At 48.8% G+C, this 70462-nt stretch overlaps 4 protein-coding genes, 1 long non-coding RNA gene and 3 pseudogenes across 5 annotated transcripts; 5 read left to right on the top strand and 3 right to left on the bottom strand.

Moving 5' to 3' along the window:
- The window catches only part of LOC120647882, a 10447-nt pseudogene extending 2903 nt beyond the window's left edge, over positions 1–7544 (top strand).
- A 312-nt stretch (positions 7545–7856) lies between these two features.
- LOC120650993 lies at positions 7857–9023 on the bottom strand. Its single transcript, XR_005665878.1, has 2 exons — positions 8385–9023; positions 7857–8077 (listed from the first exon to the last, which is right to left on the bottom strand). It is a non-coding gene; the product is annotated as an uncharacterized LOC120650993 (long non-coding RNA).
- Positions 9024–18083: 9060 nt separating this feature from the next.
- Positions 18084–18982, top strand: LOC120647881 (annotated as a pseudogene).
- A 10-nt stretch (positions 18983–18992) lies between these two features.
- On the bottom strand, positions 18993–23505 carry LOC120650991 (BTB/POZ and MATH domain-containing protein 1-like). The gene is made up of 2 exons (XM_039928317.1): positions 21803–23505; positions 18993–19450 (listed from the first exon to the last, which is right to left on the bottom strand). The coding sequence occupies exon 1, from the start codon at positions 23235–23237 to the stop codon at positions 22446–22448; it is 792 nt and encodes a 263-aa protein (XP_039784251.1). The 5' UTR covers positions 23238–23505; the 3' UTR covers positions 18993–19450; positions 21803–22445.
- A 5409-nt stretch (positions 23506–28914) lies between these two features.
- Positions 28915–29271, bottom strand: LOC120647880 (BTB/POZ and MATH domain-containing protein 1-like). The gene has a single exon (XM_039924696.1). The coding sequence runs from the start codon at positions 29269–29271 to the stop codon at positions 28915–28917; it is 357 nt and encodes a 118-aa protein (XP_039780630.1).
- A 1871-nt stretch (positions 29272–31142) lies between these two features.
- Positions 31143–32832, top strand: LOC120648633 (PTI1-like tyrosine-protein kinase 3). The gene is made up of 4 exons (XM_039925354.1): positions 31143–31918; positions 31995–32124; positions 32311–32397; positions 32518–32832. Exons 1-4 carry the CDS (start codon positions 31221–31223, stop codon positions 32638–32640), a joined length of 1038 nt encoding a protein of 345 aa, XP_039781288.1. The 5' UTR covers positions 31143–31220; the 3' UTR covers positions 32641–32832.
- Positions 32833–39293: 6461 nt separating this feature from the next.
- On the top strand, positions 39294–42451 carry LOC120647879 (BTB/POZ and MATH domain-containing protein 2-like). Its single transcript, XM_039924695.1, has 3 exons — positions 39294–39644; positions 39943–40579; positions 42146–42451. The coding sequence occupies exons 1-2, from the start codon at positions 39294–39296 to the stop codon at positions 40552–40554; spliced, it is 963 nt and encodes a 320-aa protein (XP_039780629.1). The 3' UTR covers positions 40555–40579; positions 42146–42451.
- Positions 42452–45862: 3411 nt separating this feature from the next.
- Positions 45863–46991, top strand: LOC120647878 (annotated as a pseudogene).
- Positions 46992–70462: the final 23471 nt, after the last annotated feature.

Raw genomic sequence — 70462 nt, 5'->3', positions numbered from 1 at the left:
GAAAACCCCGAAGAGGGCCCACCTCTCCCGGCCGCCGCCGCTCGCCGGCGCGCGGAGCAGAATCTGGCCGCCGGCTGCTCGCCGTCGCGCAACGTCGTGCGCGGGTCTCCGGCTGCAAGATGCAGAACTGGGCGCCGCCCGCGGCCACCTCGACGGCCCCGCGCTCACCCGCGGGCAAGCGCGCCGCCGGAGAGGCAGCCGCAGTAGCTTTCCCTGGCCGGCGTCGCCGCCTCCGCGTGAGAGAAGGAGGGAGAGGAAGAAAATAGAGCTAGGGTTAGAACCGGTCGGCCGACGGGGGTTTTGTTCCTCCGAGATGAAAGGTTGACCATCGGATTTGATCCGATGGCCAGGAGCAGTCGGCCGGTGGGCGGGCCAAATTTGGCCTAGGCGGGCGCGGTACTCGGGCCACTTTCCCAGCCCAGGCCCAGGTTGCGGCCTGGGCGCGGGGGCGCCGCAGTGCACGCAGGCCGTGGGCCGCTTTTCGGCCTCGGACCAAATAAACAGAGGAGAATCAAATTTCCTTTTTTATTTTTCATAAGCCATTTTGAATATGTTTTTGATGAATATGTTTATTTAGAATTTATTTTCTGTAAATTGATGCACCAACATGTATTATTTTTAGAGCAGAAAATCACATAATTGTGCTTCTGAATATTTAGAATTTTACATGTTTCCGCTGCAAGAATTATTTTTTGTCTCTATGTTAATTTGAACCAACGAGATAATTGATATAGAGGCATATAGAAATTATTTCTCAGAATTTTTCGTACTTTATGATATTGTAATTTCTGACCAAAGTTGATATTGCAATATTATAATCTTGTCCAGAATTTTTCATGCATTATGTCTTTTTCGGCCCAACGGTGATTTAGATTTAATGCATAGATTATCGCATGTTTTAATTTTGACCAACGTTAAATTGATACATGTATTTATTGTTGTCCTCACACATTTTGAATTGAAATTTCAAGCTCTGCAGCTATTATAAGTCTTATAAATGGCATCCCAGAATTAGATGGCACCAACTATGGGAAATGGTACCAGAAATTTGAGATTGCGCTGGCGATGGGCAATATAGATTTGGCCATCACAATGCCGGCCCCAATAGAGCCAGAAAAGCCCGTGAGGGGAGAAAATGAAGAGGCCACTGCTTGGGCTCTTCGTGAAAAGAACTATGACACTACTTGGACCAGATTTGACATTGAGCGGGCTCGGTGGAGAGCTTCAAACCGCAAGTGCCTCGTGATCATCAAATGTTCCATTTCAGATGCAATCAGAATGTCAATCACATATTGCCCCACGGCCTCAGAATACTTAGCCAAAGTGAAGAGTTAGTTTACTGGTTCCTCCAAGGCTTCTGCTGCCACTCTTGCTGAGCAGCTTATGACTAAGAAATATACTGGCGGCACCGGTGGCATTAGAGATCACATCTTACAGATGAGCCACATGGACAACAAGCTCAAAACAATGGACATGCCATTGCCAGAATCGTTCCTTGTTCAGCTGATCTTCAAGTCCCTACCAAAGGAATTTGCGACTTTTCATGTCAACTACAACACCTTTCCAGAAAATTGGGACATTGAGAAGCTGATTGGCATGTGTGTTCAAGAAGAAGATCGCCTTCAACATGCCAATGGTGGCGAGCTTATTTTTGCAGTACAGCAAAAGAAAAAAAAATTATCAAAACAGGAGACCTTTCCCACCAGGCAAGCATCAGAAGGAGAATGGCCCTTCCAAACCACCTCAGCGCAATGTCCAGAAAAACTGGAAGAATTTCCCAGTTACGTTGAAAGAGATCAGTGCCTTGAGTGCCTTGGAAGTGGGCACTACAAGAGGGATTCTCCCAAATTTCTGAAAAAACGGCTAGAAGAAGGTGAGGACACTATTACCTTTGTAGATAAATCCCTGTATTTAAATTATGATAAATCCACTTGGTGGATTGACTCTGGTGCAACTTGCATGTTGCTAATTCCTTACAGGGGGCAAGTATGAGGAGAAGACTGCCAAGCGGCAGAAGAAGAATTAAAGTTGCAAACGGACTAGAAGCTGAAGTCGAAGCCATCGCATAATTTTATTTACAGTTAAATAGTGGCTTTGTACTTTGTCTTAGAGATGTTCTCTATGTACCGTCTTTGCAAAGAAACTTAATAAGTGTATCGAGATTAGATGATGACTCGATTGATTGCCATTTTGGAGATGGCAAGTGTGAGATATTATTTGATAAAGAATGTGTTGGTCTTGCCTTCCGACAAGACAAGTTATACTTGCTTTCATTAATTGAGAATGGTAATGTTGCTTGTTCTGAGAATGAGAATGCCTCCTCATACGAGAATGTTACTAAGAAACCCAAACGAATTGAAGCAATCTCGTCGAAATTATGGCATTGTCGTTTAGGCCATATTTCGAGGGGGAGAATAGAGCGCTTAGTGAAAGCATCAATTCTTCTACCATTAGAATTTTCAGATTTAGAACAATATATCGATTGCATTAAAGGAAAATACGTTAAGAACATAAAGAATGGCACCAATCGAAGTGCGGGAATTTTAAAAATAATTCACACAGACATATGTGGACCGTTCCCTGTCACTACTGTGGATGGTTATAATTCTTTCATAATGTTCACAGACGATTACTCGTGTTATGGCTACATTTATCCAATCAAAGAGCGATCAGAAGCGTTGGATAAATTCAAGATATTTAAAGCAGAAATAAAAAATCAACATGATTTAAAGATAAAGATAGTCAGATCAGACCGTGGGGGAGAGTACTACGGTCGGCACACCCCGTATGGCCAAGTTCCTGGACCTTTTTGCGAGGTTCTTACAGGAAAATGGCATAGTTGTCCAGTATTCTACACCGGGCGAGCCTCAGCAGAACGGAGTGGTTGAAAGAAGGAACCGTACCCTGATGGATATGGTTAGAAGCATGATGAGCTACTCCACGCAACCGATTAACTTGTGGATGGAGGCGTTAAAAACCGCCATCTACATTCTTAATCGTGTGCCAAGTAAATCGGTGCCGAAAACACCGATATGAATTATGGACAGGAAGAGAACCCTCGCTTAATCATTTTCATGTATGGGGCTGTCCAGCTGAGGCCAAAGTGTTTAATCCAAATATTGTGAAGCTAGATCCCAAAACAGTCAGTTGCCATTTTATTGGCTATCCAGAAAAATCGAAAGGGTATCATTTCTACTGCCCTGACAGACACACAAAGTTTGTAGAAACAAGACACGCTGCCTTCTTAGAAGATCATATGATCAGGGGGAGCATGGCAGCCAGAAAAATTGATCTTGAAGAGAAGCGGGTATTTGTTCCAACTCCGATGACTCAAGAGCCATATTTCTCGTTGCCTGTGGTCGCGGCACCAATATAGCAGGGAACTACAGTGCCAACACCTGTTGTCAGTTCTCCCGACGTGGCAGAAAATGAAAATGAGGAGCCCGCTCCTCATGATCAAATAGAATCCGAACAAATAGAACCCATTGCCATGGATGAGGGGGAGCCGCAGCAGCCTCCTGTGCAAGAAATACCAGTCCCAGTGGCCTTGGGTAGGCCACAAAGAATTAGAAAACTAGCTATTTCTGACAACTATGAAGTCTATAATAGCGAAGAAATATAAAATGAGAGTGATCCCACCTCGTTTGAAGAAGCCATGAAGAGCGTAAATTCATCCAAATGGTTTGCAGCTATGGAAGATGAAATAAAATCCATGAGTACCAATAAAGTTTGGGACTTAGAAGAAATTCCTAAAGGAGCCAAAACAGTAGGCTGCAAGTGGGTCTACAAAACGAAATGTGACTCCAAAGAGAACATAGAAAGATATAAGGCGCGATTCGTGGCAAAAAGCTTCACGCAAAGAGAAGGAATTGACTACAATGAGACCTTTTCTCCGGTCTCATATAAAGATTCCTTCAGAATAATAATGACCTTAGTGGCACGTTATGATTTAGAATTACATCAGTGGATGTAAAGACGGCATTCCTAAATAGGGATCTATATGAAAACGTCTACATGGCACAACCGAAAGGTTTTATCGTGGAAGGAAAAGAATATTTAGGGTGTCGTCTGAAGAAATCGATTTATTGCTTAAAGCAAGCTTCAGAGCAGTGGCATTTAAATTTTGATGAAACAATCAGAAAGTTTGGATTTAAAGAAAATGAAGAGGACAACTGCATTTATGCAAAGTTTAAGAATGGAAAATATATTTTCCTCGTCCTATATGTGGATGACATTCTGCTAGCTAGCAGTAATGTTAATCTACTACTAGAGACAAAAAAATTCTTGTCCTCGAATTTTGACACGAAAGATCTTGGTGAAGCTTCATTCGTTTTAGGAATTGAGATTCACCGAGATAGAAGAATAGGGGTTTTAGGATTATCGCAGAAGGCATACTTAAAAAAAGTATTAAAGAAATACGGTATGCATGCGAGCAAGCCCACACCTGCTCCAATAGTCAAGGGCGACAGTTTCGGAAAACATCAGTGTCCTAAGAACCAGTACGAGCTCGAACAAATGAAGGCAGTGCCTTATACTTCAGCTGTCGGAAGCTTACAGTATGCATAAGTGTGCACACGCCCTGACTTAATTTTTGTTACCGGGGTACTTGGCAGATACCAAAGTAATCCAGGTATAGAGCACTGGAAGATGGTAAAGAAAGTTTTGCGCTATGTGAGGGGCACAACTGGCCTCATACTAACATACAGAAAATCTGACACTTTAGAAATAGAAGGTTATTCATATTCAGATTTTGCAAGAGATGTAGATGATAGAAAATCCACGTCTGGATATATCTTCACTCTTGCAAAAGGAGCAATATCGTGAAAAAGCTCCAAACAGCCAGTTACAGCATCCTCCACGATGTATGCTGAATTTGTGGTATGTTACGAGGCCTCCGGGTAGGTCACATGGCTAAAAAAATTTGTACCCGGATTGAAAGTGGTAGACAGCATAGAAAGACCACTAAAATTATACTGCGACAATGAGCCTACAGTGTTTTATGCTCATAACAATAAGTCGAGTGGTGCTGCCAAACACATCGACATTAAGTTTTACGTTGTTAAGGAGCAAGTCCAGGATCAAACAATTTGTCTGGAACATATCAGAACGAACCAGATGTTAGCGGATCCGCTTATAAAAAGCCTACTATCCAATGTGTTCAGAGAACACTTAGCCGGCATGGGTTTAAGGGAAAGCCTATGATTCCTGGACAAAGAGGGCCCAAGAATAAGATTTCGTTTCAGACAGGAAAAGTGATGGTGGCTGTTAATCTAACAGTAATAATTGTCATGGCGAGGCACGCCCGATATACTGATCTGCGATGAGATGGACCAAACTCAGATAAAGAACAAGAATAAGAACAATAAGAGATTAAGGGGGGAATGTTGGAGTTGATCTCCCCGGCAAGATCCAAAGATCGGGTCGGATTCCCTCTCCGCGTCCTGATCGGGGGCGCCCAGCCCAGTATGGCTGGTGGGCCCCGTCGCCAACGCTATATAGAGAAAGGGAGGGGCCCGGGGCACGGTAACTAAGTTTCGCCGCCGCTAGAAACCCCTCCCACAACCCTACCGATCTAGGGCTGCGCTCGGCGGACAGGAAGTTCCGCCGCCACGACGTCCTCCTCCGCCAACCCCATCGTCGGCCAGTGCCGGTGGAGGCCCGAAGGCCGCCGAGACCTGCGCCGTCCATCGCCGCCGCCGGATCCGCTCTCCACCGACCCGGACCTCCTCGCCGCCATCAATGCCATGACGAACCAGACGTCGAGCTCCTCTACGCCTCCTCCTGCGGATGGTCTGCGCCTCCTATTCCTCTCCATTTCTCTTCTTGTACTAGACTAGGCATGAACTACTTGTATCTCGTAGTCAGAAGTTGTACCCCAGACCCGGTTTTGTACACTAGACTCAATCTTGTACAGAAACTCAGAAAGATTGTATCTAACTGTCCACGCTAGTGAAATCCTGACAACTCTCAAGTCCATTGGTGGCAGCGACAACACTGATCTCAGCGATGCTCTCCGTCAGTTTGCAGAAAAGATGGACGAGGACCTTGTCCTCAAGGTCCTCCAGAAGCAGCGGTCCAACTGGCAGGTCGCGCTGGCATTCTTCAACTGGGCGGCAGGGCTACCTGCCTACCTGGCTGCGCCCATGGGTCGAGGGCCTATACTGAGATGCTGGACATTATCGGGCGGATGAAGAAGGTCAGGCTCATGAGGCAGCTGTTGGATGAGATCCCGGAGGAACGGCGGGTGGTGGTGGTAACCAACAGGATGTTTGCCGTGCTGTTGAACCGGTATGCGGGTGCACACAATGTGCAGGAGGCGATAGAGGTGTTCTACTTGAGGAAGGACTACGGGTTTGAGCTCGACTTGGTTGGCTTCCATATCCTTCTGATGTCGCTGTGTCGGTACAAGCATGTTGGGGAGGCGGAGGCGCTGTTCCGCGAGAAGAAAGGTGAGTTCCCGCATGTTATAAAGAGCTGGAATATCATACTGAACGGTTGGTGTGTGAAGGGAAGCTTTAGAGACGCTCAAAGGATTTGGAACGATATCATTGTATCCAAGGTTGAAAGGGACCTGTTCACCTATGGTACATTCATAAAAGCACTGACCAAAGATGGCAGAATTGGTGCCGCAGTGAAGCTGTTCAATAAAATGTGGGAGAAAGGCATTAATCCTGATGTGGCGATCTGCAACTGTATCATTGACCAGTTTTGCTTCAAGAAAAGGATTCCAGAAGCACTTGAGATTTTTGGAGAGATGAATGACCGATGTTGTCTGGCAGATGCAGTGGCGGAGGTAGGATTGGGGAGAAGGGGGGCTAAATCAATAGAGTTGTTAATTTGTATGAAGTTTTAATGGTGAATTAGTGTTTTGCTACAGTAATTTGAGTGTAATTATTTGTTTTAGGGGGGGCTTGAGCCCCCCTCCTGTATCCGCCCCTGGGCAGATGTGGCTACATATAACACTTTAATAAAATACTTGTGTAAGATAAACTGGATGGAGAAAGTTTATGAGCTTTTGGATGAAATGGAAGCAAAGGGCTGCCCTCCAAATACTACGACGTATTCTTACATTCTGAAGACAACTGAAAAAACCCAAAGATGTCATAGCTTTGATGCAGAGGATGAAGCAAGGTGGTTGTAAATTGGATTCCGATACATATAACTTAATATTGAACCTTTATATCAATTGGAATGGAGTGCAGCAAGTATGGGATGAGATGGAAAGGAGTGGATCTGGTCCAGATCAACGATCATTTGCTATTATGGTTCATGGCCTTTATTCCCAAGGAAAGCTTGATGAGGCTCTGCAATATTACTCAACAATGAAATCAAGAGGGATGATTCCAGAACCAAGGACCAAGATACTGGTGAAATCTATATATATGAAGAAAGATGGGGCTGCCACAGAAGATCGGTCTGCAAATATGACAGGGAAGGATCTAAAACTGGATCCACGATCAAGACTATTCCATGTTCATAAATAGTTTGCTGTCAAATCTTGCTTCTATTACCTGAACAGAGGATTGCTGGGCACATATTTTAGGTTGGAAATCTTCAAATCAGTTTCCAGATCACAATGGTAACATCTTGGGCTACAATAAATCATCAGCAAAGTGTGTTGGCATTATGGTATCCCAGAAAGTTTTGCTCAGACTTTCAATGCCAGGTTATGTTTTTTATGTCTGATATGGATCAATTGCAAGTACTGTATTTCATGCTCGTATTATGTAGGATGTGTGAAATGTGTACAGATGTTTGTTTATTCATATGTTATGCGTGGCTGTGTCTACTTTCTAGTTGTTGCCAACATATGCAGCAGCAGGTAGCTTCAACCGCTCAGAAACCCAAATGAAGGATGGCCCAGGAACTTGCACCTCCGTTTTCTTTTGTTAAATTCATAGATCATACAGTGCCTGGCTTTGCAGGAACGCATATCTAGTACATAAAGAGTTCTGTTCGGCCATTTCCACAATGCTAATCCTGAATTGTTCTCTGGTAAGATATTGTTTGTTGCTAATTTGCTGCCTCTGAACTACTCCCTGCCACTTCTCTTGGTTGTTTGTTCACTGTCCTTTGTCTGCATTTTTTTTGATATAGTCAGCTATTCTTATTTGAAAAGTACTTGATTAAAGATAATAATTCTGTTTGCACCCTTTAAAGAATTGTGTTGATGAGAAGGAATGATGCGTTTCTTTTTTTCTAAGAGTGGATCCTGATACAGTATGCAGCCATTGAGATGCATGCTATTAGAGATTCGTATCTAAAGTTTGCCAGATCTCTTTTTGGTGGAGAATGGAGTAATAGCACCAAACCACAATGATTTTCCACAACAGTGAATACATTGGACTGAAAATGGACAAGATGCCTGCAGGTGATTAGCTTACCTGAAATAACTGAAGATGTACATGACTTTTCAGCTTTATAATTCTTCCCTGCATTTATTTTCATCAGATATATGGAAGTATAAAAGAAACTTAAAAAATGTGTCAAAATGGATTAGATCCAGAGGTTTACCTGTCTGTATGACAAATTTTTGTAGAGAATTCAGCAACATATATGAGTCAAAATACAACCAATGCTCTGCAAATTCCAGATAGCATGACTGGAATAAAAGCGCCTCAATTGGTTATGTTATTTTTTCTTAAACACGCGTCCATTGGTTATGTAGCTCCAGATAACTCAACTTTTTTTCCCTCGAACGTGAAGGAGAACTGTGCATCATTATATTAAGAAAAAAATGGGGGGGTTTATCCCCCCAAAATGTTACAGATGAGAAGGGGTTGTAACCCCCTAAAAACATCTACACTGACTTGTCTTTCGAAGAGAAAATACTAGACCAGGATGGACCAAAATCTAACTGTCTCTGGGCGCCAGGGCGAGGAGAAAGGAAATTCCTCTAGCCCCGGCCAAGGACCGTTGCTGCAGATCTTTAAAGGTGGTCGAGATGGTGTTCGAGATACTAGGAGAAGCACCATCAAACACACATCGATTGTGGTGATTCCATAAATTTCAGGCTCCTAGAATTATGACTTATGGTGGTAATTTTCAGCCATTAAGGACTTGACCAGACACCCTGCCACTTGCATTCACCCACCATTCATCAAAGTTTGTATCCTCAAGGTTTGGAGTCAGCTCTTGTAGACCAAATCTCTGCAGAATATAGAACCACATGTGGCAAGCAACCACATCTGAGGTGGTTGTGGCTTGAAAAAACCGAACCTGGAAAACGATGGGCCAGATAACTCAACTTATTGTGTTGTTCCCTGTAGTTCTCTCCATGGTCCAAATGACATTTGTGATTTGTGATCAGTTCTATGTGTGAATTTTGTAGCATAAGAGGTAGACTCTGAGGTGTTAACTTAGAGGCCGGCTGGATTTCCATAAGTAATAAGTTTGCCAAGGATACCAAGAGGTGGGAAAAAAAATACCCTTGGATATAGCAGACCCAACAATCTTTCTGCATGTAGCATCAAAGGATTGAATTACAAGAAACAGAATCAAAGATTTTTTGGTTTTTGTCTTCGGGCCAAGAGAGCATACGGTGATGAGAGTCAGAAACAGAGATGCCTGCTGGATTGCTGTTGGAAATTTTTTGTACCTATTCCTTTTCATGTTAACTTGAGAATATAGTGCTTGTAGTCAATGCAAGAGCAATGATCAGAACTGCTCTCTTGATGTATGTAGTTACTTGAAAAAATTGGAGCCATATATGGGATTTGGATTGGATTTTATTTCAATCTGTTTTCTCCACCAGTCCGAAAAAAAGACTAAAATGTATGCAATTTTTACCTCCTTAAGGTATATTGCCTTAACTGCACATTTTCGGGGCTGAAATCTTACCCGATACAGCCACATGCCCACATCTACAGCTACCAATACAAATCTGACACACAACTACAAGCAGCACAAAATTCAACTCCTCAAACATGAAGGAAAACATGAAATATGATTGCTTCCAAAAAATATAAATTGGTTCTTCAAATGACCATAGACCGAATACACTGAATCCGCAGCTTTAACAAAGTAACTGTAAAGTTGCCACAGAAATTTCAACAATACTCAAGCAGGTAACAAGAAATATCCGGAGCACAAACTAACAAAAGATGACAGTCTGGGACTCTGGGTGCACGTAGAATCCAATGAAAGCTTCCTACTTGCACCCACCGCTGACAGGAGAAAATCCAGAAACAGACATGATCCTTAGGTAACATGAGCCATATATGTTTCAGCAACTGCTAAATTTTTTCGTTAGTTCTTTGTAACTTATATTTTAGAAAAGTTATGTTGTATAAGCATTTTGAAATTAATGTGTATATATGGCTCAGAATTTAGAAAACTTCAAAACATACAAAGGAAGACAAAAACTGTAGCTTTGTATGTTTGTGCTCCTCATCTGATGATTGTTTGGCTGAATATGCACACTGGAAAGTTTTTAGGTGCTTTTTGACGTTTTGCAAATTTCCGAAAATCCGCCTAGCGCAAAATGGGAAAGAAAAAAAGAGCGGCCACCAGCCACGCAAGACGCAACACCCACCGCTGCCGCTCCAGCAACAGGCAGCAAGTCCAGCAGCTAGCACCGACGACGCCGGCCGAGAGCAGCAGATCGAGGCGTCGTAGAGGTTTGCCTATGATGCCTGATCTCCCCATCGATCTTGCTCAAATCTTCCTACTTTGCACCTCCCAAATCCATGCTCGCCGCCACTTACTTCCGCCGGCGGCCGCCCCGTCTGCTGCTGGAGCCTGGAGGCGTGCATGCCTGCTCCACCGAGCGGCTGCATGGCCTAGGTAGCAGCTCAAGCTTCGGTGGCGGCTATGCCCGGCCGGCCGCTTCATCCAACGACTTGATTGCACTACCCTCCTCAAGACTTGAGTTTGACCCAAAACTCTTTCCCCCATCACAGCCCCAAACTCCCAATCGATCCCCTTCTTGGACGGCTTTTTTTAAAAAAAAATCATTTTCACCACATTTGCATATTATCTTTTCAAATTACTTTGTGCATTGCTCTGAATGCTGAGATGTATGGTTCTGGTTCGCTTGCTTCAACTGATTAGCCAGATTGCACCACTGACCCTCAAGCTTTTCTACTCCGATTGACCGGCTAACCTGTAGGTTTTTTTATTTTTATTGTATGCCTGTCATGTACCAACTTCCCCCCAGGTTGCATATGTTTGATTCTTAAATTAAATTCTACATTTTCTTGGTGGTCTACATTCTGCAATCACTTAGGTAAAACATTTTCTTGCTAACCGTTTTGTTAGTGCTATAGACCATATGGATGAGTATATAACAATAGTTCAGTTCTTTCCTTGATGACATTGATAAAGTGGGCAAATATGTGTATGCTAGTGCCATTATTTTCTGAAAGCCTGTGCTGGATGTTGCAGGTTTTCCTTAAAAATAAAATGTTGCATAGGTTCACGGTATTAACAGGTTATGATGGATTCTGTTTGATTTTGTTTTTTCCATTTTCTTGCTTGATTGTGCATGTTCTTCCTCTTATTCACCCTTTGCACCCAAGCTGTTTCCTTGTTTCTATTTGCTGGAAAGAAAATCTACTGACCCAAGCTTGAGGACAATATATGTTGGGAAAATTTGGTCCTGCTGGATAGAATCTCCTATGATGGTCCAGCAACCTATTATATGCTTTCCTTTTCCAGTTAGCCATGATTAAAAATGCACACATCTCGGGCTACTCAATAGTACCTGCTTCCAGGTCAAACCGTTTCTTGTTGGACTTTTTTTTTTGAACGAACCGCACAAGATAGTGCGAGTTTCTATTGATATAGCAAAAAAACAAGACTACAATCCTGGAAGACCATAGGCAGAAAAAGAATCACCCGGTTGGATTGGGACGTCAACACGGGGAACTCCAAACTTCACTCTACTTTATGGCGATTACAAACATGCTGCTCAGGTTAACAGCAGTTATATTGTCCAGGAAGAGAGAGATCATGCAGTTCTGTTGACATCGGAGCGATGGAAACCACAAGCTAAATCTAGTAGTCACGAAAACTCTACTAATCGGCCAACTGATTTATAAGAAAGTGCTTCGTTTATTACAGTCATTGGTGAACAGACATAGGTTGACGTAAAGCGGTAAAAGCGTAAGATGATTTCTAATTCTTCTTGCCATCTTCTCCACCAAAGGACAACTGACAAGCATCTTCCTACCTTAAACTTCCAGCAGCACTACATGACCAACGCCATTCAGTAATTTACAGCTTCGAAGCAATCATCATATTTTTAAGACAAGACCATTCCTACTGAACCAGTCCAGCAAGTTGCACCTAGCAGAACCAAAAATAGGTCATTCACTAGCTTCTAGCCTGCTGAACTAAGTAATGTATGTTCAATAAACTGCTTTGAGCCCGAAGTGACTTGATCCAGCATATGATAAATAAAGATCTCTAAGCGAATATTACAGAAATCTAATTGTAGGAAAAATAAACATGGCATGATCAGCAGTTTCATTGGCTCCAGAAAGTTTGTACCATTCTTCTCCATGTTGTTTTATCTTCAATAAGTATTCTACATGCATAGAGGCAAAAACAAAAATCTCGATCTTAAGTGGGATCATTGATTACCACCTAGCCGACATTCAAAAATCGCTCACACATGATGTTCATACAAAATACAGATAGTGAATAAGCTGCAATGTAACTGATGCAAAAGAGTTGGACTAGTTGTAATTGGGACCAACCCAAACACTAATCTATCGTGAATGATATTCCTAACATGCACAAAATAACTACTCTGACACATCAACCTGTAAGATATCTGCTTGAGTTTTCTTTGATTCCAACTTGCACAAACCATGTGTCATAGACATCAGCCAAAAGAAACAGTGAACTGGTATCAACCTATCTAATAACAAGATATGACCTTGATTAACAGGTGGAGAAGCAAAGAACTTAGATCAAAATATGTGAAAAAAGCATATGCTCTGCATCTGGATTAACAACTATGAAGCAGAGATCTAGGTAGGTAACATCTCAAGAAAAAACTAACATTTTCACAAGCAAAGAGGTAAAGCACAAGGTCAGTATTCACCTTTTTGCCAATAAAAGATGAAAGATGTGAGGTCAACCTTTTGCCAGGAAAAGGTGCCAACTAGCAAATTTGCAGTCCATTAACCGTTCTTGCTGATAAATGATAACAGAGCCACCAGTCTCGATTGATGTTACAGTTGTAGAGATAAAATCAGCTAATAAATCAGACTGACTAAGGAGACTACTTTAATCAGCATCTTCTTGTGAACCAGGATTGATGTAGTCTACCCCTGATAGATGCAGTGTAAAAACACACGACCACTATTGCTGAAACTACCTAATGACATAAGTTCACAAGTATCAACAACTACTACCAAAAGTCTAAAACACTTACCAGTATATCACCGGAGCAACTCCTTGATAACAGAGGGACAGCTTGTACTGAGATGCTGGAAGCTGTCACTGGCAACAAGTGCCCTTAGATTTTCCGGTGAGCTGAGAAAATCAAAGCATGCTTTCTTGAGCCCGTGGCAATGGTGCTGCTCGGCTAGTGTCAGTATGGTTGCCACTGAGCTCGCATCAATGTACTTGCACAACTTCTCTTCACATATTAACTTCAGCCTGTCCAAGCCATACCTATCGGCTGCAACAAGCAGATGCTGAGTCATGGCGGCATCATCATTTTCATCTTCAATCATATTTGGAAACAAGTCGGTGTATACCAAAAAAAGGTTTTTTTTGGATATGCGCCATTACAATTTTCCAACTTCTGAGACATGCCAATACAATTCACCTATTTTGAAACTTGCCATTACAATTCTTCACTTCTTTGAACCGTGCCATTTTATACGTATTCGATGCTCTTGGACCCACTCGTAGACCCCACATATTTTCGTATTGCCCAAAATACCCCTGCTGCTTCTCTCCCTTCAACTCACTGACGTGTGGGGCCCACACTTGATCGGTTTTGTTTAGATCAAATTTTCTATCGAGAAATTGTCTTCTTCATTGTAACTGTGACGACAAGTCTTTTTGCTATGAATCAGGGCCCGTTCTTATTCTTTACCACTATGGCGATTAGTCTTTTGTGACCAGATTTTGAACCCTATCTTGTTCGTTGCTTCATATAAATCTGCAATTTTACATTACGAGTTTACCTTTCTTACTTGTGTTCTTCGATTTGCATGCAAGAAAAGCCTTCTTTGCAAGGTCAATCAAGTTGTGCTTGGTTGATAACCAATGGAGCAGTGGTGTAATGGTTGTAGGACTTCAAATCGTGTCTGCTTAGAAGCCGGATCGCCATCGCCAACGTCAAGTCTCTAATAAAATTTACTGTCACACCCTATTTAAAGGACAAAACCGAATGCATATGTATGCCAGGATCAAGTTTCATATATATAGAGACATTATAAGTGAATAATCAGTAATAATATCACAAAAAAGAGAAAATACAACAACTAAAAGACTATTAGAGTTATACAGCTTATCTTGGAAACGGAGGCTCCAAACTTCACAGGCAATCGACTGGGGGTTGCGTACGCCTAGAACTCAGCAACATCTTCAGAAAACTTCATACATCTTCTCCTTCTGAGCAGCAGTAAGCAAGGGTACACTTATGGTTGGTACTCAGCAAGGCGACAAGAAATAACCAAAATATGATTTAATTTCATCTTTAAGTTTAATTAATCATATGAGGGTCCAAGCCGCTCGTGACAATGAGCACGGCTGATATATCAGTTTTACACTCTGCAGAGATTGTACACTTTCACCACAATTCGCGTAAAAATTCTGAAGAACTTTGAACCCAACCACACATGTGCTAGTTAGGCACAATACCACACTTTCGAGGTGTGATTGCATAGGGACGCTACGAGGCCTTTCCAAAGAATACCTATATGTATGTGTTGATACCTACTTTTGCGGTACCTCAGAAGACGCAGCTTCTTTCACCCGCTCCACCACACAAACTCATAACCACCAATCAAAACCACCCCAACACAACATATAGTTCATCTAATTGCTTAGCCAAGACCAGAGCCATATAGTATTGTGGTTGTACGGTTTTCTTGGGTGGTTCTCCATGTTCTAATTAACACATAATATTCTCATAAATAAGCATAGATAGAAGCAGGGGCGAATCCAGCACCGGGTCAGCCGGGGCTAGAGCCCCTCCTACCTGTGCTAGATGCATGGAGCCCCTCCTATAAATTTGTAGCCATTGAAGCTTGAAAGGAATAGTTATAGGTAGAAAATGGAGTGAATAAGCCCCTCCTAATATTTTTTCTAGATCCGCCACTGGATAGAAGGATGGTTAGGGTCACTTGCCTTGCTCCAACAAAAATCAACTCTTACTGCTCTTCAGCTCTTGCTCACTTGGAAACTTGATTCTTCAATCTTCGAACAGCGATTCTTCTACTCGGAGCAATTATTGGGCAATCATACAAAGCAAACAAACAAGTACAACTAAGAACAATACACCAAAACAAAAAAGGCTTTAAAAGAGCGTACTAACGGATAAGGCTCGCTGCTACGATTACAAGAGCGCAAGAAATGCGGAAAACAAAGCTACGCAACAAGAACGGATCGAAACAGATCTAAAACGATGATTCTAAGGGCTAAACAGGGGTTTAGGAATCTAATCGCGATTAACCAAAGGGTTAAGAACTAGAAGAAAAGATTGGAAAGACACAACAAAGTGTGCTCACAGAGTATAGCAAGGTGATAAAGCTATCACACATGTTCCAAGGATCGCGTGAGCGCAAAAATTGATGAAAACGGAGCTAAAACGAAGAAGTTATAGCTAAAACAGAGTTTCAAGGGCTTATTTGTAAGAGTTTTGGAAAGAACAAGGGCTCTGGTTGAAGAAACCGAGGGCTAAAACAAGATTAAACCTAAACTTCGGGGGCTAGCTTGCAAAACTAAGGCTCCTGAGCAGTGGGTACGATTTTAGAAAAGTCCAGGGATTAAAACATAAAAGAAAGGGTTGTTTTGTAAATATTTCTGAACTGGAATGGACCGCGGGTTGGTTTCCACAAAACTGAGGGCTTCTTTGCAAAATGTCCTAGGGTAGACCGGTATGGGGGCTGTTAACTTGGGTCATATTAGATCTGGACCATTGGATCGAGATCCAACGGTAGTCAGCTGGTAGGGCGGCTCGGCGGCGGCGCTAACGACCGGCGGCGAGACTGCGCGGCGGCGGCTCACCGGCGTTGGTCTAAAACAGTCGTCCGAGCTCGGTTTATGCTCGGGGTTGGACGGGGAGCGAGCGGAGGCGACGACGAACTCACCTAGGAGTGCTGCGCAAGCCTAGTTGAGCGGAGCAGGGCGCACGGTGGCGAAAAGCGGCGGCGGTTCGATGGCAAGCAAAACTGCGCTAGGGGGAGTGAGATAGAGGGGAGGAAGGGCCCGGTGAGAATTCTCACCATGACGCGGTGCTCCGGCGGCGGCTTTTGGAGGCGAGGAAGTGACGGAGCAGTGGGACGTGTGCGGCGGCCGAGCTCGAGTGGAGCTCCAATGGCGGCGGCTGAACTAGGGTTTGGGTTTGCGAGGCGGCGGCTGCGAAGAGGGTCAAGAGGGGGGACCGCGACGCTATTTAAAGGGGCGACCGGGGTCCTTGGCGTGCACGCCAAGGCGCACGGGCGGCGGCGCCGAGTCGGACTCCTCTCGAGTCCGTCTTGTGCGGGAGGTGGGGGAAACGCCCGACAGGCGGGCCCCACCTGGCGGTGAGAGAGGAAGGGAGAGGGGAGGGATAGGGGCAGGTGAGGCTGGGCCTGGAAATGGGCCGGTTCCTGGGCTGCGAAGGAGAAAAGAAAGAAAGAAAAAAGGAGAAGGAGAAGGGTTTGGGCTGGGCTGGAAAGAGAGAGGTGTTTCCATTTTGTTCCAACAAGAAGATTCAAATAATTCAAATTTAAATCCAAGAGAATTTAAATTCAAATTGAAACTCACATAATAAAACAATGCAATGCAGCATGAGTGCAAGACAAACAGAACAACCTTATTTAATTTAGAAGACAACCATTATACATTTTCTTCTATACTAAATTCCCTGTGAAGAAAATTAAATGTTGAGAAAATTTTAAAAAATATAGGAAAATTGTTGTTTTATTTTTAATTTTAATCACATCCTGAAATTCAGGGTGTGACATTTACCCCTACTTCTCGGAAGATCGGGCCAGTGCTACATCAAGTGGTATCAAAATTCAGATTAATCGTGCATTCTCAACTTTAAAAATTAAAACAACACTTTTTGTGCCCGAAGAAAGGAGAGAGTAGTTCAGGTGCCTTGACATGATGCATAATAAACCTAAACTAACATTATTCTCCAAAAGAATTAGTTAGCATCGCACGAACAGGAATTAACAGTGCACACAAATTGCCATTATGTCTTTATGGACACTTGGGAAGAGGAAGATGCGGTTCACATGAAGGATGTTCCTAAACTGGTTCTGTATGTGTTTTACTTTGCCACACAATGTCATGGGAATGGAACATTGAACACTATTTGCTATTAACTCATGATAGATACAGGATAATTGGCCTTCAATCCTATTTGCTATGGCTGGTGGACTCACATTGAACCTTGGAGGTATGGTGAGTCAGTATGTGTGTGCATGTGTTGGTCTATCAGTGGCATATGTTATTATGTGTAGCCTGACTGTTGTTCTAGGTAAGCACAAAAATTTATGATGCTTTTATCAGTGCAGAACATTAGCTTGCAATTCACCTCTGTGGATATCAGCTTGATCTCTTCGTACTACCCTGAACTATTTCCTTGATGGGTGGATAAATAGAGCTGAGATTCTTTTCCCTGGGGTGCTGCTGTCCATTCTTCAAATGCCAATGATAAGGAGGAAAAACTACGCATTTCAGGAGGCAGTTTGCGCACCAACAGGTTGGTTTGTGTCCTAACTAGCAACTTCGTAAGAATTATGTCGTGAATGCTAAAAAATACGATTGTTTTCAGGACATACTAGAGCTTGGCGCAAGCATCGCTGACGAAGGTAACGGCATTCTGGTATATTAAGAATTTACAATTGTACCTATCAGACATTAATAATCTTGATGGCTGTTCATCTATTCTGTTGATGGTCACAATGCTTCTTGTCAGTCGAAACGCGGGATGGAACTGGTCGATTAGAGGCGTAAGACGTTCAATCAAGGTTAGCCAAACTATATATGAGAACACTGGATCCTAAAAACATGCTGCAGTGATGGCATGGACTTCATCAATCAATTGTGGTGCAGGTGATAGGCTGCAACAAGTTGCTTTGAATTGGATTGGCTTTCTTCGCTGCCGTATGCTTCTCCATCTTTGCACTGCCATTCAACCTTGCAACCAATGACCAATGACACGTCTTAAAGAAGGGTATGCCTGACCTGGTGATTTACACCTCCCTTTACTTCTCTGTATCTGGTTTTGTGCTGGGGTTCTGTGTGAATGTTTGTTTTTTGTACTGGCCATTTGCTGGTGTGCCAAAATCAACCATCGGAGCATATCTCACTGACTGGAATGGAAGGCATTTGCCCTCCTGGCAGGGTTGCTCTGTGGATTTGCCAACGGATTTCAGTTTATGGGCGAGCAGGCTGCCGGATGTGCTCCAGCTAATGTTGTTCAGGTAGTCTTTTGCAAGCTTCTTGCTGCTTTCGCAATGTGCTAGCTAATTTGTACTTTTTTTACGGTCTTGGTGATTTACATAATGTTATGAACAGGCAGTTCCCCTCGTGAGCACATTTTGGGATGTCATTCATTTCGGTCAGTACCGGAGGTCATAGGCATATCTCTTGCTTGCCAGCATGCTGACCATGTTTGTCATTGCTGTCGGGATACTGTTGGCTTCATCAGGCCACAGGAAAAACACTTGATGCTGGTGTCATTACCCAGAATTCAAATAAGTCCATTGTTCAAATACGCTTTATGTATAAAAGCCAGTTGAATACTTGCATCAAAGCACCTTGTACACTGTCAAGATGTTACTGGGTTTGTATGGTTGAATATTTGTATGTGAGACAAGGAAACATTGTAACATTGAAGCTTATATTATCCATTCCCACAAAATAAGTTAAAACCTTAGGACTTGCTAGGCGTTCACAGGCAATGCTTCCCCAACTTGGGGAGCAATTGAAGACGGACCTGCTCTAATGAACGAAGGCATTATTTTTGTTCTGCTGAGAACAGAAGAGAAGACTCTAAGTTCCAGTGCAGATGGGAGCCACCATCTGTGGAGCCATGGTTGGCGTGCCAAGTATCAGCATCGCTGAAGAATCAACTCCTTTGTGATGGAGTGGCAGCTTGTGCTGTGAGTCGCTGGCCAGAAATGCCCTTCGATCTTCTGGTGATCCCATTGCAGTGGTTCAGTGGTTGCTACCGGACCTACATCAGTGTACTGGCATAATTTCTGTTTGAACTCGGCTGCAACAAGGAGGTGCTGGGCCGTGACTTCTCAATCTTTTCATCATATATCTGGAAACAAGTCGGTTTGAATGATAAATAGGAAGTTTTCTGCTGTTTTTTTTTGCCTAATGATATTGTGCAAAAAAAAACTTAATGCCACTATACCTGGACAATCCTGAGGACATGTTCCGTTTTATCTATGTTATTTCGTTAGAGATTGAGTCTTTTTCTTACCTTTTGTTCTTTCTTTCAGAGAGAAAATAGAGAAATAAGGCAGGAATTTAATTAACTTCCGAAACTAGGGTCTCCTGAAAAGTAGCATTGTTGCTTTAATTAACACTGATGCTGCAATCAGTTCCCAGAGAAGAGTGCTTCATCTACTCATGAATGGCTGGCTAGATATACTATGCGGTCATGTAGACTCAAGGCACTCTGGCCCTGCTTTATGGTGATCACAGACATGGTGCTCGGGTTACCAGCAGTCATCATGGTGATCACGCAGTTCTGTTGACATCTGACCGATGGAAACCACAAGCTAACTCTACAAGTCAGCAAAACTCTACTAATCAGCCAACTGATTTATAAGAAACGAGCTTTAGTTACTACAGTTATTGGTGAAGAACAGACATAGGCTGCCGTAAAAGCATACGACGATTTCTAATTCTTCTTGCCATCTTCTCCACCAAAGGACAGTCATCTTCCTACCTTAAGCTTCCAGCAGTGCTACATGGCCCACGCCATTCAGTAATCTACAGCTTTGAAGCAATCATCATATTTTTAAGGCAATATCATTCCTATTGAGCCAGACAGTCCAGCAAGTTGCACCTGGCAGAACCAAAAATAAGCCATTCCATTGGCTTCTAGCCTGCTGAACTAAAATATGTTCACTAAACTGCTTCGAGCTAGAAGGGACTTGATCCAGCATTTGATAAATAAAGATCTCTAACAGAATACTACAGAAATCTAATTGTAGGAAAAATAAACATGGTATGACCAGCAGTTTCAGTGGTTCCAGAAAGTTTGTACCATTCTTCTCCATGTTGTTTTATCTTCAATAAATAATTATATATTCTACATATTCATACATAGAGGCCAAAAAAAAATCTTGATCTTCAGTGGGATCATTGCTTGCCACCTAACCAACATTAAAAATCACTCACACATGATAGAATGTTAGATGAATGTTCATACAATCCTTTGTCACTTCCGAGGGTTTGGTCTTTGTGAATCAAGACTAGCTGTAACTGGGACCAACCCAAACACTAATCTATCGTCAATGATATTCCTAACATGCACAAAACAACTGCTCTGACACATCAACCTGTAAGATACCTGCTTGAGTTTTCTTTGATTCCAACTTGCACAAAACAACTGCTCTGACATCAGCCAAATGAAACAGTGAACTGGTATCAACCTATCTAATAACAAGATATGCCCTTGATTAACAGGTGGAGAAGCAATGAACTTAGATCAAACTATGTGAAAAAAGCATATACTCTGCATCTGGATTTTAACAAGTATGGAAGCAAAGATCTAGGTAGGTAACATCACAAGAAAAAAACTGACATTTTCACAAGCAAAGAGGTAAAAAACACAAGTTCAGTATTCATCTTTTTGCCAAGAAAAGATGACAGATCCACAAACAACCTTTTGCCAGGAAAAGATGCCAACTAGCGAATTTGCAGTCGATTAACCATTCTTGCTGATAACAGAGCCAGTCTCGATTGACTGATACAGTTGTAGAGATGAATCAGCTAACAAATCACACCGACTAAGGAGATTACTTTAATCAGCATCTTCTTGTGAACCAGGATTGATGTAGTCTACCTCTGACAGATGCAGTGTAGAAACACAAGACCTAACATTGCTAAAACTACCTACCTAAAGACAGAAGTTCACAAGTATCAATCAATAACCACTACTAAAAGTCTAAAACGATTCAGTGTCACCGGAGAAGCAACTCCTTGATGACAGAGGGGCAGCTTGTACTGAGATGCTGGAAGCTGTCACTGGCAACAAGTGCCCTTAAATTTTCCGGAGAGCTGAGAAAATCAAAAGACGCTTTCTTGAGCCCATGGCAATGGTGCTCATGGTTCGTAAGGCGCCGCCTAGGCGTCCGGGCGCCCGCAGGGCACAAGGCGTCCCCTACGCCTTGCCTGGGCACGTATGGCGTCCGCCTTAGGCCCAAGGCGTCGCCTAGGCGTCGGTAGGCGTCCGGTAGGCGTCCGGTTACGATGTGGCGGCCATCATAGACGAGCGCGCACGGGAAATAGATCGGGGCGGGAAGGAAACAGAGGAGGCGGGCGGGAAATCGATTGGGGGGCGGGAAATCGATGGCCAAGTAGAGAAATCGACCGCCCGTTCATCGATTTGGCCATTTGGGGAGAGAGAGAACGAGAGAAGAAAGGGGAACGAGCGCACCTGGAGCTCGCGGAGGCGGCGACTCCTCCGCACGTCCGCCGTCCGCGCGTCCACCGTCCACGGCGCGAGCGCGACTCCTCTGCGCCTTCCGCGTCGCAAGCGCGAATCCTCTGCGCCGTCCTCAGCGCGAGCGCGACCCCGCCCGCCGGCCCTCAGGCTGCGCCGGCCGCCGGCCCGCAGGCTCCTTCGCGAGCTGAACCCATCAGCTTTTGTTGTTGTGTACTACTACTTATTGTCTTATTTTGTGATCTGTATGGTGTATGCTGCTGCCCACAAAGCTCTAAGCTTGTGGACTGATGTGTTGAACTAATTATGCTGCTGTTTATATAATTTTAGTGTCATGTTCATGCATTCATGTTGCTGTCTTGTTGAATTCAGCAGCCTTTTCACTTATTTATTTTGCTGTTGATTTTGCTGATTGGTCATTTTTTGTGTAGCTTGCTGTATGGGAGAAGAGAAGGGGTGGCAAGAGCAATTGGAAATGGGAGAATGGGTGGTACAGCAGTCCAAAAAAGTTATGTATATGCTACTAAATTTTGTTGTCATGCCATGTTCATAGTATGTCTATGGCGTCGCCTCGCCGCGCGCCTAATACGCCTAGGCGTTATGAGGGTGGTAGGTCGCCACAAGTCGCCTTAGCGCCTTATGAACCATGATGGTGCTGCTCGGCTAGTGTCAGTATGGTTGCCACTGAGTCCACATCAATGTACTTGCACAACTTCTCTTCACTTATCAACTTCAGCCTCTCCATGCCGTACCTATCGGCTGCAACAAGCAGATGCTGAGCCATGGTGGCATCATCATCTTCCTCCTCAGTCATATCTGGAAACATGTCGGTGTATATGAAAAACAGCAAGGCCTTGAACACCCGAGGCTTCAAGTCATGTATGTGCACTACACGTCCGTTGTCACTTTCTTTCATCATGCCAAAGAGCTCCGCATTGAAGACCGGCGATCGGGCAGCAAGCATCCACCGGTGCGCTGTGAACATCGTGCCACCCACATTGAACACCACATCGGCGCCCCTTCCGGTCTGGAGGAGATCGGCGAGGTGCTGGTGCATGTCAGACGGGGGAACCTCGACGAAGGACTGGGGGGTGTCCTCTGTGCGGAACTCGTTGATGAGAATTATGTCGCACCGGACAGCAAAAGAATCATTCTTGAGATGCTCCGACCCCTCCAACTCTTCCCTCGTGAGGAACATCGAGTATCCCCAACCTCTGTGGCTGTCGAAGCTGTCCTTTTCGTCCAATTTCACGGGATCCTCCACCACCTCGTCGGCAAAACGGAATTGGTACTGCGCCTTCACTGACTTGGCGACAGTTTCGTCGAGGATAAGATAAATACCAATGTAATCAGCGGTCCCCTTGTCGACGCCGTTGGGGCAATATTTGAGGCGCCAGCGGTGGCCACCTACTGTGAATTGGGTGGACATGATGCACTCACCGGTAGGGAGATTCTTTGTCAGGGAGTAGCCGTCGATCTTGAGGATGTGGTACCCCGCGCGCTGTGCGCGACGATGACGGAGGCGGACCGCGACGGGTTGCCGCCGCCGCCGCCGCCGGCTTTGGAGGACGACATGGCAAGACTGGCGAACAGGGAAACGGTGGCTTCTTGCCCCGGCACGGCTCGATTACGGGGGTCTAGGGTCTTGGTGCTGGGTTTTGCAAGAACAGCGGCGGGATGGGGGAAAAGTGAGGGGGTGAAGGGGACGAAGATCGGAGAGACTCCGGTCTCCCTTTTTGCGTTTTTTTTATTTTTTTTATTTTTTAAAATTATTTTTTACAGAAATATATTTTCATTTTCACAATTTACAGGTTTATACCCCGCCCCCGGGGGCGGCAGGGGGCCTACTGCCCGCCGCCCCCCCTCCGGGCGGTAGGGGCCTAAATGTAATTAAAATTTGTGTTTTATCGCATGGAGGCCCCTACCGCCCAGCAGGGGGCGGCAGGCTCCCCCAATATAAAAGCCGAGGTCCCCCCACACCTGCATTTGCAGCAAACAACATCCATAGAGGGAAAAAGGAGAGACGTGGGGTGAGGGAGGGAGTTGCAACAGCGAAACCCTGCCGGATTTCGCACTTGTGATCTGCAGGTAAGTTACGTACGAATCCATTAATATTATAAAGCAATTTAATTTAATTAATGATATAGTATTAAAATTTAAGTTTATTACAGACTTGTTTCTAAATGAATTATAAATTAAAATAGAATTAAGTTTTGGATAGTGAAATATAGTATTAAACTTGTTTCTAAATATTGTAGCATAAGTCAATGGTTGCCTCCAATTTTGGAGGATTTTCATGGACCGAAGAAAAATCTAGTATAATACTTGAGATCATGACACATCTTGTAATCAGTAAGAAGTTGGATGTATTAGCGGATGGTACGATAGAGATGGTGTTGTCAAAATTAGTTCAGTTTAAAGATTTCACATTGTTTCGAGGTATTACAACGCAAGATGTAAAGGAACACCTGCTAGAACGTCGGAAGATATACATGATGGTGTGTGAACTAGCGAATCATCCTAATGTTATTGGATTCTTACAAAGTAATTGTAAGATATGTATGTGGTCAGAGGTGTATGAGATGCACATTAAGGTAACTCTTATTCAGTTCTAATCCCGTCCGTCATTTGTAATCCATATTTACGAAATAGTAAAATTATTGAGTAATTATATGCTAGGATTACCCCGATGACACGGAGTTGATTAACAAATCGATACCAAATTTCCGTAAATTGGTATGTATCTTCAGTGGAGTTATGCCGCAAACTAGACGAATGAGGTGGAAAAGATTTTCGGGTGATAGTTCTTGGCCTCCGCAAGAACAGATGACCGGAGATTCGTCAAGTTATGCTGCATCACCTCAAGCACCAACTTGTGTTAACTGAGATGATGATATGGATGACTTCATGCCCCCCAAATCATGGCCACCAACACATGATGTTCCTCCCCCTGTACACGAACCTAGAACTAGAAAAGAGAGAAAGGGAAAGGCAAGAGGTTCGTCAAGTAATACTGCACCACCTCAAGCACCAACTTGTGTTAACTGGGATGACGATATGGATGACTTCATGCCCCCAAAATCATGGCCTCCAACACATGATGTTTGTCCCCTTGTACATGAATCTAGAACCAAAAAAGAGAGAAAAGGAAAGTCGAGAGGTTCGTCAAGTCATGCTACACCACCTGTAGCACCACCATCTGTCAACTGGGATGACGACCTAGATGATTTCATGACATGATCTATAACATATGATGTTCATCGGTTTTAGATTGTGATGTAAATTGTGACGGGACGGCAGACCTCATGTACCTTTAATTGCAATATTTATATATTTGCTATGTTTGATTGCAATGATTATATTTATTTATGAATCTTGAACCTCGTGTGGCTCTATAATACACTCCAAGAGAAAACCCTCTGATGTTATGCACCGATTGGGAGATGAAAAAAGAAACTAGACCCCTTTGCATTGAGACTTCTGGGATTCGACACCATGAATTCCTACCAAAAGTTAGAGCTATTTGGGAAGAACAAGTGCTAGCTAAAGATGCAGTGGAGGTGTGGGGCATTAAAAGTCAAGAGAATTAAAAAATTTCTGAAAGGCTGGGGCATGAATTTAAAAGGGCACACTAGGAAATATAGGAGGATTTTGCAGGAAGAACTACTGGAGTTGGAGAGAATGGAGAAGGATCAGATTTTGACAAGGGAGGCTTTAGGGAGAAAACCTTTCATTCAAAAGGAAATGATGAGGCTGCAGGAGGAGGAGGGACTATATTGACATAAAAGATCTAATTTTAGGTGGCTTTTAGAAGGGAATAATAATTCTGAATTCTTTCAAAAGAATGGCCAATGGGAAGAAGAGAAAGAATACTATCTTTAGCATGGAAGGTGAGGGGCAAGAAATAGTGGACACTAATAAAATTCTGGAACATGCAACAAGTTACTACAAAACACTCTTTGGGCCATCTGAAAATAACAAGTTTACGCTTGACCCCAGGGGCTGGGGGGGACCAAGACTGCGTATCTCATGAAGACAACCAGAAGCTAGTTGCTCCATTTAGCCAGGAGGAAATTAAGAAGGTGATTTTCTCCATAGAAAAAAAATACTGCCCAGGGGCATGATCATTTGCCTGTTGAATTTTTCCAAGCTTGTTGGGACATTATAAAGAAAAATTTGAGTACATGTTTACTGAATTACAAAATAATGAGATGAAGATGGAAAGACTCAATTATGGTCTGATCACTCTTTTGCCTAAAGTGAAAGAAGCTAACAGAATTCAACAGTATAGACCTATCTGTCTGTTGAATGTGGTATATAAAATTTTCACCAAGTCCTTGATGCTGAGGTTAGAACCAATAATGGGTAAGATCATTAACAAGTGTCAAATGGGGTTTATCAAAGGCAGGAACATTTTGGATGGTATTATGAGTCTGCATGAGATTCTTCATGATACAAAAGTTAAGAAGAAAGATGGTCTGGTCTTAAAATTATACTTTGAAAAAGCTTATGACAAAATCAGTTGGAAATTCCTGTTTGACTGCTTGAGACAGAGAGGATTTTGTGAGAAATGGTGCCAGTGGATAGAAAAAGTGGTTACTTGTGGGACTCTAAGTGTGAAGGTCAACAATAAGGTGGGGGGTTATTTCAAATGTGGTAAAGGGATTAGGCAGGGGGATCTGTTATCCCCATTTCTGTTTAATATTGCTGTAGACACCCTAGCAAAAATGGTTAATTTGGCTCAAAAAAATGGTCTTATTGAAGGTCTGGTGCCGGAGTTTGTCCCCAAAGGAGTGGCGATATTACAGTACATGGATGATACCATTATTTGTCTGAAGGACACGGGAGAAAATGCTCGGAATATGAAGCTACTCTTATATCTGTATGAAAACATGTCACGGTTAAAAATCAACTTCAATAAAAGTGAAGTGATTATGGTTAGCCAAGACCAACAAAAAACGCTTCATTTTTCAAAAACATTTAATTGTGTGATGTGGGGGGATTGGCCAATCAAATATCTTGGAGTTCCGGTCTCTGGTTCTAGGATCAAGGTGGCTAACTGGCTACCTCTAGATGAGAAGTTGTTAAAAGACTGGATGGATGGAAAGGAGGTGCTCTATCTATAGGAGGGCGACTGACTCTTATTAACTCAAGCTTGAGTCAGCATGTCGTTGTACTTGCTGCCGAAAACCATAATCAAGAGAATGGACAGGACAAGAATTTTTTTTTTTGGCAAGCTGGAGCCTTGAAAAAAAAGTACCACCTTGTCAAATGGTCCAAAAAGAAAAGGGGGCCTAGGAATAGTGGAACTGAGGAGAATGAACCTAAGCCTGCTGTGCAAATGGTGGTGGAAGTTGGAAAGGGTTGAAGGGCTATGGCAAACAATAGTTAGACAGAAATATATGAAGAGGGAATGTGTGTCTCAATTATGGCATAAGAATTCCAACTCACCAGTTTGGAATGACCTGCTAAAAGTAAGGGACATATATATGTGAAGAATAGAGTGATGGTTATTGGAGATGGGTAAGGGACTGACTTTTGGAGGGATGCTTGGTGTGGGATCAACCCACTGAGAAGTAAATTCCTAGATCTGTTCGATATATGTAAAGAGCAAAACATTAAAGTGGCTGAGGTGGCCAGGAGAGGATGGAGACTGACGTTCCGAAGATGGTTGGACGAGCATAGACAAGATCAACTGAGAAAAATGTATGTTTTATTGTCGCCCTTTTCAGCATGTAGGGGAAAGGATACACCAAAGTGGCTGAAAGGGAAAACATGAGCCTTTTCTGTCAAGTCTGTATACAAAACCTTGTGCAGCGGGGAACCAGAAAACCCCATGAAATTCATTTGGCAAGCGAAAATCCCTCTGAAAATCAAAATCTTCATGTGGTTGATTTACAACAATGCAATTCTAACAAAAGATAACCTGGTGAAAAGGAAATGGGTGGGAGATGAGAGATGCTCCTTTTGCTGTGAGCCTGAATCCATCCCACACTTGTTGTTCGAGTGCGCCATGTCCAAGTATGTATGGAGTCTAGTAGCCACTGTCGTGGGGGGCCTTTGCCGCCCCATCTCGCTTGATCAATTCTGGTGTTGGATCAAATTACACCTCCCTGTGGGAGAAAAATATTTCATGATTGGGTTGCGGCGATCTGCTGGAGCCTTTGGATAGCAAGAAATGGCGTGTGTTTTGAAAATAAAATGGTCCGATCTCCTACAAAGTTCATATGCTCAACCAGCTCGCTCCTTTCTTATTGGGCAGGGCTACAGAAAGAAGGCGACCGGGAGCTGTTGGAGAAAGGAGCGGAAGTCCTCAAGAACACAGCGCTACACTTCCACCCTCAAGACGGGAGGGGGGCTGTCAACATGATGCTCCTGCAACAAGGATGCTCAAGCAAACCTGGAGGCGTAAACATGTTGAGGCGTGGTGCCGTGGTCTATCTACTTTTTCGTCTGTCTATGAGAAGCTGAGAGCTTCCTTTTGTAGTCGATTTAATTCCTGCTTAACTCGGTGTTGAGGATACATGATGTTGGCCCTTTGCGTCAATCCTTGCACTACCTTTTCGTTGTTTCCTTTAGAACTCTCTTAAACGGGCGGTCGAACCTGAGCACTATTGTAATTTCGTTACGATTAAGTAATGAAATTCGGGGGACACCAATGGTGGAAAAAAAATCTTGTTAAAAATAGATGGAGGCAGACAATACTCATCTTTTTGGCAAGAAAATATTAGGGACCCGCATACAACCATTTTGCCGGAAAAAGATGTCGACTGCCAAATTTGAAGCCTATTAACCATTCTGGCTGATAACAAAGTTTTTTTTTTTTTGAGTGGAAGCTGATAACAAAGTCATTACTACAAATTGCTAGAGTTCTAGAGACGCAATGAAAACTAACATAGAACACAGAGACAACTAAGACTGCTCTAACATCTTCTCGGGAGCATGCATGGATTGCGATGTGGATGGTCTACGGTGGCAGCTGATCGAAGCGTAGAAAATTGAAACTACAATAACTGAACTGCTGCTACCTGTGATGATTAGCTAGTCCCCAAACGAACTATAAGCAACCACTGCTAATAAGTAGTATCAGTATCACTGGAGAATGATCAACTCCTTTGTGATAGAGGGGCAGCTTGTGCTGAGATGCTCAAAGCCTTCACTCTCCACAAACGCCCTTCGATTTTCAGCCTTTCAGGAGAGCTCAGAAAACAGAAGCACGCCTTCTTGAGCCCGTGGCAGTGGTGCTGCTCGGCCAGCGCCAGTATGGTTGCTACCGAGCCGACATCAATGTACTGGCACAGTTTCTCCTCGCACATCAGCTTGAGCCTCTCCATGCTGTACCTATCAGCCGCAACGAGCAGATGCTGGGCCATGACATCTTCCCCATCTTCTTTCGTCATGTCAGGAAACGAGTCGGTGTACACGAAAAAACAGAAAAGCGCCCTGAACACCTGAGCCTCCATGTCAAGTATGCCAGAAACGCCGTTCTGGACGGATGAAGACCTCGGCGTGGTCGGTGACGACGTCGCTGCATCGCGTGCGGGGAGGATGCAACAAACGGCGAGTAGGGCAGGCAGCAGAAGGATTTCGCCGGGATGTGCGTGATTGGAAAGAAGCAATCACGTACTAGGAATGGGAGGCAGGAAAGAACGTTATGGCCCTGTGCTAATAGGAATTGAAAGAATAACAACATCGAGATGCTAATTCCCGTGCATGAAAGAAAAGGCAAGAAGCGAGGTGGAAGGAAAATAAATTACGGATTGCAGCATTCGCGCTGGGGCAGAGATAGAAGGGAAAGGACAAGATCAGGGGGAGCTCGGTGGGCATAGGAACGGTGGAAGAAAAGTGGCACAAGGATTTAAAAATTTGGAAGCTGAGAGATCGTAATTTGGAAGGCGAGCTCGAGCTTTACGTGGGTGACAGGGGTGAAATTTGGAAAGCCTCCCAAATAGCTGAATTATTTTCTAAAGTGTTGTTTTTACCCGCTCATCAAAACTGTTATGAAGAAATAGATTAGTGATCAATTTCTGTAAATACTTAATAATGATGTCACTAGGTAGTTACTAGTCATGAAGGAGCCATCGAATTGCTTGCTTAATAAGAGTTTAGGCCGTGTTTGGATGGCCCCTGAAAAAATTTTCATGAAATTTTTTTGGTGCTTTGACCATTGATTAGAGGTATTAAATAAATTCTAATTATCAAACCACCTCCACAACTATGGTACTGTAGCAGTTATTATACCTAATGAGGCATTTGACCGTACGATTAGGGGATGATTAGGCTCGGTTACTGTAACATCACTGTAGCCAATCATGATGAAACTTGGCTCATTAGATTCGTCTCGAAAAGTTACACCCATCCATAAAAAGGTATCGCAAATAAACTTCGTTTAGTACTTTATACATACATTCGTCTTTTTTTGAAAAAAAATTCACGGTGTCATCCAAACATGACCTTAATAAGAGTCATCCTTGAGATGCTCCGATAGATCTCTCCAAGTCTTCCCTCCATAACGTGATGCACCCCGCAACATACTGGCTTTGGAAGTCGTCCGTTTCGTCCAGTTCCACGGGAAGGCCTGGGAGAGACAAATATAGCAGCTAGCACCGGGCCACCAGCAATGGTAATGGTTGATCTGTATTGTCAATTCGTCATCGTCCCATCGATGGATACGTGGCTTGCTTGCATTGTACTACGCTGACTCGCTGAGAGTGACAGAGCTGAGCACTCGTTTGGGATCCAGCACGCCAGCAGAGAGCCGGGGGCCGTGGCCGAGACGTTCACGTTCTAGCCCAAACTGGAAACCGGAGCGCTTCCGTCAACCTTCCCACCTGCTGCAGCTAGCTATCAAGTCGATCATCGATAGTCTTCGTCGGGTCCATCACGACGCGCACAAACACCACCGTAGCAGCTGTGTGAATCTGACTGTGACTGTGACCGTCCTTGTAGCTCGGTCCGTGCTTACCATCCTTCAGGTGCTTTTTGCTGGCTGTTGATTCTGTGCTGGAGCCGGTCGCAGCTCGCAAGTCGCAAATAATGGCGCACTAAAAAAGTCAGCCGGTCAGCACTGCAGTGAGGAACTGAGGATAATGGAGAGACGGTCCATTGCAATCCCACAGCTCCCCCTTCTCTAGATCTGTAGCACTCCTGTCTTCCAATCTCTGCTGCTATATTTCTGCCCTCCGATCGACCTCCACAAGTTCTTTGTTGGCCTCTCTCGCTCGTTGCCCAACTTTCTCGGCCAAATTAAAGATGGGGTGGATGAACGCGGCCCTGCTGGGATGCGTCATGTGCTCGTCGTCCAAGGACGACGATGACTCGGTAGAGATAGCACGTCCTGGTACGCGTCGTTCCCCGCTCTAGCTAGTAGGCAGCTAGCTAGCGCTGTTCCATCTGATCTGAACACCGTGATATGATCCGTGGTTCTTGTCCATCAGGCAACAGGAGGAGAGAGGTGGCCATCGCCGCTGGCGTGCCGGAGCTGACCCCGCGCGAGCTCAAGGAGGCGACCGCCAAGTTCTCGGCCTCGAGGCTCATCGGGCGCGGCGAGCACGCCGAGGTGTTCAGGGCGACGCTGCGGGGCGGCAGGGCCGCCGCCGCCAAGAGGCTCATCAGGGCGCCGCCCGCCGCCGCCGGGATCCTGCGGGAGCAGGTCGCGGCCGCTTCGAAGCTCCGGCACGAGAACGTGGTCCGGCTGCTCGGCTACAGCATCACCGCCGGCCTCCCCGTGCTGCTCTACGAGCTCGCCGACGTGGGCACCCTCCACGACGTCCTGCACGGTACGCGACCGCCGCTGGCAGGGCCGAGGGGGGCGCCAGCGCCGGCCAGCACGAGCATCCGCCGGCCGCCGCCGGCGACCGCGACGCTGGGCTGGGAGCAGCGCGTGCGGATCGCGCTGGACGCTGCGGCGGGGCTGGCGTACCTGCACGCGGCGGCGGTGACGCACCGAGGCGTCCGGTCCACCAGCGTCCTGCTGTTCCAGGGCTTCAGGGCCAAGATCGCCGAGCACGACGTGTTCAAGCAGAAGCAGCAGCTGGCTGATCAGGACCTCACCCAAACCGTGATCCGGTATGTGCCCGACACCGAGGTCGGGTACTACCATCCGATGGAGTAAGCGCCCTCATCTCCCGAGCTGCAGCTGCTGGCTGCTGGTTTGTGACTGATCGATGGATGATTTGGGGTCCAGGCTCATGTGCTCAGGACGTAAGATGGACGTGTTCAGCTTCGGGGTGGTGCTTCTGGAGCTCCTGACAGGGAGGAAGCCTCACGACAACACGTTGCCAGGGACAAGGGTTCAGCAATTCCTCATGTTCTGGGTAATTAATTAATTAATTAATTAATATAATGATAATTAATAAGCATATTCTCAGCGCAGTGCCAGCTCGTAATAATAATAATAATTAATAAGCATATTCTCAGCGCAGTGCTGTGCAAACCCTGACAGATTGCTGCTTCCTGCATGCTTCGAATTATCGTATCGTATTGTATTTTGTCTATACCAGGCACGTCCATTGCTGGCTCAAGGCAGAGTCGAGGAATGCATCGACCCCAAGCTTGGCGATCAGTACCCTCCTGCCGGAGCTCTCAAGGTTTACTATTAGCTCTCTCTATTTGTCACTCACTCCTGTAAACACTTACTTGGCCTACATACACACAACACAACGCAGAAGAAGCCTAACCCCGTTGGTGGCGTTCGTGCATGCATGCAGCTCGGGAGAATAGCTTTGCAGTGCCTGCAGGATCACCCGGCCAGCCGCCCGTCCATGGACACCGTGGTCCGATTGATCAACCGCGACGTCGTCGTGCGAGACCAGCGTGGCGCGAGGGTCTGATGGGCGCATGGTGATGGTGGTGACTTTGTCCAGCGGCAGCACAGGTTGCAGAAGAGAATCCTTAGTGTGAGGCCATGATAACTTTTGGCTCAACTAATGTTAGTAGTCCTAAGAGTCTAATTAAGAGAGTTATCGGTGATGTTAATTTTTATCTGGATCTCTAGAAGAGTGGTGTGTACGTAGTCCATCTCCAAATTTAAGTGCATACTGGCTAGCTATTTTTGGAAATAAAAACATGATAATCTATATGAATTTGTGTTTGTATATCAGCTGGAGATTCTTCAGTTGTTGATGCAACGTGGTTCCCTTGCAGTTGCATGCTATGATGAATCAAGTAATCAACTTTCATCCTGACATTGCCGTCAACTCCGTTGGCCTGTGTTTTCGACCGGATAAAAATACCCTCACCAGCCGAGCACCTGCACCTCTCTCCCATTCTTGATCTCCCTCCCGTTGTCCTCTGTTCAAGTCTCTCCCACAATCCCAGTCCCAGACGGCAACGACAAGAAAGGGACGGGACGGCAGATACGGAAGACACAAGCCTCCTCACCTAGTCGGGGCCTGGGGGCGTGCGGAGCGGGTCGAGGCCGTCAGGGACTGCGAAGGAGTGTGTTGGGGATCTGAAAGTGATCCGGTACTCTAGTCTAAAAGAAGGAGAAGGTGAATTAGACACTCTAAAAATCTTAACTTATGCCTCCAACTATTTTTGCACAAAACATAAACTAGATCATGCTAACTATATGTGCAACTATGGTTCTTTTAGTGTCAAACTCTCGTCCCAAAAGAGTTTTGCAATCTATAGCCAATCCTAGCAAAGAACTATACTAAGAAAGTAAAGACACAAAGATTGCAATAAGAAATGCGAAAGCTTAAAGGAGAGGGATGAGATGAAGCAAACTCCCGACACGATGATTTATCCCGTAGTTTGAATTGCCACAAAGGCGCCCCTACATCCATGTTGTTGAAGCACTCACGAAGAGTATCGCTTCCCGGCAATCAAGTCTCTTCTGTAAACACAATCACGATCACCTTGATCCCGCTTTCCACTAAGGGAGCTTGCCCACGAAGGAGGGGTCTCCGTCCCCCGCACAATGTTGTCGACACCGCTCCACACCAAGCCGGAGGGTCGTTGACTTGCCGGCGAGCCACCAATGCTCCAAGGGGCGGGCGCACCGAGATACAAGAGTGGTTCACTCTAGAACCAGTGCACAAGGCAAACAACACCTTGCTCTCTCACTCACTTAGGAGCTAACCTAGCACTAACACTCACAAAACTTGTGCTAAGGACTAAGGATTTGATCTCTACCCTCTTGGATGGCTTGAAAGTGTTCTTGGGTGTATGTGTGATGTTTTGGAACTCCAGCAAGCTTCAAATGGCCGGAGGGAACACACACACACACACACATATATATATAGATATCAAACTTGAACTAGCCGTTTGGAGCCGTTGGACACTTTTCTGCGTAGGCGTCGGAACTTCCGGTGCTAGGGCATCGGTTCTTCCGGTCACACTAAACTCTGAAGTAGCCGTTGGCTTCTCTGACACAGCCGCAGCAATCTCTGAGACCATCGGTTAAATCGATGCTTGAGCGTCGGTTAAACCGGTGACACTTGATCTTCACGTAGTCGTTGCACTTGATCCTTTTCTTGCTGATGTCATTGCACCGACGCTTGCTCTGATGGGGCATCAGTTCTTCCGGTGCTGAAGACTTGTCTGTTGTGCACTCGACATCGTCTCTGGACAATAGTACGTTGATTGCACCGATGCCTCTGAGTGACCCGTCGGTTAAATCGGTACCTAAGAGCTATATGACTTGTTTCCATCTGGCACCAAAACTTGCACCGATGCTTAGGCTTCGGTCTATCCGATAACCATCGAATGCACCAATGGTGCAGCGTCGATTTAACCAGTGCTGCTGATTCTGCATCATTTTCGTCCAATTCGTTGTGGCGATCATTTGGATTTAGGGTTTTGCTTTTGCATCTATACGACTGATTGGACTTGGCATCTTGGCGGTGGATTGGATATGTTGAATTATATCCATGGGAGCTAATCATCCTACAAATGTGATCTCGCAAATTTGTTAATCACATTGATTATGTGGTCACTCAATCACCAAAATCACAAATAATGGCCTAATTGGGGCCATGTTCCTTACAGGACCGCTACCTAACTACCTCCGGGTGCGCGCCCCAAAGGACGTCTTGCCCGAACCTGACCTTCGGGATATGCAGACACACTTTTTCCCTTGACCGCAGGTTGCGAACGAGCCGAAAAGTCTCACGTGAATGGCGAACCGAAGGTTACAAGCGGGACGTGACAGCGCCCGACGCCCACGACCCCACCTTCGGGGTGTCGAAGGCCCAAGGGAGGCGGACGACGCACTCGAACGGGGACGGCTCGAGAAGTGCCAAGCTCCCGGAGGTTCTGCATGTCCGAAGGAAGAGAAGTCCAAGACTGGGAACAAAGCGCGAAGATCGTGAACACCTTCGTTTGGCGTGGGTGCGTGTGTGGAAAACGTGAACACATGAAAAGGTCCGATTTGTACACTCCTACCCATTGTAATTACTGTGTGCCAAGTGAATTATGAGCCGGCGGTGAGTTGGAGAGAGGCAATTTAGGAATAACAGGATGAAGGTTCGGGGTATAAATAGCCCCTCCCCTTCACTTTGTAACGGGTTGAATTTTCTAGCTAATTACTAGATAATTTGACATTTCGCCTTTCATTACTGTCCAATTCCCACGTGTTTATGCTCCCTGTTTGGTCGACTACTGAGTGAAGATCCCAACAGAATGGGGAATGACCAGGTGAAGAAGAAGACGGGCAAGGAATTGCCTACTGGGCAATCATAGTTAATGGGCCTATTAAAAGAACTTGCGCTAGCTGTTGCAATAAAAAAAGTCCAATTATGGTGAAATATATATAGTGGTCCAATAATTATATTTTTGAGTTGTAGTAAAAATTTCATATTTGTTGGGTCAATTATGCTTGAGCAATTGAAAAATCCGATGTGGAATCAAACTCCTGAATCTATAACTCAGGCATACATTATCCAATGAGCATGAATTTTATTTACTACAGCTTAATAAAATAATGATTATAATACCATAAAAACTTCACAATAATTGTACTATGAAAAATGTAGATATGAATTAGTTACATAAAAGTATATATCTAAAAGTACAACAATTTTTTTTACTAAATTATATCATATCATATCATATGTTCACCGCATAGATATACTCATGTAAAATCCAAGATCCCCAGCAGCAAAGCATTCGCCAAAGGGGAAGAAGAACTACGGGCAAAGCATCCCCCTGAACCGAGAGAGGTGGCAAAGCATCCGTCCACCGAAAGGCACGACCAGTTCTAACCCCAACGGCAAAATATCCGTCCGAATAAAGTCGAGGTGGCAAAGCATCCACCTAAACGAATTTCAACTAACAAGGCGGCAAAGCATCCGCCTGACGAAAAGTGACCTGAGCAACTAAAAGTTATGGCGGGAAGAAGAAGCAAAGGCAGGATCAGAGGGTCAGGTGACAGTGGCAACCTCCGCGGCGCTTGAACAAGGTGGGTAGGGTAGGCCTCAAAGCTGACAGAGCATTGATAGCAAAGCCTCAAAAGATGAAGTGACGCCATTGGCGCCACCGTTGCCGGACCAGAAGGTCAAGGTTTTCACCTAGAAAGCTAGCTGGAGAGCAGGGAAAGGGGAACGGATGACGCCTTCAACAAGGTAGATGACTCCCGAGGATGTCGTCGTCATCGACCCAAAAATGGCCATGGCTTTCGCCTGAACCCCCTTCCTTCCCTCAACGACGCGACGCCAAGAAGCTAGACAAAGCGAGCAACATGGGGCCAAGGAAGCCCTCCGGGCCCCACCGAGCCGGCCACCATGGCCACTGAAGGGACACCAGAGCCAGAGCCACGGCCGCCAGGGGCGGCGGCGGGCCACCCACACTTGTAGCAAGCATGCCTCGGATCGAGCAGCTGGTCACGGTCAGCCACGCAGATCGAAGCCGGCGAGCGACAGTATGAACTGTTGAAGTATCAGTTGTCCTCAACACCACCACCAGAAGCGCGCCCGTCTCCTCGCAGCCCCGCACTGTTTACTGCTTCGCCCTACTGCCGAGCCACCGGATCCGGCGAGGCTTCGTGGAGGGTGAGCCTCAACCCCAATCCGGCGACCCAGGGTAGCAGATAGAAGCATGGCCGGCGACCGGAGGTTGCTGCACCACCATGCCGGAGAAGACACTGCCCGCAGCCGAATCCGTGCGGTTCCACCACTAGATGCACGGATTCGGCCACGAGATTCATGGATTCGGCGACCAGGAGCTTCGATTCAACGTCCAACGGAATAGGGACTGAGCCGATGGGGAAGATTGGGAAGGAGGCGGGGTAGAGGAGAAGGGAAGTGAAAAAGCAGGGCCGCCACTTGGAGCCACCGCTGGCCGCTGCCGCCGGCGCCGCTGCCGGCCTGGGTGGCGGCGGCAGCCGCACAAGGGCGCGGTGGAGGGGGACTGGGACGCGGCAGTGGGGGCTCCCTCGGTCGCCTCGTGGAGACGACGCGGGGGACGGCGACGAGAGTTTTCCAACCGTGCATCACCGATGAGCACCTTGTGGGCAGAGGTTCAATATTTTCACAAAGAACTATATGAGGTGAAGGTGAAACCAATGAGAGCCATTATTTTTGGGTCGTCAAACTCATCACCCAGTGTAAAGCCTGTTGGCAGCTTCTTTCCGGCTTCACTACCGGAGACTTGGATCCATTTCATTTTGGACAGTTGGGCTATAATTCTGGAGAAGTCGCTCAAGAAACCCGGCCAAATAGAGCCTGCTGCCTCAGTCCCATAAAGACTGCAATTCTAATTTCTTTTATGCAAATTAGTGGTGGCGTGAAAAAACTTTCTTGTCCTTATTTGTTTGTCATATGTAGTTAGTTGTACTATATTACTATTAGTACCACCAGGACTTAGAACGTTTGCTGGGCTTATGGCCCGTGAGCTGTAGATTGGATGAGTGATGTGGGCCGATTCTCTCGCTTTCTGAGTTTTTGTTCATCTGCAGACGATGCTTTCCTTAAGGCCAGTCTTAATGAGATTTTCATGGACACAAATATCTAGACTGAAAACTAAATAATCGTGTCAAATGAATTTTATGGTGATGAAATTCTCCTCATACCACATAAAACTCCATCCTTCTATCTTTGTCATGTCAGCAAAAATAATAGTATTTAATATTATAAAATCCTCCATAAAACTCTCACTAAAACTGACTAAAAACAATCATAAAAACTGCACGCTGAGGGCGTAACAACAACAATTATTATGCCGTCTATTGCCGATTTATTATAATTTTCGAGACTAAATTGGGAGGCGACGGCCTCGCCCCGTTGCCCGAGGGAAAGCGACGACTTGGCGCCTCCGCTGTAGCAGCAGCTGTGAGATGATGACGGCGACGACGGATCCCATGCGAGTTCCTGCTCGCGCTCCCAATTTGGCGGGCAACTACCTTCCGCCCGCGCTCGCCATGCCGCGCCGCCGCACTTGGCACCAGGAGGAGTGGTGCGGATCCAGTGCTGGCCTCCGCGTTGAGCCGGCCGCCGCGTCGACGCACGAGCCGAGCCAGTCGTCGCCGCCCTCGGTGCCGCCTGCGCAGCGCCGAGCTGCTCGCGCCCACCACGCCTTGCTGGCTGCTGCGCCGCCGCGCCCGGCAACAGGAGGGGTGTGGCGCCAGCGCTGGCCTCCGCGCCTAGCCTCGCTGCCTCCCACGCCACGCTCGCCGGCAGCCGCTCGCACGTCCTCTGGCTAGCCGGCAGCAGCCCCGCCCTGCCATGGAGGGAGTTGGTTTGTGGAGCCGTGGAGATATGCAAGCACGGGGGAGAGAAATGAGTGGCTGAGAGAGACGCGAGAGAGATGAGTCAGAGATATTTTCAACCCAGGCTGTGTTTAGTTCAAAAAAACTCCCCCCAATTCCAAACTTTCCATCACATCGACATCATATCAAAACATTAAATATAACAAATGACACATATATGAAGCATTAAATATAGGTAAATAAAAAAACTAATTACATAGTTTTGATGTACACGACGAGACGAATCTTTTGAGTCTAATTAGATCATGGTAGGACAACAATTACTACAAACAAACAAAAAATACTATAGTATACTACACTATCCGATGTGACTTTTCACATTCTCTTTTCCCTCCGTCTAAACACAGCCCCACTCTTCTTGCAATAAAGTCTTTAGTTGTCTATTTCATTGTATGTGTACACCATTATACATGCCTTGAGTTGCTGCCTGCTCGTTTTCTTTGGTGGGCCAGGTGCACCGGCTGAGGTGAGTGGTGACGCGCTCCCCACTGCTTGCCCAAGGCTCCTCGGCTTCCTCAAGCGTTCAGCTCTCGAGGAGCGCGCGGAGACGAGGGGTCGTGCCTTCTCTTTTCACTCCACACATTCATTTGGTGCGGCGCCCGCCGCTTGGGGATTTCAGCTCGTATAATAGCAGCTATAATGAGAATAGAAGACCACGGGAAGGGAAGAGGAAGGGGCATGTGCCTGTGCTCCGCCATAGTTCCAGTTCCGATCTAGTTTCTCTCTTTAGAAAGTGCCAGCTCTGAAGCAACACCACCTCGTATCAGTTCTGAAGTCATGGCCATGTCTTCGTTCGCCGGCGTATCTGTCGTCGGAGGCGGCGGCAGTCCGCCGCAAGATGCCTCGGCCACCATGCCCGTCAAGTACAGTGGGTACCACCTGCTAGTTGTCAATGGGTACTCGCGCATCAAGGACCGCCCCAATGGCAGCAAGTGCATTATTGCATCTCGCCATTTCAGAGTCGGAGGCTACCGCTGGGTTATCGAGTGCTACCCCAATGGCTACGAATCAGGCCATGACGGCAAGCTAACCTTTTATCTCGTCCTTGGTCAAGGTAATGTTGTGGATCCTGTGATGGCGCAGTATGAGTTCAGCTTCGTCGTTGATCAGGCTCACAACAGCGACTCGGTATTGCTTGCTCGTGCAAACGAAACTTGTGGATTCTCTAGTGATTATTATGATATTAGTTTCCCCTGTTTAACGAAGAGGAAAATCTTTGAGAAGTCAAAATATCTCAACAATGACAGTTTCACCTTACGGTGTGACATCGTCATCAACAAGGACGTTAGCATCGCTGATGCTACTGCAGCAGCTCCGGTCAATTCTATGCTTCTGGCACCGCCCTGTTCGGTTGGGCAACAAGCGCTAGCTGGAGTGGCTGTTTCGCACTGTAGCTACAGTGACTATGTGTGATAACGGTCACCAGCCCCAGCCGCAGCTGGCACCAGCATCAGCAAACCGAACAGAGCTTGATATTGAACAGGATATCTCTGGCCTCCTTAAGTCCGGCGTGGGCGCCGATGTGACGTTTCAGGTCGGCAATGCGAAGTTTGCCGCACACCGGTGCGTGCTTGCAGCCCGGTCCGCCGTCTTCAAGGCTCAGCTCTTTGGCCCCATGAAGGAGGGCACAAGTACCAGTGTCATACATGTGAACGACATGGAGGAACAGGTGTTCAAGCATTTACTTGACTTCATCAATAGTGATTCAGTGCCGGAGCTGGAAACAGAGGAAGAAGACGTGATGTGGCAGCACTTGCTTGTTGCGGCAGATAGATATGATCTCCCGAGGTTGAGGCTGATCTGCGAACAAGAGCTGTGTGACAGCTCCATCAACACGAGCACAGTCGCGAACATCCTCGCGCTAGCTGAGGAGCACCATTGCCTAGAGCTGAAGGAGGACTGCTTGAACTTCCTTGACTGCCCTGCTCATCTGCAGGACGTGATGGCGGCCGGCGGCTTGGAACAGCTGGGAAGCAGCTGCCCTTCAGCCCTGATAGATCTCATTGCCAAGCTTGCGTCACTTAAGCATGATAACTGACAAGTGATGGTACTCATTGTCATTGGTATGTACTACTACATGAAAAATTACTAATCCTACATAGTGACCAATAAAAGTTTATATAATCCTATTCATATATAGTGATTCTTTTTTTTAGAACATTCATATATAATGATTCCAAGATGCCGGAAGAATGAAGGAAAAATATATTAGTATCTATCTTCAAAAACAAGGGCGATGTTCAGAGTTGTACTAACTACCGTGGGATTAAGCTGATGAGCCATACGATGAAGGTTTGGGAGAGGGTTATCGAGCATCGCCTAAGAAGAGTGACAAGTGTGACCCAAAAACCAATTTGGGTTTATGCCTAGAAGGTCAACCATGGAGACGATTTTCTTAATACGACAATTGATGGAGAGTTATAGGGAGCAGAAGGACTCGCACATGGTCTTCATTGACCTTGAGAAAGCGTATGACAAATTACCGAGAAATGTCATGTGGTGAGCTTTGGAGAAGTACAAAGTCCCAACTAAATACATTACCCTCATTAAGGATATGTACAAGGATGCGACGACGTTTGTCCGGACATGTGATGGTAACACCACTGACTTTCCTATTAACATAGGTCTACACCAGGGGTCAGCATTGAGCCCTTATTTATTTGCTTTAGTGATGGATAAGGTCACAAGGGATATACAAGGTGAGATCCCTTGGTGTATGCTCTTTGCTGATGATGTGGTGCTAGTTGACGAGAGTAGGGCAGGGGTTAATAGGAAGTTAGAGCTGTGGAGACGCACGTTAGAGTCGAAAGGGTTCAGACTTAGTAGGACCAAAACCGAGTACATGATGTGCGATTTCAGCTGTGCACCAAAACCGAGAGTTGTGCATGAGGGGGGAGACGTTAGTCTAGATGGGCAAGTGGTGGTCTAGAAGGATACTTTTCGGTATTTAGGATCGGTGCTACAAAAGGATGGCGACATTGATGAAGATGTTAGGCATAGAATTTCAGCTGGCTGGTTGAAATGGCGGCAATCTTCTAGCATCCTTTGTGACAAGAGGGTGCTACAAAAGCTAAAAGACAAATTCTATAGGACAACAATTCGTCCGGCGATGTTATACGGTGCTGAATGTTGGACTACAAAAAGCCGACATGTCCAGCAACTGAGTGTAGCAGAGATGCGGATGTTGCGGTGGTTTTGCGGGCACACAAGGAGGGATAGAGTCCGGAACGAAGTTATTCGGGATAGGGTCGGGGTGGCACCAATTGAGGAGAAACTTATCCAGCATCGGCTGAGATGGTTTGGACATGTCCAACGAAGGCCTCTTGAGGCGCCGGTGCGTAATGGGGTTCTTGAGCGGGTCGATAATATAAAGAGGGGTAGAGGTAGACCTAAACTGACGTGGGATGAGTCGGTTAAGAGAGACCTTAAGGATTGGAATATCTCTGAAGAGATAGCTTTGGATAGGAGCGCTTGGAGACTAGCTATCAATGTGCCTGAACTTTGAACTTATTTCTTTCGGATTTCATCTCTAATCTACCCCAACTTGCTTGGGAAAAAAAGTCTTTGTTGTTGTTGTATTCATATATACTGATTCAGAGCGATTCTTTTTTCTTTTGGCTTTTTTGCAGGACTTGAGTAAGGTAGATTGAGCTGATTGGTGATGAAGCTAGAAGTGAGTAACCAAAAAGCTACGGGACGAAGAATGTCTGGGAATTGGGAATTTGGGATCCTGCTGGTCTTTCTTTCCTAAGTTATATGATGCCCTGAGCTTTAAGCTTTTGTTTCTATTCCGTTGGCTTTTTCCAGGTAGTCAGTCCCTTGTTTCGTAAGGCGCTAGCATAGTACTATCGAGGCTTAAACTCCTCATTTTCAGTATCTGTTGCGTTTAAGCTGTCTGTTCCAGCTCAAAACCTTTTTGATTTTACTATCTTAATTCCCCGTTCACGTACTGCTTTGGCTGCTTTTTTTTTAACATAGTGGCAGGAGCTCTGCCACTCAATTAAGACAAAAGAAATTTTATGTACAAGAAAGGTTAACCAATGAAATACCGAAAGGAGGCGTCTGAGGGGCTAACCAACCCACGCAACATGATTGAGCACAAACACGACGCACCGCCATGGGTCATCGTTGCCGAGCATAGAGCAAGCTATGCAGCTCCGACTTCTCATGACAAGCCACCCACGAGCCACTCACCGACGGGTCCGAAGCAAGCGGCCGCAACCGGTCATTGTTGCCAAGCTCAAACCACCGAAGAGCAGCTCCGACTTCCGATCACGAACCAACGCCTCACGCCCAGCGGAAGCAGGCCCAGCAGAGACCCGGCCTTCGGAGGAGGGGGCTCACAGCGTGTCATCGTTGCCGAGCCACGTTTCGAACGCGGCAGCTCCGACTTCACAAAGTAAGACCCGCCTCCACGCACCAACCACGACGAAAATCCAAATGCGACGCCTTCAGGAAGGGGATGACGCCAATGGAGCCACCGTCGCCCGTCCGGAGAGGACCGGGCTTTCACCCTCGGATGATAGTGCTAGAGAGGAAAACGACGCCCCCAACAGGGAAATCGACGCAAAACCTGCGTCGCCGTCGCCATAGCTTTCTCCCAAGGAACCCTCTAGCATGGACGTCGGGCGAAGAAGGCAAGCCCCAAGCCAACAACACCGCCATCGCCGTTGCCCCACCACCCCACAGAGGCCCCATCGGAGGGGCGTCGGCGCGCCGGCTTTTCGGTCAGTATTATCTGATCTACTAGCTAGGGGCGAAGGCTCTGGTGCTCGGGGGCTAGGGGCGCGGCGGGTGGGGGCACCAGCAGGAGCGCAGCGCAGCGGGCATGACATGGGAAGTGAAGGCTTGACGCACCGCTGCATGGAAGGACAATGCAAGGAGCGGAGCCGGCGCCGACACGAAAAGAGCGAGCGATTGGAGCTGTTGCTGAGCAGGTGCTGTCCGATGGGCTGGAAGGGCACGCGGCATCCATCGGGCACGGGGGCGCACCAGCACTGCGATGGACCCATCGCCCACCTCTTTTTTTTCCGAAAAAAAAACTATAAAGCCAATTCAGTTACAGACTTGGAGGCGCATCATCATCGTAACCCCACCTCCCTGGCACCTCGCCTAACCCCACCTCGCCATCTACACACGGCGACCCGCCCACCCCGCCGCTCTTCCAATTCCGGTCCAGCCATCCTCGTCGACCGGCCCCGCCGCCGGGCCTCCTCATCCATCAGCCCCGCTGCCCCTCGTCAACCGGCCCCGCCGCCCTCCTCACCCGACACCACCCCCATATCGCCCAGCTCGGCAGCCCTCCTCGCCCAGCTCCGCCGCGCCCCTCGTTGACCCGCCCCACCGCCCTCCTCACCGACACCGCCCCCATGTCGCCCAGCTCCGCTATCCTTGTCGACCGGCCCCGCCGCCCCTCATTGGATCAGCTCACCTTTTGTGAGGACCATCGCGAGATTGGCTCCCCGCTGGCCGCCACGAGCTCGTCCCATCTCTGCTCTCGCTAGTCGCCGCCCGACTCCTCAACCCTCGCACTATTACAAAAAAAACTTAACCGAGGCGGGCAAAAGGCATTAACCGAGGCGGTTTTTGCAACCGCCTCGGAGCTATCACCTCGGTTAATCGCTACATTAACCAAGGCGGTTTCTATGCCCGCCTCGGTTATAATCAAATAAAAAAGTAAAAAAAACAATGAGCCCGCCGAGCCCATCTGAGCTGGGTGCGCCACCAGCCGCCGCGGGCCACCGCGGCACCTCTGTCGGCCGCCGTGTCCGCCGTTGGGAGCTCGGATCCGGCCTCCACGCACCCGGATCCGGCCTCAACGCCACTGCTGGAGCCAGATCCGCCGCCGTCCTTGGCTGCCGCCCACCACGCCCTCCACGAGCTCGGCACCGGGACGAGCTCGAGGCCGCCGCTTGCCCCGTCCCAGGCCGCCACCGGATGGGCTCGGGGTCGCCGCTCCTCCACGCGTCCCCTGCTCGGGGCCGCCAGGCCGGTGACGAGCGCCGCCGCGCACCCCGTCCTAGGGCGTCGCCAGATAGGCGGTAGAAAACCATCAATCCGCCGGGGGAGCGCCGCCGAGGGATCCAGATCCGCCAGTCCCCGTCCCGCGCGCGCCGCCGTCGCCGGAGTAGGGGGCTAGGCCCCGCGCGGCTGCTGCTGCCGCCGGAGTAGGGGGGCCGCCGCCGAAGGAGGAGTGTGTGAGGCGGAGGGGGGAGGAGGAGTGCGTGAGGCGCCGGCCCAGACAGAGATAAAGAGGGAGAGAGACCGAGAGAAACCCTCAGGCATCTTGCTATTTATACTCAGAGAGACTAATTGGGCCTGAGTGGGCCATGGATTGGGCCTAATTTTTTGGAGGCGGACGCCTTACATATGTCCGCCTCCGTAAATGATTAACGGAACCACCTCGGTTAATAAGACAACCGCCTCAATTAATCTATTTTGCGTTAATAAAAAATAACTGCCTTGGTTAATCCGAGGCATTAACCGAGGCGGTTAAAAGCCCTGTCCACCTCCGAGGCAATTTTGAAGTGTCTCGCAAAATAGAATTTTGTAGTAATGTCGGCTGTCGCGAGCAAAGCTCGCCCCACCTCCGCCCTTCTTGTTTCTCTACACCTTTTGTTTCTTGTTTCACCATCACCGCCGTGAGCAGAGCTCGCCTCACTTCCAGCCTTGTCTGCTCCGGCCGCCATCCTCCCCGCGGTCACTAGCCGCTGGTTGGGAGGCCCAAGCCACTGTCTCCGCCATGCAGAAGAGAGAGGATTGAGAGACTGACAAGTAGGCTATTAACAAAGGGCAATAACGGCAGTACACTAAAAATTCTCTGTTTTGAAGCTGGAGCACCATTCTAGCCAAACATCCTCTCTAGATAGCTCCAACTCCATCCGGAGTCAGCTCCACCTGGAATGAGTTCTAGAGTGGAGCTGCTCCACATGGAGTTGGAGCCATAGCAAACAGGGCCTTAATTTGGGTCCATATATACCAAGATATTGGGCTAAGGTTTCTATCTTCAACCGGTGGTCGATATGTAGTATAATTTTATTTAAGGAATTGAATCTAAACCCAAATATTGTTTGGAGTCTGCCCGTTGTGGGGTCATTTAATTTGTTTCCATCACTCCATATTTCCATGGAATCCCTTATCTGTACAAGTACAACTTAATTGGATCCTATATATCTCCAGCAACGAGATCGTATCAAACCAATATATCTTTTTTTTTTTCACAAAGAAAAAAGAGGTTGCAGATCGAGTTCTATTTTCCTCGATCTTCGCCAAGCTGCTAGTGTATCTCTGCATCCACACGGTACGCGCCGGGCGGAGATCCCGGCAGGTTTGCCTGTTCCCCATCCATGTCGTTTGCTGGTGTCTCTCTCATCGCCGACGGCAAGCAGGCGTCGGGATCAGCCTGGGACACCGCCGCCGACTCCTCGGACAGCGGGTACCACCTGTTCGTGGTCCGCGGGTACTCGCGCACCAGACGCAACACCCCCAATGGCGAGAGCATAGAGTCTCAACAATTCAGAGTCGGAGGCTACCGTTGGCTCATCGATTACTACCCTAATGGCTGCGAAGATCGTTATATAGACTTCATCTCCTTCTACCTCAAGCTCGACGACGAAGAAGATGGCCATCCTGTCGACGAGCATGTGACTTTCCAGTTTGGTTTCAGCTTCATCGATCAGGTTGAGATGCAAGAGGCGTCGCACATCCGCACGTCGGGGCGTTGGAACCTCTCTGATGATGAGTGTTGCAGTTGGGGCTACCCATGCTTCGCGGAAAGAAGGCTGTTCGAGCGATCAGGGCATCTCAAGAACGACAGTTTCACGGTAAGGTGCGACATCGTCGTCACCAGGACTACTGCAAACGCCGCCGAGCGTTCTTCTTCTTCTTCCTCGCCGGTTGTGGTGCCGTCACCGCCACCATGCATTCAGCAGCATCTAGGCGGTCTCCTCCTGTCCGGCGAGGGCGCCGACGTGACGTTCGAGGTCGGCGGCGAGACATTCATGGCGCATCGCTGCGTGCTGGCAGCCCGGTCTCCCGTCTTCAGGGCGGCGCTCTTGGGCCCCATGAAAGAGGGCACAACGACGAGCGCCATACGCATAGACGACATGGAACCGGAAGTGTTCAGGTTGTTGCTTAGGTTCATCTACTGTGACTCACTGCCAGAGATTCTAGGTGAGAGCGACAACGACTTCGACGAAGACTATTGTTGTGACGTACGATGCGACCATGTTGTGGCAGCATTTACTTGTGGCGGCAGATGTTTACGATCTCCGTAAGTTGAAGCTGGTATGCGAAGAAAGCCTATGCGAACTCATTGAAGCAACCACGGTGACAAGCATCCTTGCGCTGGCTGAGCAACACAGCTGCCAAGGGCTCGAGGATGCATGCTTGGACTTCCGCAAGTCCCTCCGGGAGGAGGAAACCAGGATCAGGACCAGGCTTCTGGCGCTTGAGTTGGGCGACACCTCGAAGTAATTTTAATTGCATTATTATATTGGTATGCACGTAGCTAGCTAGGTGGACTTATACAGATATGCTGTCGCCTTTACATAGTATCGATAAATATGCTGGGTACCTAGAGATATATAGTATACTTTTTTGTCAATACATGTGCAATGTGACCCCCTGTTCATTTTTCAGCGAGAATTACATTGCGTCCCCCGTATACATACCGAGTTATTGATTGATGACTCGTATCACAATGAAGTTCTTCAAAAGCTTCGAGTTTTTGTGTTTCCCGATGCGTGGAAATAGGGGCGGAGCTGGAGAAGAACAGAGGGGGCAGGGTGCGTCACTTCATAACATATTTGAGATAGTGAATAAAACATGGTGAAAATTTAGGAGTGACAAAGAGATTATGAAATTTTTCTTAGTGCGGCTGCACCCAGATATCACAACTTGGCTCCCCCTACGACGTCCGCGGGCAGATACGGCGGAGACCAGAGTCCGGTGGCCTGCTTCAATGAGGCGCGGAGAGGAGGCGGCGACGATGGATGCAGAGGGCATGAGAGGAGGCGGTAGGAGAGAGAGGGAGAGAGAGAGGTCTTGGACCTTATGGCCCGTCGGGCTGGCGGGTCATCGGGCCGAACTGGGCCATCGTGATGGCTCGACACAAGAAATTTGCTGTTGTGTCGTGCTGGGCTCTAATATCAGCCCCAAGGGCTAGCACGGCACAACACGTCCGGGTCGTGCCGGGCCGGGCCGCTTTTATGCCGGGGCCATGTCGTGCCGGGCGGCCCATATGTACATCTACACCACTTAGAACGCATTGTTGCTTAGAATAAATTTAAAAATACGAGAGCACTAGGACTCGTAATTTTATTATGTTTTCATGCAAGTGATAAGTGTTTTATAAATAATAAATATTTATGATGTTCGGTTGTCATGCGGCTGCGGCTGGCTGCTACTCCTCGGTGTCAAGGAGGAAAGAGCCCCCAAAATCTGGCGCAACCATGAACTCATCAGTCATCACCAATTTCATCCTTTGAATCAGAGATAAAGAGGTAGTCGTCATCACCGCCACCCTCATAGCGAAATGCCAAAATCAATACCTTGTTGAACCACAGCGCCCCTATCCTTGGCTGCGGTTAAGCATCGCTACAGGCGATACTACCGCCCAGCCATCACCTGAAAACAATTTTAGATGGGCCCGTCCAATAACAAAGCATGTACGGACTGTTTGTTCCTATATTGCCTGCTAAATTTATGCATGCATACAGAAGTAGACAATAATGGTGATATCATCCACATGCATGCAAATTCAAAATAAAAAAATCTATAACAATTAAACCGTGTATCCATATTAAGTTTTGATAACTTTGAATTCTGGGAACAAATAGTTTAGCAACACGAACAAATAATTATTTTTATGAACAAAAAACTAAATGTAACAAACAAATAATAATATACTACGAACAAAATATTACACATCACCAACATTTGATTCTATAGGATAAATAATAAAAAACAAATATCACGAACAAATGAGTCAACGTTATGAAACAATTTAATCTACAAAAGCGAACAAATAATTTGATATTGGGAACAAATTAGCTACACAGATAACTAATTTTACATGAAAAACAGATGCTTTTACATGGAAAATAGTCATTGTATAATTATTCACGAGCTAAAACAAGTTGTTATATAAAGTAAATAAATCATGATTAAATAAAACATAAAGTAAATGCTCTTAAATTTGAACAAATAGTATTATACTACTGGAACATGTAAGTTAGATATGTTTGTGTTCACTCATATAAAAAATCGTGGTTGATATGAATTACAAAAGGAATAAATTATAATTCAAATAATGGTTGTTGTACATGAAGCTCATAATCAATAAAGAAATAAAGATAGTACATTATGAATGAACAACATCGATTAATACTAAAAGAACTAAAAATTAACAAAATCTGAAAGTAAATAAAACATAAAAGGTACAAGGAAATAAAATTAGGAAAGAACGATGGAAAGAGAAGAAAGGAAAAGAAAAATTAGTTTGGACCATGAGTCTACAATCTTAAAAAAAATTACTGTGAATCTACAATGGCAAAAATATTAGTATGCACTAAGTAAAAATTATTTTTATTGCAAATAAATAGAAATATGGAAACAAATATAAATGATACAAACTATAAAAAAAAATAAGTGAAACTAGTTTAAAAGAAAAGGAAAGAATGAAGATGAGAATACAAAAGGAAAATGTGTAAAAGAAGGGAAAAAGTTTTTTATATGCGGGCTTATACAAAAATAAAAAATAGAAAAGGATGAAGGAATGAATTAAAAGGAATGAAGATAAGAGAAAAGAAGAAAGAACTATCGTTAAATTATCGTGCCAGCTTGTGTCTTTGCTGTGTGCGCATGCACAATAAAGTAGCAGCAAAATTAATGCAATATGGGAGACGTGCAACATGCAGGGCCAGCGCCCAATGCCGCTCTATGTGTGTGGAAGCGAATTGGGCCAAAAGAGTTAGTTGGGCCGAATTAGACTGAGCATCCCGCAACTTTCTTCAAGTGATATGGATCTGAGATTTATAACGCTGACGATATGGCGTTTTTTTTCATTTTTATATTTTTCAAAATCGTTTTTTACAAAAATATATTTTCGGTTTCACAATTTACAGATTTATACCCCTACCCCCGGCAGAGGGGCGGCAGGGGGTCTCCATGCGATAAAACACAAATTTTAATTACATATAAGCCTCTACCGCCCGGCAGGGGGGCGGCCGCCCGTCGGGGCGGCAGGTCCTCTGCCGCCCCCTTGCCGGGCGAGCGTCTTCGTCCAAAGTAGCATTCCGTCAACATGGTTTGCAAATAATACCCATCACAAGTATCTCCTTCTCAACTACTCCTCTACTAAAGTTCCCACCGGAACAGTCTTGCACCCGCCACAGGTGCTCATCACCCATCACAGGTGCTCACAGGGTCGTGCCCAACACACAATCCCCCGGCTCCCGATCCGAAGATCAGGGAAAAAGGGTCCGCTCGCCCCGCCATAACCTAATCACCATCTCCTATATGTGGAGGCAATCTTCCAGCAAGCAAGGACTATCATATCATATATATTCCCAAACTCAAATCTCACTCATAGTAGCAATAGCATACATCAATTCATTACTAAGTATGGGAATCAAGGAATACGGTACATAAATAGCCATGCAAGCTCATCTCATCACACTCAATTTAGGAGCGTAGCGTATCTAACAAGCAATGCCTACTAGGTAATTAAATCGCGAATGGGCATGAACCTGATAGGTCTTCGTGGTCTTCCTCGGTCTGTGACATCTTCTGGTCGTCCAGTACGTCCTTCTGGATCCTCCTGGTGTAGGAGTAGTCCTTCTAGATCCGCTGGTTGCTCGGAACGTCGATCAACTCCTTCTCGTCAAGACCTAGTCGTACGAATAAATACAGGGGCCAAAGTGCAAGAATGCACAAAACAGCTCAAAAGAGATTCAACTCACAGCAAAATCTAATCTAACGCGTAGATCATGATTTTAGAAGAATTATGAAACTGGTTTCATATTTTTCGGAGCTCCGATTGAATTACTGTGAATTTTCTAAGATCAAAGCATTTTTTGGGATTAATAAATGATTATCGAAAAAGGAAAAACACAGATGTGACACATGGCAGCACCAGAGCGTGCCACGTCAGCACGATGATGGCAGCATGATGTCATCATGACATCACCAGGTGAGTCAGCTCTGCTGACGTCAGCAGTGGGCCCTGCTGACGTCAGCGTTGACCAAGGTCAATGGGGTTCGCAAGTCAGTGGGTCCCAAAGGTCAGCCTCACAATAGAGACTTACAGGTGGGGCCCGCGTGTTGGTTTAACTAACAAAAAGAAAAGGAAAACAAGGGCGGCTGGTTAACTGGGTTGACGGGCCGGCTCGTGGCCTCCTCTGGCTCGCCGGCTCGTGTTGGAGCATGCTGTTCGGCTCAGGTGGTGGCTCGCAGGCCGGCTCAGCCTGCGGCTCCGGCGAAAGGCCGGCTCGGGTTTGCGGCTTCCTGGGCCGAAGTCGGCTCAGCTTCTCTTCCTCTTCTTTTCTTCTCTTTTCTTTTTCCCCTTCTTCCTTTGGCTGATGGGGCTGGCCCACCCGTCGGTGTCTCCTCTCTTCCTTCCTCTTCTCTTTTTCTCCTCTGCTTCCTCCCGTCGGCAGACGAGTTCGCCGGGCTTCGGTGGAGACGGCGAGGCTAGGTTGGATCGAGGGCATGGCGACGGCGAGGTCTGCTTGATGGGGCTCCTTCTCTCGGCGACTGTCTTCTCCCATGGCGGCAGACGGCTTCCTGGCGGCACGGCGTGATCGGGGACGATGCTGGCTCAGGCTCGGTTCGATTTGCGCCCGCACGCGCGGATTCGGGTAGCCGAATCCGCGGCGGTGCAGAGTAGGGCCAGCGGCGGCGGGTCCAAGGCAACAGCGGGGTAAAGGCGACGAGGCTAGGCCGGGTCAAGGGCAAGAGCATTGGGTTCGTGTGCACGTTCGGCAGGGCGAAGGGCGCAATGCGATGGCTCGGCCAGCGGGGTCGCGCGGCGGCGAGGCCGCGGCGGTGCACGTTGGAGCGTCCCAGGCGCCGTGAGAGCCAAAGCGCGGCCTTTCGGCCGCTGCACGGCGGGGCGCATGCGTGGTGTGCGTGTTCACGAAGCGTGCGTACGTGCGTGTACCATGGTGGTGACGAGGCGAAGCTCGGCTTGGTCCGGAGTGGCTTGAATGAACGCTCGGACATGGAACGCGGGCGTTCTCGGTCCGCGGCGGCGCAACGGGCCAGTCATGGCATGCGGCTAGGGCCAGAACAAGGTATAGAAAGTCAAGGCGGAGGTGGGACGCTACGGCGACGCGGCGAACAAGCCAGCTGTGTCGCAATGGGTGTGCGCGAGCATAGATTGGTGGCTGCCTGCAAGGTGTTCGGCAGAATGCCGAGAGGCACCTGTGGGTGCACGGCCGTGTTGGAAGTGTCGTTTGTGCGTGCAACGGTGCCAGGGCGGCGTTCTAGGTGATGGTGGACAGCAAGGTGTGGTCGTGTGCATGTGCAGGCTGTGTGGGCGTGCGCGCCGTGAGCGCTCGACGAAATGCCCGAAAGGGCTCGTCTTGTCGCGTCCAAGGCGCAGGCGTGGGCGCGGCGACGGGCTCCGGTGGCGAGCGCCCTCCTCCACGACGCGTCGGCGGCGCTGGTCCTCCTTCACGGCGATCTCCAGGCGCTGCGGCGGTGCTCCCTGGGCGGTGGCTCCTCCTCTTCCTTCCCTTCCCCTCCCCTCCTTCTTCCCTGCGCCTCCTCCTCCTCCTCTCTCCCTTGCTAGGTGTGGCGGCAGCTGAGGGGAAAAGAACCCCTAGGGTTCCAAGCGGTGGCCAGGGAGGGCTTTATAGGCGCTCCCGCTAGGGCTCCGTGGCGGCCCGGACGCCAAGGGGCGTCGATTTGGGGGAGCGCGCGGGAGCGGGACGCGTGGCTGCATCCAAGGGCATGGCGCGGTTGCTAGGGTTCGATTCTGGGGCGCAGGCGGTGGAGGTGAGAGGGAAAAGGGAGCGCGGCAGCGTGGCTGACGCGAGCAGCGAGCAGGCGCGGCCGTTTTTGTCGCGAAGCGGGGTGGCTCTCCGCGCAGCGCCGCGCAAAGCAGAGGGCGGCGACGGGAGATAGGAGAAAGGGGAACAGAGGGGTCCTGGCGAGTGGGGCCCGCCTGTAGGTGTCACAAGGGAGAGAAGGATGGTGGCGGGTTGGGCTGCGGTGGCTTGGGCCGGTGCAGGTAGCTGGGCCGCGCAGGAGCTGCTGGGTTGGGCTGGTGGTGCTGGGCTGCGGCATGGGTAGCAGGCCGGGTTGGTTTGAGTTAGGGTAGGTCTTGGGTTTGGATATGGGTCGACGAACGGGTCACGGATTTAATTTGAATGGCTCATTTCAAATTAAATCCCACTCAACAAGGTTAGCATTTGAATTTAAATTGAGGGGCACACCTCAATTTAAATTCCACACAATTTTCACACAAGAAAAACAAACCCAAATCGAATTCGAGTAAACAAGGTAGGGCCAATAAAATCCAAGTAACTCCAAATATTTCCACACTAGCAAAAATAATTCCTTAATTCAAATCAAAGTTATAATTTACTAGGAATTTAGAGAGATAGAATTCCTACTTAAATGAATTATTTACAGCACCAACACACAAAAAATTTTAAATCCATATTTTTCGACTTTATAACATTTCGAAAAAAATCGGAATGTTACAACCTCGCTACCGGCCTCCTCCACCTCGGCGCCTAACTCCACCTCTCCTGTCTCTTCCACCTCCGCAGCTCCGCGCCCACCCTTCATCGAAGGTTCCTATGTATTTCTCCGTACCTGAAGTTTATATGGGTGTGGCTACTCTTTGAGCGGATCTCGCGGCCATACAGTGCGGGCTGTGGACGAGACTGCGAATCGAGCGCCGATTCGGTGCGCAAAAAGAACGAGCAATGGGCGCATTGGAATTTGGCAGGGGAGATGGCGGCAATAATGCACACAGTCTTTTTTTAAATGGAAATGCAGTCTTTTATTTAGGAGATAATTGGTCAAAACAATTACGATCTGATAGATGACAAGGCTATCACATATCTGACACACAAAACCATGACAGTACTCTCGTTCCTGTTGCGACCTCTTGCCGTGGGCAAACTAGATGCAAATTAGATCTACCCCGTACTACACAAATGATCTTTGATCCTACACATTAATCCCGGCGACCATTGGACCCGGAATTAATGAAGGCTTTAGTCCTGATTCCAATAGTTAGGGGACAACTGGGAGCTGTAGTCCCGGTTAGAGACACCAACTCGGACTAAAAGTCACTCTTTAGTTTCGATTGGTGACTCCAACTTGGATGAAAAGTCCTGAACATTTACTCCCAGGTGGTAACAACAATTGAGACTAAAGGATATGACGACCCTTTAGTCTCGGTTCATAGCTCCAACTCAGATTAAAAGGGTCTTTAGTCCCGGTTGGTGGCTTCAATCGGGACTAATGGGTATTTCGCAGGTTAGTTTAAAAGGAATACATCTTATTCAAAATCACATGTGTTGTACAGATGAGGTGGTACGAAAGCTACTCGTGAGATGAGGCATCTTGGATTCAAATCCTGCGGGGTTCTCCAGCAGTGCCACCTCAGCTAATTGCGTGTTGATAGCACAGCTTCCCTCCCACCCGGACCTACTTCTGCTAGACTGCTTCCGTGTGCATGTGCCTCCTTTGCTTCCAATGCACGAATCTCCAACCGTGGAAGATTCATAAGCTTTTTTCTTGTGCAAGATGCATAGAAATTCCACTTAATGCGAAGGCTCAAATATGGGGGGCTTCTATCTATCTTATGATATAAATAGATAGTTATTAGCTAATACATCTTTATCCGTAACAGTATATATCTGGAGGCCCAAATGCCCCAAAAGAAACAGCGGTTCCCCCATGGCGCTCAGCAATGCAGCAGGCAGCAGTATAGTTGATTTTTGCTAAAAAGAAAGCAGCATAGATGATAGTACTGATTACTGAACGCCCTGAGCTAATGTTGTTAATAAAATGATGTGGGCATCGATCAATTCATCACGTCTGCATGGTAATATTTTTTTACTCGCTCTCATTATTATATTTTAAAACCGGTGTTATGTACCGCGACATTCCGGCCTAAGGCTTAATAGAATTAATAGGATATTCGTACAAACAAGTTGCAACTTCTTTTCCGGAAGCCGATCTCCAAAAAACTTCGAGGTTAAGTGTGCTTGGCTCGGAAAAATTTAGAGATGAGTGATCGACCGGGAAATTCTTCTTGGGTGCGCACGAGTGCCCGGACACAGGGAGACGTGATGTTACATGTACTACTTATCTTTCGGCAAAATAAAATAGGAAAAACGTTGAGCTAGTAGATTCAATACACCGAGAGGATATCCACGAGGTGATAGGTTGTAGATGGGGTGTCGCCGAGATCAGGACCTCGAAGGTCCTACGTTCTATGTGTTGGTTTGTATTGCCTATATAGTTATAGGAATAGGGTTAAAAAAAATTTAGCCGAATAAGGCCCGGACTCAGGGAGACGGGATGTTACAAGTATTACTCCCTCCGTTCCAAAATGTATGTCATTTTGACTTTTTTTATAGATTCATAATATTTGCTATGCACCTAGGCATATCAATGCCTAGGTGCATAGCAAATATTAGAGTACTTATCTTTTGGCAAAATAAAATAGAATAAACGTTGAGCTACTAGATTCAATACACCGAGAGGATATCCACGAGGTGATAGGTCGTAGATGGGGTGTCGCCGAGATCAAGACCTCGAAGGTGCTATATTCTATGTGTTGGTTTGATTGCCTATATATTTCCTGGAATAGGGTTACAAGAAAATTCTAGCCGAATAATAACTTAAGAGTCCTACCCGAGTACTACTCCGATAGTTTCCTTCTATTCCGATTAGCTCTACTTGTATCTGAGTAGTTAGAAGAGCGTAAGGTATGGGACATACCGCATCCTTTGTTCTAGAATATTCTATATCTTATGAGTAGTCTCGTTGCGTCGACAGTATACCTAAAATGTTGAGGTGTCATCTTTAAAATATTAAAATATAGTCATATTGATCTTGTTTTGTTAAAATAATTATAAAGGGCATGGTTAGCAAGAAAATTAGATTTAAAATATGGAACTCAAGCAATTCGTAGTTGAGCAACAGCTTGCCAACCTGTCTGTTGACACCGGATTTTGGTAAATCCGATGTAATAGGAATTATGAAGCAATCGGCTATTTGTGTCAATATGAAATCCAGTAATCAAAGGTTATTGTTGATGAAGCCGGAAGCTTGCTTGTTGGAAATTTGTCGTGGTGTGCAAACCCCCAGCCGGGTGGCGTAGTGCACCCGCCTAAACTCATAGGGTGAGTACTCGGGGGTTAGCTAGGATTAGCCCAATCTCGGTGCAAGAATGCGATGAACACAGAGGGTTTAGAGTGGTTCGGGCCGCCGGAGCGTAATACCCTACGTCCACTGTGTGTTGTATTGCTTGTGCTCTCAAGAGGTTGAGAACGGGATTGTTCGGAGTGAATCCGAGCTTGTGTTGTGTGTGCCTCCCTTTTGCCTGGCCTTAGCTGAGTCTAGAGTGTGCAGCGAGCGCCTCCCTTTTATATCTCAAGGGAGGCGCGTACATGGCCGTTGAGTCCCCGACAGGTGGGCCCAACAATGTAGTATAAAATAACATACTGTACAGACATTATGGCGTTGCAGGCGACGGAGATCTTATTCCTGGATTTCCTTTCTTTGCCCGTGGGAATCTTCCGTCCGGCATAGCCATGCCCTGTCTTGTCGAAACGGCGCCAGGGCGTAGCTTGCGGCGTAGCCTGCCGCGTAGCTGAATGGCCGTGAAGCTTGCGGCGTAGGCGGTATGATGAAAAGGTGTCGTGCCGTGGTATCTATTTAATGCGGCAGACGGGCTCTGCGCGGATGCGGCGCATGCGGCTGCACTGTGTACATCGGTAATATGCGGTCTACAGTGAGGCCTGACAAAAGCTGCCTCGCGTGCCGCGGCGGCAGAGCATGCCTCAACCACCCGCATTGAATGCGGTGGGTGGGTGAGTCTTCCAGCAGAAGACTCGCACCCGCGCCTGCGGGACACGTGGCGCCCCCGGACCCCGCCCCGGCGGTGTATTGGTTCTACACGCGTGGGAGGTCCGGACGGACGCGGGGAGATCCCGGACCCCTATGGGGGGTCCGGGCCCTCGGCTGTTGGCACGGAGCTTCCCCTCCACAAGGACACGTGGCGTCACCGGACCCGTCCCAGAGCGGGGAGCGGGTCCGGGGCCGTTGGCCCGGTGAGGTAAGCGCCTGACCCATGGGGCCCGGCTGCTCCGCCCCTTAGGGCGTAGTTACGGATGACTACGCGAGTCCTGCCTTGCTGCAGTAGGAGTGGGTATCCCTGCTACAGGGTACCGACAGTGGCCCCCGGGCCCACCTCGGGAGAGGCGACGAACTCGCAGGTGGGGCCACTACTGTGATCTGGCTCTGCATAACTTGAAGTCTCTAGCGTTAGACTATGCACGCTACTGGAGTCTTGTCCGACTTTGACCATCCATCGGGTCTTTCGCTGCCTCATCACATCGCAATGGCTTACTGACTCGTGGCCCCCACACACAGTGGTACACCTAGTCACGCGAGCGACGCTCAGCATTGTTGCGGCTGGGGTAAATGGAATATTTACCACCAGCGCTGTTCCCGAAAAGCCTGGTCTTGCCAGCGCTTCGTGCGCGCACGTCAGCTCAGCTTCCGCCTCGCTTTGCGCGCAGGCAATGGTTCAGATCCTGCCTTTTCACACCTTCGTTTGTTACCCGCCTGTAAGGATCACCGGGGTGTCCGACCCTAGAGGTGGAGGGGGTGAATAGGGACGCTAATCGCTTTCTATCTTAGGGCTCAATCTATTTGCATGAGATAAACCTAACACGTCCTACACATGTTAGTTATGACTAAGGTTTATCTATGCTACTCTCTACTTACTCCTAAAAGACTTGCAATCTATAGCCAATCCTAATCAAACTAACTAGGAAAGTAAAGGCACGCAAGATAGAGTAAATGTGGAAACGTAATACGGTAAGTAAAGAGGTAAGGGAGAGAATATGCAAACTCCCGTGAAGACACCAAGACACATGATTTAACGTGGTTCGGTTAGGACACCAAATCCCTCTCTACGTCCACGACCACTTGTCCAACAAGAACAGTGTGATGCCAAGTCTCTTCGCTTGATCACCGTCTTGCGTTCGTCACCAAAGCTTCCGGCAAGCAAAGGCTAAGTGGCGCCAAGTCACCAAGACAAGGCCACCGCCACCGTCTCTCTCGAAGCGTCACCAACGGCACTGTCTTCACTATCGGAGCTTCTCACCAAGAAGGGTCTCCTTCCCCGCACAAAGTGTCATTGCCGCTCCACACCAAGTCGGAGGGTCACACGACGAGTACACGGTTGCTTGCCACAGCAAGACTTTGCTCAAGGGAGCTCTCGCAAGAACTAATCCCTATACAAGTGCACAAAGCACTCTCTCAAAGCTTCTCACAAGCTGGATATGACACTAAGCTTTGCTAGGATGGTTGGAGATGTTAGTTTGCTTGGGCAACACTTCCTTCAACTTTTCTGGCGTCCAACCATATGCAGCAAACGGCCTTGGGGGGTATATATATCCCACACACCCCAAAAGACCCGTTGGAAAAGTGGCTGACAAAAAGCGCTATCACCGGTTAAACCGATGATCCACTTTGTGTCATCACCGGTTTAACCGGTGAGCACCTTTTTCCAACTAGCCGTTATACTTCAACGGCTACCTTAATCAACCGACATAATCAACCGGTGAATGCATCTTCATCGCCGGTTTAACCGGTGCATGTAAGAGTTCCCGAAAACCAACTCTCTGGACAACTACACCGACGTAATTGACCGGTGTATCATCGGTTCAACCGATGTATGCATTTCCCTTGGTCTTCTTCTGCCATTGCACCGACGTATTCAATATCTTCATCGTCGGTTCAACTGATGCAAAACCCTAGCCTCAGCTTCTGGGTTCATTGCACCGGTGAGTACAATTTGCTCATCATCGGTTTAACCGGTGATAGCAAAATGTCTCTGTCTTGTTTGTTTTGACTTGATTTCTTCATGGTCTCTTCAATTCTTTGGGCCTAGCTACGCCTATCTTCTCTTTGTCATCACTTGAACCTAAAAGCCTGAGAATGGTCATCTTAACAATCATATTAGTCCAAGTGTTGTGTTGTCTATATCAATCACCAAAACATTATATTGAAATATGGCATGAGAGGCCATTTTCGCTACACCACCTCTCCTGACAGGCAGGCCTGGGCCCCCTGGTCATGGACTAGGCGGCTAACGCCAGGCGTGAGAGTCGCTTGGCTTCTAGCGATGGTTCCAGGGTGCGCCGGATGGATCAGGCTTCATAAAGGGCCGAACCGCATACCGCGGTTACCTTTCCGCATTCGCCTTCTTCCTTCCAAACCTTTGCGCCCATTTGCCTTCGAGCCTCCTTGCCCCTTGCTCTTCTGCGCAGATTGTTTCTCGCCTCCATAGCAAGATGATGTCCCTCGTTCGTCCCTGTCGTTTCCAAATCGAGGAGGAACTGAACACGGTGTGCCGCCTGCTTGGGTGGAGCCCACAGGAGACTGCCTGGGGGATTTGAGCAGGCTTGGTTCCCCTCAACGATCTGTGTGCCGGGGAGTTTGTGTTATTTATTTCGCATATTTCCACCAGCTTGGGCTGCCGATCTCTTCTTTCTTCCTGCTGCTGCTGGAGGATTTCGGCCTCCAACTCCAGCATCTCACACCCGACTCCATCCTCATGATGTCGATCTTCGTCCACCTATGTGAGATGTTCGTGGGGGTGTGGCCCTGCGTCATTCTCTTCCGCCACTTCTTCATCCTGGTAAAGTCCGGGAAGGGCAAGGATGAAGTGGGGGCGTACTACTTCCAGACGAGGAGCGATTTGCGGACGCCCTACATTCCCGGGCTTACTGGCGGGAAGTGGGAGGATTGGTGCAAGGAGTGGGTGATCGCCACCACCGAAGCCAACGAGCACCTCGTCATGCCGACCGGGGGACCCGCCTCCGACTGCCAGTCCTGGAGGGCCAAGTCGTGCCTGCCGCCGGCGTTTGGCCCCGTGGTAAACAAGATCAAGATGCTGGTGGAGGGCGGCCTCACCTCGTTGCACGTGCTCGGGGACTTCCTGAAGCGCCGGATTGCCCCTCTGAAGCAGCGGCCGCGTCCTGCCTGGAGGTTCACCGGGCCCCAAGACTGCAGCAGGAACCACCGCGGGGAGGACAGCGATCTGACCCAGGAAGGCTTGGGTGTCTTGGTGCGGGCGGTGACGGGGGAGATCTTCGTCCCGGAGCACTTGATCCTTCCTCAGGGTGTCGTTCCTCTCTGCGAGGACTCGAGACTAAGGGCTGCGGTGCTGGCCACTCTGCCGACCCTCGACGATGGTGGGCTGGCAGCGCGCCAAACTGGGGCGACCCGGACCGTGGGATCCGGATCCCCGGTGCGTCCGAGGAACAGGCCATGCCGAGCGCCGCGGGGTCTGGTCCTTCTGCCAAGGGCAAGCAGGCTGTGGTAGGTAGCTCCACCACGAGCGGTCCCAGCCAAACCCGAAGCAGCTCCGGCGCATCACCGGAGGAGGCGAGCCGGCGCAGGTTGCACAGTAGCGACGGGACCCTAGTTATGGAGCCCGCTGCTAAGCGTCAGAGGACCGCTGAGGACGCGGGCCAAGTTAGCTCCCGGGCCCGCGGCTCACGCGGGACTCCTGGAGTAGCCGCGCCGCCACCACCACCGCTGGGAGGTGCCTCTCCCCGGCAGCAGCAGCAGCAGCGGCCTCCACCAGCATCGCCACCACCAGGGTAGCAGCAGCAGCCTCCACCACCACCGCCACCACCAGGGCAGCAGCAGCAGCCACGAGGTGCGCCTCCACCGCCGCCATGGCAGCAGCGGTCGCCCAGCCTCCGCAGACGCTGGAGGCCCGGCGCTTCGGGGTAAGTGTTCTTCCGTTCACTCCCCTTATTCCCGGTGCTTCGCTTTTTGCTGAAGAGCTTCTTCTCTTCATTTGCCAGGGCCTCTCTCCCAGGCAGCTCTTCCGCCGCCGCAGGCTCGTCAGCGGGGGTCCAGGCGAACGGCGCCTCGGCGGCAACGACGTAAGATGGCGGATGTGGGGAGCTCGGGTGCGGCGGCCTCCGCTAACCCGATGGCGCCCAGCGCGGCAGCGGCGGATGCGCCAGTGCCAGGCACAGCAACGCCCAACGCGGTGGCCCCCGAGGCCCCGGCTACAGTGGCAGACGCGCCGACAACGGGCTTGGCGACGGCGAGCACAGCGGCAGCGGGCGCAGCAACGGCGAGCACCTCGGTACCCGAGGTCCCGACGTATGTGCCAGATGTCCCCACCCCCAGCTCCCAACTTGCAGCAGAGGAAGAGTTGGAGGTGGTCTCTGGTAGGCGGCTCTTGCAGGGTCCCCCAGAGGAGGATGCGGTTCCCTTCCCCCGGGTGCTGGTCCGGGTCCGGCGGACGATAGAAGAGGCGACCTCTACCGCCGAGGCAGCATTCCGGTGGGAGTGGGCAGCTCTAGAGAGCGAGCGTCAGCGCCTTGGTGACTGGCATATCTGCCTGGAGGAGCGCACGAAGGCCGAAGCCTCCCGTGTTGCCGCCACCCAGTCCGAGCTTGAGGCCGACCTTGAGTCCTACAGGAAAGGGCTCCGGAAGGTGTTCGACCAGGAGCTCGCGGCGGCGGGATGGGAGAAAGCCCTGGCACTGCAAGAGGAGGCTATTGCCAAGGAGGAGGCCAGCCTTGCAGCCCAGCGATCCGAGCTCGAGTCTCGCAGCCAGGGACTCGAGGTCTGCAAGCTGGAGCTTGATAAACTCTCCGAGTCCATGCATCAATGGCGCCAGGAGCTGCAGGAGACCGCCAGCCAGTAGGCTATTGCCGAGATGGAGTTCGAGGGGGAGAGGAAGTCCCTTGCACGGCGGGAATCCCTCACCACCAGCATGGAGCAGGCCCTTGCTCGCCAGCGCGAGTGTCTTAAGACCCTGATGGAGTCAGCGGCGCAGAAGGAGGCCTCGCTCCAGGAGAAGGTCCGCCAGCTGGAGGCGGCTCAGGCGGCACTGGATGCCCAGGTGCAGGATGCGGTCCAAGAGGCAGCCCGGAAGCTGCAGGAGGACCAGCGCATGGGGGGGCCAGCGAATCATCGACTGGGCGAGCGAAGCAAGCTTAGCTCTAGTGCCACTTGGAATGAGTCCAATCCAAGTGGCGGAGCCACCAGCTTCAATTGCTGACGCTCTCCTAGTGCCGAACTCTGCTTCAGATAGACTACGGCGCCTGGAGCCGATCCTTGCTGGCCACCTTGAAGCCGAGGGCCGCGAGCTGTGTCGGATGGTGGCGGAGTACATTTTGACCTGCCTCCGGAGCCACGACCCTGCCATCTCGCTAGCCCCCGTCGTCGATGGTCCAGTGGCGAAGACGGAGGCCTCCGCTCGGGAAAGCGTGCAGGAGGTCGTCGACTTCGTAGCTGCTTATTTCAAGCGGGAGCTTGCAGATTCCTGTGCTGGACCATCACAGCAAGCGAACTTTTGTTTTTTGTGTTATGTAAAAACACTGTACTTGTTGAAATTTTAATAGAAGAAAATTTCAACTTAGCTGTTTGTCAGTTGCTCTGGTTTGCGGTATGCAGCACCTCGGCACCCTGGCCCCCTAGTAGATAGGTTCAGTTGTTAGAACCTATCTGCCATTCGAGCCGAGAAGATGCTCCGGACCCCCTATGAGGTTGAACAAGCGTCCTTGGGCATAGGTGTAGCACAGATTGTGAGTCAAACGAGCGACTTATTCCCTGAATAGCAGAAAAAACTAAAGAGAGGAAAATCAAACTCGCTGGGATGATAGTAATGATACTGCAACTTAGCTGTTTGACGCATGCAGAATCGATCCTTGGTATCTGGCTCAAAGCGAACGCTCCGGGCCCCCTGGGAGACAGGCTCAGTTGTTTGAGTCTGTCTACCACCTTGACTGGACCTCGATCTGCATGAAGTCTTAAAGCGGATGCCTGGGCCCCCTGGTAGGTAGGCTAAATGGTTTGAGGCTAGCTACCACCAGTCAAGGCTTAACCTGCATACCACTCAAAGTCAAAGCTTAGTAGCAGGCCCGCAAGACCTATTTTGAACCGGCCCCCAAGCTAGTATGAGGTCCGGGGCTCCGGATACGCAGGTCCAGGCAGCACGATGCTTGTTACAGAGTGGTGGAGTGTGTAGGCTTAGGGTACGGAACCAGGCTAAGACGCTACACAGGGCTCCGGACCACTCCAGGAAACAAGCACGACTTTACCGGACCTGGCTCTAACGTTCCGGACCCCTCCATAGCAGTGGGTGAGGCCATTCTGTCGTAATCGATCCTTTGAGATATGGAGCTAGACCTGCCGTGTAGGACTTGGAAAGCCAACCCTTGAGCTAGAACGAGGTTCGGGCCCCTAATTACCCAGCTCCGGGTACTAGAGCACTCGTTACAGGGTGGTGGAGCGTGTAGGCTTTGGATACGGAACCGGCTAAGCGGCTACACAGGACTTCGGACCACCCCAGGAAACAAGCACCCCCTCTCCAGAGCAGGTCCCTAGGGGTCCAGACCCCTCTCCCAGTAGCAAAGGGGTCTGGACCTGTACGGCAGTCCGGCAACTCAATACAGATCTTAGCCGTAGCGACAAGAGTGGAAGTCCGCACGGGGGTTAATAAGGGAAAAGCCCGAGAATCGAAATGTGAAATAAAATTTTGACACAAAGACAGAACTGGGAGCAAATCTTTCCTTTGCAACTTGATATACATGGCTTGCGCGATGGATGCCAGAGGCCGGGTTTATGAAGGCGGACCTCTACCGCTCTGGGCCGCACGTTAATGTTAGCCAATGGTGCGATGGATACCAGAGGCCGGGTTTACGAGGACGGACCCCCACCGCTCTGGACCGCACACTAATTATATCTTATTACAAAGGAAAATTCATTTTCCTGCTCTGTCTAAGTGTAAAACTTACGCAGATGCTCTATGTTCCATGGGTTGGGTAGCGGCACCCCTTCTTCTGTGGCAAGGCGAACGCATCCGGGCTGGCATACTTCTGTAACCTTGAAGGGACCCTCCCAGCTGGGGGAGAGTTTATGGAGCCCTGCTCGGTTCAGGATCCGCCTTAGGACGAGGTCCCTAGCCCGGAGCTCCCTACTGTGCACGAACCGTTGATGATAACACATGAGCGCCTGGTTGTAGCGTACATTTCGGATTGCTGCTCGCCACCTTCGTTCGTCAATCAAGTCCACATCATCACGCCGCAGTTGTTCCTGCATGGATTCATCAAAAGCCTGGACCCGTGGTGAGCCCAGGTGAATTTCCGGGGGAAGGCATGCTTCAGCCCCGTAGACTAGGAAGAATGGGGTCTCCCTGGTGGCTCGGCTGGGTGTGGTCCGGTTGTCCCATAGTACGCACGGAAGCTCATCAACCCATTTTGCACCATGCTTCTTCAAGCAGTTATATGTGCGGGTCTTGAGTCCCCTAAGGACCTCTGCATTCGCTCTCTCGACCTGTCCATTGCTGCGGGGATGTGCTACGGACGCAAAGCATAGCTGGATGCTGATGTCCACGCAGTACTCTTGGAAGAGTCTGCTTTTGAATTGGGTCCCGTTGTCCGCGATGATGCGGTTTTGGACGCCAAATCTGCACACAATGGACTTGAGGAATGCGACTGCTGATTTTTTGGTGATGTTCATCACAGGGGAGATCTCCGGCCATTTTGTGAATTTGTCAATGGCGACGTAGAGGAACCGGTACCCGCCGACAGCTCGGGGGAACGGCCCCAAGATATCCACGCCCTATACGGTGAATGGCCATGAGGGCGGGATCATTTGCAGAGCTTGAGCCGGTGTGTGTATTTGCTTTGCAAGGAACTGGCATGCTTTGCAGGACCTTACCAGCTTAGCTGCATCCTGGAGTGCTGTCGGCCAGTAGAAGCCATGCCGAAAAGCCTTACCAACAAGCGTGCGAGATGAGGAATGACTTCCTCACTCGCTTCCATGGATCTCCGCGAGCAACTCGCGGCCCTCTCCCTGGGAAATACACCGCATGAGGATACCATTGGCGCCACGGCGGTAGAGATCTCCTTCTACCACCGCGTAGCGTTTAGCCAATCGTACTATGCGCTCAGCGGACACATCATCATCAGGAAGGATATTGTCTTTCAGGTAGTCCTGGATCTTGGAGATTCATGCATCGGGACCTCCCTGAGCAGGTGAGAGTGGCTCTATGAGGTCTCCAGGGTCCTCAACAGAGCACACAACCCAGGGCGGGCACCATGGATGGAATGCCACTGAGACCGCTAGCTTCGAGGTGCTAGCTTGATCCCCTTCATCCAGTTCGGCAGGCTGGGCGGTAGGTCTCAGCAACCGTCTTTCGAAGACGCCCTCCGGCACGGATGCCCAAGTAGATGCTCTCACGGAGAGATCATCTGCTGCTGAGTTGAATTCATGGGGAACATGTTGCAGTTTGAAGGCGTCGAAGTCCTTCTCAAGCTTCCTCACGTGAATGAGGTATGCCGCAAGCTGGGGATTGTTGCAGCTGCAATCCCCCCGGACCTGCTTGATGATCAGCTGAGAATCTCCCTTCACCAAAAGCTGCCGGACCCCCAGAGATAGGGCTTGTGTCAGGCCAAAGATCAAAGCTTCGTACTCCGACATGTTGTTGGTGGCCTTGAACTCAAGGTGCACCATGTACTTCAGCTGATCTCCGTTTGGGTCGATGAGGACCACACCTGCTTTAGCCCACTGCTTGCGGACGGACCCGTCGAAGAAGAGTGTCCATTGGGGCTCGGTGAAGACTGGTGTCCTGACTTCCGGCTCCGGGGGTCTGGCATTGAGGTCCGGACCCCCAGAATTGCTTGGGAAAGTAGTCCATTCTGCTTTGAAATCAGCCAGGATTTGGCTTTTGACTGCATGGCGGGGCTGGAAGTCCAGCTGGAAGTCCAGCCAACTCTGCTGCCCACTTTGTGATGTTACCCGTGGCGTTGGAGTTGTGCAGGATCGATCTCAGCGGATAAGAGGTCACTACGACAACTCTGTGTGCCTGAAAGTAGTGGCGCAGTTTCCTGGACGCAATAAGTATGGCATAGATAAGCTTATGCGTCTCAAGATACCTGGCCTTTGCCTCGTGGAGGACTTCGCTGACATAGTAGACTGCCTTCTAGATGGTCTGGACCCTGGCCACCGGGTCCGGCTCGCCCTTGTCCAAAACGTCAGGTCCTTGGGCCCCCAGCGGTTCTGGGTTCCCGCTGGATCGAGGCTCCTCCGGACCCCCTTGTCCGGGGTCCGGACCTTCAGACAGAGGAGTGGCAGCCGGACCCCCATGTCCGTGGTCCGGCTCACCACCCTTAGCCGGGGAGACCCTGGTGTCCCCCTGGCGAGCTTGCTCCGTCCTCTCGGCCACCAGCACCATGCTGACCGCCTCTGCAGACGCAGAAAGATACAAAAACAATGTCTCACCTGGCTCTGGAGCCACCAATACTGGCAGTGAGGTGAGGTGCTGCTTCAGTTCCTAGAAGGCTTCTTCAGCCTCTTCAGTCCAAGTGAATGGACCGGACCTCCTCAATAGCTTGAAGAAGGGGAGGGCCCTCTCAGCCATCTTCGAAATGAAGCGGCTAAGACTGGCCAGAGATCCAGTAAGCTTCTAGACGTCCTTGATGCGGCCAGGAGGCCTCATCGCCTCGATCGCCTTGATCTTGGCTGGGTTTGCCTCGATGTGAGACCAGGAAACCCAGCAGCTTCCCTGCCGAGACGCCGAAAATGTACTTCTCGGGATTCAGCTTCGTGCGCGTGGCGCGCAGTCGGTCAAAGACGAGGGACAGGTCCTCAACTAGTGTTGACCCTACCTTAGTCTTGACTAGAATATCATCGACATACACCTCAACTATATCTCTAATTAGATTACAGAAAGTTTTGTTCATAGCTCGCACAAACATGGGTAAGGCATTCCGCAGACCATATGGCATGACAATATAGCAATAAAGTCCATCAACTGTTACAAAAGCAGTATGTTTCGTATCTTCTCTAGACATCTGAATCTGGTGGAAACCAGAGTATGCATCTAGGAAAGACAAAAGGTCACACCCGGAGGTGGAGTCCACAATCTGATTGATTCGTGGAAGAGGATAAGGTCTCTAGGACATGTCTTGTTGAGGCTGGTGTAGTCGATGCACATCCGAAGCTTCCCGTTGGCCTTTGGAACGACGACCGGGTTGGCCAACCACTCGGGGTGGTGGATCTCCTCAATGAAGCCGGCGTGTAGCAGCTTATGGACTTCTTCACGGATGAAGTTCTGCCGCTCCACGGACTGCTTCCGAGGTTTCTGGCGTACCGGCGTGACGTCGGGGTAGATCCTCAGATGGTGCTCGATCACTTCCCTGGGGATCCTAGGCATCTATGACGGTTCCCAGGCGAACACGTCCACATTTGTCCGGAGGAAAGTGATGAGCGCGTCTTCCTATTTCTCCTCCAGGTTTCCCGCGATGCGGGTGGTCCTGGAGGAGTCCGCTCTGATCTGCATGGTCTTCACGAGAACATTGTCCGGGTCGGACGGTTGAACCTTATGTGCCCTGGCAGCCACCTTGGCTCGCGAGGTGGATGGGTCCTCCTCGGATCGTGTAGCCTCTGCCGCTAGAGCATGCAGTTTCTCAACTGCAGCGACGGCGACGGTGTGGTCACCCCGCACGGTGAGGACACCAGCAGGGGAAGGCATCTTCAGGACCAAATACCCGTAATGGGCAATGGCCATGAAGCGGTAGAGAGCCGGCCTGCCAATGATGGCATTGAACGGGAGGTTCACCTCCGCAACATCGAACTAGATGCTCTCTGTGCAGAAGTTCTCCTCGATCCCGAACGTGATCGGCAGAGTGATGCTCCCCAGAGGGAACACCGGATGTGGGCCCACTCCGGAGAATGGCGAGAGGGAGTCAGTTTGGACTCCGGGATTGCAGCTACTTGAATGCTGCTTAGCTGATGACGTTGAGGCCAGCCCCACCGTCAATCAACACGTGATAGAGTCTGATGTTGGCTATGACAGAGGCAGTGACTAGAGGTAGTACACCAGCCCCGGTCATGTTCTCCGAGCAGTCAGATGGCCCGAAGGAGATGGTGGTGTTCCTCCACCTGTGGTGCGGCGCCGCCTTCGGGACCCCCGGCTTCGCCGAAAGGACCTCTCGGCGAAGGTTCTTCACGTTCCGCCGGGAGACAAGCTCCCAGCTTCCTCCGTACATTACGTACAGCTTCTTGCGGCGCTCCTCGTTGTCAGAGTCGGAGTTGTCGTGGCTGTAAACGCCCTTCAGCTCTCGAGCGGGGGATTGGTACCCCAGCTCCTTCTCTCCGGCAGCGGCCTCACTGTCGGAGGCTTTCTCCTTGCCAGACCGCTGGCGAGAAGGGGGTGAGCCGTCCTTGGAGGCCTGCTCACGCCGCCCACTGACCCGCTTCGCGAGTTTCTGGATCTCGCGGCAGTCAGCGGCACTGTGGCAAGCGGTGGGATGAACTGGGCATGAACCTCCGTTGCCACCTTGCGGGCGCGGACGCTTGTCATGTGCATTCTGGCCCCCAGCCACTGCTGCAGCAGCTAGTGCCGCTACTGCCGCGACAGGACCGCCGGCTTGTGGCTCCCCGTGACCCCAGTTCTTGTTCTTCTTTTTCTTGCCACCGCCCTGGATGGTAGCTCCGGAGCCACCAGCCTTGGCGTGTCCATCTTGGGGGGCTGAGTGCCAAGCGCGGCCCTCAGCGGCCCTGGCACACTTGTCAGCCAGGGAGAAAAGCGTGATAACGCTTTCCACCTCTTGTGTCGCCAGTTTCTCGAGCATCTCTCATCACGTACCCCCTGACGGAAAGCAATAATGATAGATGCGTCAGAGATACGAGGAAAGGTACCCCGTACCTTGGTGAAGCGCGAGATGAATGCCCGGAGCGTCTCTTCGGGTTTCTGCCTCACGGCGTGGAGGTGAGCCTCCACAGCATGCTGCTGGTACGCACAGGCGAAGTTCGCAGTGAACCTCGCATAGAGCTCCTCCCAGGACTGAATCGTCCCAGGAGTGAGGTTCATGAGCCAAGTCCGGGCTGGCCCAGTCAAGGCTACATGAAAGTAGCTCGCCATAACAGCGTCGTTGCCACCAGCTGCTGTGATGGCGGTAACGTACACCTGCAGGAATTCCGACGGATTAGTGGTACCGTCGTACTTCTCCGGCAGCTGCGGGCGAAACTTGGACGGCCATGCCGCCGCACGAAGGTGATCCGCCAGCGCAGTGCAACCCACCCCAGCCACCGGGGTGCCCGCCTGTATCCGGGCGTTTCCCGGAGGCTTGGGTGCCGCTGCATCCAAGTCGACGTTGAGGTTGCGGCCCTCGATGTTGAGGCGGCGTTCTCGCACCCTTTCCACGGAGATGTGGGCTTCCTCACCCGCGCACCTGCGGTTGAGCTCCGCCCGCAGGTCCTCTGTTCGTGCACCCCTCACCGTGGTGGAGTGCACGGACGCCGACACACCGTCCTGGCTCCGGTGGTAGGGAACCACCGCATTGCCAGGCGGAGGTCGTTGCCCAGTCCTTGCAGAACTGGGGGAGGCCTGAGCCAGATGGAGGAAATGGTCAACGTCGTCCCGCCACTGCCTCAGGGCGTCTAGCGAGGCTGCAGTAGCCGGAGGGTTGCGAAGCAACTCCCTAGCTGTCGCTAGCGCTCCGCCGCTCGCAGCTTGTGAGGGGGCCCTTGACGGGCGCCCTGACTCTTGCCGACGTGCAGCGCGCGCCACTGCCGACGGTGGCTGCTCCACGGGCACGGTTGCCCTTGGCGCAGGAAGGCGAGAGGCGTGTGGCGCAGATGACACCACACCCTCCGTCATCTCCACGTCGTCATCGTGGTGGGAGTGCTCAACCACCCGAGCCATGAAGATGGGCAAGAGATGAGATAACACTAGCTAAAGCCCTTCCCCTACCTGGCGCGCCAAATGTCGTGGTGTGCAAACCCCCGGCCGGGTGGCGTAGTGCACCCGCCTAAACCCAGAGGGTGAGTACTCGGGGGTTAGCTAGGATTAGCTCAATCTCGGTGCAAGAATGCGATGAACACAGAGGGTTTAGAGTGGTTCGGGCCGCCGGAGCATAATACCCTACGTCCACTGTGTGTTGTATTGCTTGTGCTCTCAAGAGGTTGAGAACGGGATTGTTCGGAGTGAATCCGAGCTTGTGTTGTGTGTGCCTCCCTTTTGCCTGGCCTTAGCTGAGTCTAGAGTGTGCAGCGAGCGCCTCCCTTTTATATCTCAAGGGAGGCGCGTACATGGCCGTTGAGTCCCCGACAGGTGCGCCACCATCGATAGGTGTCACGATCGAATCGTGGCAATGGATTGAAGGATGGACGACATCGAGAGCTTGGCTGAGAGAGACTACAACTTCCATGTCCGCAACATAAGGAAGTTATTCGGGATGGTTGGAGATCTACAAAAGCAAGGAGGAGGGCTCCCTAGATGCAATTGCCCTAGGTGCCGTTGAGAACACCGACGAGCATCACACCCGTCTTTTATATCATTGCAATGAGGACGCCGCATAATCTAAGCATGGGGAGAAGGTGTGATGACTCGTAGATTGAATTTTGGTCTTTGTTTACTCGAAAGTTCGTCGTGTGTGTGTGTGCTTTATTTTTCACATGTGTGAGAGTCATAGTCTAGCATTGTGTGCTTTATTTTTCGCATGTGTGAGAGTGAGTCTTAAATTAGTGTTGAGTAATGAAAACAAAATAAAAAGAGTCTTTGTTTTTTTGTTGGATCGTGCAATTTTATTTATGCATTCAGTTTTACTTTATTTTCTTTAAAGCAATTGTTCACGAGCGTTGTCATGAAAATTAGTTCGTATTTGTGGAGCTTAGTAAATTATTTGTCCATGTTAATACCC

This window comes from Panicum virgatum, chromosome 9K (genome assembly GCF_016808335.1).
Source record: "Panicum virgatum strain AP13 chromosome 9K, P.virgatum_v5, whole genome shotgun sequence".
Classification (NCBI taxonomy): domain Eukaryota; kingdom Viridiplantae; phylum Streptophyta; class Magnoliopsida; order Poales; family Poaceae; genus Panicum; species Panicum virgatum.
The sequence above is the reverse complement of the archived record's forward strand: the minus strand, read 5'-3'. Positions and strand labels throughout refer to the sequence as shown.

Excerpts from the sequence above, each read along its gene's own strand:
- LOC120647879 (XM_039924695.1), top strand. The coding sequence starts at position 39,294 with ATGGCCATGTCTTCGTTCGCCGGCGTATCTGTCGTCGGAGGCGGCGGC. Across the intron at positions 39,645-39,942 it reads AGGCTCACAACAGCGACTCG|CCCCAGCCGCAGCTGGCACC; the intron begins GTATTGCTTGCT and ends AACGGTCACCAG.
- LOC120650991 (XM_039928317.1), bottom strand. The coding sequence starts at position 23,237 with ATGTCCACCCAATTCACAGTAGGTGGCCACCGCTGGCGCCTCAAATAT.
- LOC120647880 (XM_039924696.1), bottom strand. The coding sequence starts at position 29,271 with ATGGAGGCTCAGGTGTTCAGGGCGCTTTTCTGTTTTTTCGTGTACACC.
- LOC120648633 (XM_039925354.1), top strand. The coding sequence starts at position 31,221 with ATGATCCGTGGTTCTTGTCCATCAGGCAACAGGAGGAGAGAGGTGGCC. Across the intron at positions 31,919-31,994 it reads GGGTACTACCATCCGATGGA|GCTCATGTGCTCAGGACGTA; the intron begins GTAAGCGCCCTC and ends TTTGGGGTCCAG. Across the intron at positions 32,398-32,517 it reads CTCCTGCCGGAGCTCTCAAG|CTCGGGAGAATAGCTTTGCA; the intron begins GTTTACTATTAG and ends GCATGCATGCAG.